The sequence below is a fragment of the Pinus tabuliformis genome, chromosome 2_1 (genome assembly GCF_031772625.1).
Source record: "Pinus tabuliformis cultivar Carrire ecotype Pingquan chromosome 2_1, CPIR1, whole genome shotgun sequence".
In the NCBI taxonomy this organism is placed as follows: domain Eukaryota; kingdom Viridiplantae; phylum Streptophyta; class Pinopsida; order Pinales; family Pinaceae; genus Pinus; species Pinus tabuliformis.
The window spans coordinates 328,178,817-328,250,905 of record NC_142299.1 but is presented as its reverse complement, the minus strand read 5'-3'; positions in this window follow the sequence as shown (position 1 = coordinate 328,250,905).

Genomic DNA, 72,089 nt, shown 5'->3' with positions numbered 1-72,089 from the left:
TAAGATAGCCGAAGAAGAAAACATGAAGGCAATTAAATATGGTAAAACTCTAGTTGATGAAGGCACAAGCTCCACATCTTCGCAGGATGATTCTAAGAAGAAAATTGATCAAAGTGAAAAGACAAAGAAGAAGGTTGCAACACCAAAGAAAAATACCAAATCAATCAAGAACAAGGGACCACAACAAACTAAAACACCGCCTCCAAATAAGAATGAAAAATATTCTAGCTATGTTCATTTATTTAATGGTTATTTATTTTTATGTGCTAACTATGGACATATGGCTAGGGATTGTGAAGTTTTTGACAGGTAAAATCATTATCTGCAAAACCATAGAAGCAAGTTTGCAGGATCACGAGACAGGTTCCACAATGATTTTGTCAGAAGAGAATACATGTTAGATGGGCCAAACATTGAATGTTTCAAATTCCATAACTATGGCCATAGCACTCGCAGTTGCAGATGTCATATGGAATCACCTATGGGAAACATTAAATGCTTCAAGTGTCATAACTATGGGCACATGGCTCAAGATTACAGGAATAAGAAGGCTTGGAAAATGGAATAGGTATAGGAAGACAAATACTATAACAAGGTTTCGATAGTTATGCTTTCAGGATTTGTAAAAGCAAAAGGTCACGAGGAACTAGCAGTTGCTTCAGATAATGACTCAAGTCAAGATGGTTCATTAGGTGACTCACTATTTTGAACAATCTGGCTTATTGACTCCTTAATGTTTGTAGAGGAGGAGTCTATCTAGCAGTATATGGCACAAGTCTACGATTAACAGGAAGGTAGTTTGAACAAGATAACAATTTTATTACAAGTTACCAGAAACAAGGCAAGATTAGTCTGCAAAGGATATGCACAGGTCGAAGGAATCAATTTTGAAGAAAAATTTTCTCTCATTTCCAAAATGGAAGCTATTAGGATGTTTCTCGCTTATGCTTGCTTGAGAAAAATCAAGTTCTACCAAATGGATGTTAAGTTAGCTTTTCTAAATGGTGAATTGGAGGAAGAAATTTACATTAAACAACCCAAAGGTTTTCTGCTCTCTGACAAAGAAGACTATGTTTGCAGATTAAAGAAGGCTCTATATGGTCTCAAGCAATCTTCTAGGGCTTGGTATGCTCATCTTGACGGATATCTACATCAACATGGATTCAAGAAAGGTAGCATTGACAACAATCTTTATGTGAAAGTGGATCAAGATAACCTAACAATCAACGAAGTTTATGTGGATGATATAATCTTTGGAAGTAGTGATGACAGATTAAGTAAAGACTTTGCCACAAAAATGCAAAGTGAGTTTGAAATTTCTATGATTGGCGAACTGAAATACTTTTTAGGGCTTTAGATTTCTCAGCAGGATAAAGGAATATTCATATATCAAACCAAGTACATCAAAGAAATTCTCAAGAAATTCCAAATGGAATATTGCAAGCCAGTCATTACCCCCATGGTAACAGGTTGCAAGTTAGGCATAGAAGACTCATCAAAGGATGTGGACCAAAGGTTGTATAGATCCATGATTGGTAGTCTCCTATATGTGATAGACTCCTGGCCAGAATGTAGACAGTTGGACAAGTAGCATGATTCCCAGCAGCACCAAAAGAATCTCATATCATTGTCGTCAAAAGAATTCTTTGATATCTTAAGGGCACAATGAAATATGGTCTTTGGTATCCCAAAGGAAATGATTTGGTCATCAAAGCTTATACAAATGCAGATTGGGTAGGAAGGGTTGATGATGATAAGAGTACTAGTGGAGTAGTGTTCTACCTAGTTGGTTGCCTTGCCTCATGGTTAAGTAAAAAGTAGTCTTCAATCTTGTTATCCACAATGGGAGCAGAATACATCGTGACAACAACTTATTGTATTCAAGTTCTCTGGATGAAGCAAACCTTGCAAGATATTCAAGTTAATTTTGATGAACCTATTCCCATATTTTGCGATAGCACCAGTGTCATTAGTATCTCCAAAAATCCTGTGATACATTCCGAAACAAAGCACATTCCGATCAAATATCATTTTGTTAGAGAGCAGGTCACTGAAAAGAATATCAAGCTTGAATATATTGGCACAAAGGAACAAACTGCTGACATCTTTACCAAACCATTACCTCGTGAATAATTTAAGTATCTTCACCAAAATCTTGGGATTCTCCCAATTTCTCATTAGAATATTTTTTTATATAACTAAGTAGAAAGGGGGAATGGACGTGTGTATAGGTCCACAGGATGATATTTTGTTGGGGGGAGTTACCCTTTTCCATTGATGACAAAGGGGGAGAGAATGCAATAGGAAGAGGTGTCATGATCACAGGGGGAGTACTTGTGTTGCCATCAATGCCAAAGGGGGGGATTGTTGATCAGTGGTTGTCATTAATGTCAACCCAAGTAGCACCAGGGGCTACCCTAATATTGCATGGGATTTTTACTTTACAAATTACTATATTCTGAGTTAAGGATATTCTATATGGATTCTACTCATCGAGATGTTTCCGATGATATATGGCATGCCAAGTAATTCTTCACGGTTTGAGAGATATTCATGTTTGAAGTTAGTAACCCTAGTTAGTGGGCTAAAACCCTATGGGGTTGTGGCATGGCACTCATAATTGGTTGTGGTAATTGAATAGTCAATAATTAATAATAAAAATTCTCCTAAAATCCTCCAACGCTCACTTGTTGAGGACCCTCTCAACTCAAGACATTCATATAGATAATGACCCTTATATCCTCCTCTAGTAGGGATTTTGTGGCTTCAAACATGTCATCATGGAAATTTCACAATAGATTTTTTTCTACGAAGCTTCAAATGATGAAATTAAAACCCATTTCAGCCTAAATCTTTATGAAATTCTTGACCTAATTTCAAATCTTGGTCTGATACATTTTTGGAGATATTATCTAAGGAAGTTAGGGTTTTTGCAGGGTCCCAAATTCCATGTGAAATAGGTGACGTTCGTAAAATCGTCATAACTTTCTCTCTAAGCATCGGATTTAAATTTCGTAAATAGTCACAGAAATAGAACACACTATAGTTTTTTGAGTATCATGTTTAGGGCTGAAGGTTGTAATAGTGACACATGGAACTTTGTACAAGTTCGCTCTACTAAACTAGTCTATAAGCAGGTTGTCGTGGGAGATTGGGCATAACTCTTTCCTGAAGAATCCAATCTTGATCAAACCTATGTGGTTGGACAAAGGACTTAGAGGGCTATCACAAAACGAATTTTCAGACCCTGGAGATCCGAAATTACATAGATACAACAGATTCAATATAGATCTCCGAGAAGGATAGAAAAACCATGCATTCAAGGATCACTGCAATAAGGACCACACATCAACAATCAAGGGTAAGTCTCCTATAGCAAGGCATGTATGATTAGTGTTTACATTTGAAATATGAGTATCATCTCTGACATATGTTTTCTCAGGACAACTTAAGTACATACAGGGTCTTTTTTATATCTCTATGTCTCTATATGTCATAATTAGTTTTGATACCACATTTCAGATGTCCTATTCTTGATACTACACATTTGATGCTACATATTCTTGATGTTATACCAAGTCTAATAAATCTATATGATGTTGTAATTTCATGTTACTTGTCTTGTCATAGTTGATAGAATGGTCTATGTTGTTGTACTTAGAACTTGGCCCATCACAAGTCTAGGTTCTATCATCAGTTTTTATTGTATATATCCTTAGGCCAGTTTTGGATATAGTCTTGCATAGATTCCGGGCCTATATCAAGAGTTGGAGTCTTTTTCTTCTACTGCAACAAGTCAGCAACAAAAGTGACAAGCACACTTCAGGTACACATTGTAATTTTAATTTGTATTTATTCATTATTATGCACTTACATGTGTTTTGCAGGCAAAGGTAAGTTGAAGGGTATTTTGTTTTGTTTTGGGATTGGTTTTGTTGGGAAAATTTTGCATGCAGGTAGAAGAAGGTTCAAGTACAACTTCAAGCAAGAATTCAACAGCAGAAGTATCAAATCAAAGGAAGCATTGCAGCGGGACATCCTTTGAAGACATGACAACCATCCGTATATTGTGAAGAAGTGTTAAGGCCAAGAGTCATCATTGTAAAGTTGTAAAATAGTCATTTGTAAAAGTGTCATCATTGGAAGAGTCATTATTGTAAAAGAGTCAATATTCCCAGAGTCGAAAAGGCATTCTTGGGAGGTATAGGAGTCTCTATTGGGATGATGTCATGGTTGGGTTGCAGGTCATAGTGTGATTGGGTGTTCATTCAAAAGCATTGTAAATCATATTGTATCATGGATTGTTGTCCCTGGTACGAGAATCCAACTCTTGTCTCATTTTAGTCATTATAGGGTAGCAGGGATGTGCTAGGAAGGTGCATGAAGTCGCCTACAGGTTGGGGCCTATGAGCACTTCAGGGTGGTAGGGAGGTGCTAGGGAAAATTGTGGCTCACAAGGGTGTTGGGGCATCCATTCAGTTGATTACTGAAGAAACTAGGGAATTGTGGCGTCCTTCCAGTGGGAGCTAGAGAAGAACAATTTTCTAGAATTTGAGGAAGTTCTTGCTTTCATTTCAGTTGGGGCTGAAGATTAAAGAATTTGTTAGAAAAACGTTCGATGTTTTTTTGACTTGGAGGGGGTTTTCCACCTAAAATTCTTGTGCATAGTGTGTTCTTTTATTTACTATTATTACTGCATAAACATTAATAATAATTCAATATTAACTAATGCTCTAAAAATATTTAAAAGTGCTAATTTCTAAGGAATATTGATTCACCCCCCCCCCCCCCCACGGTATTTCCAAAAAAATCCATAATAAGAAGTCTAACATATGTATTTTGAAAAGGTGTTAGATGCTTTTTAGATCTATATTTGTATGAATTGGTTCTCGGGTTTGCTATATGTTGTAGTAAGGTATGTCATAACTTTGGAAGATACATTGAAACCCTAGATGGAATGAATGTTTTTATGTAGTAATCTAGCGTGTATAACTGAGTCCCTAGCAAGATGTTGAAAAGTATATGTCTCTTCTTTGTAATTTAGTTTGGGTATCTTATATGCATAAAGATGAAATTCTTTCGTGATTTTGATATTCCTAACATCATGTTTCTATAGATTTGGTTGTACTTGTGATTTAAGATGTGAAGGTACATAATCTTCAACTTGGTGAATATGTCTATTGATGTGATAAGTGGTGAGCTCCAGTATTGTAGCAATAATGCTACAACTCCTGGGGCTTCCTGTCTCTCATTTTATCAACCCGGTAGTTCGTACAAACTTGGAAGCGACGGTGCTGTATGCACAAGTACTAGCTCTTGTCGCAGCTATCACTTGATCAGCTGGCACAAGTCCGCTAGGGCTCAAGCCAACTTCTATAGGCTCACAGAAGAAGCTTTATCAATGATGGACGAAAGCTAGCTCAAAGGAGACTAATCTACTAGACAAAAATGAACTGAAAGCAAATCAAAGCATGTAAACCTAGGAAACCCTAATTTAACTAGTCTAACCTCTATAATGCAAAGAATGTGAAGGAAACTTCTACCAATGCTGCTGTTACCTCTAATAAGTGAAAATGCATGGATCTAAGCTGCTTGCATCATAAAAGACATGTTTTTGTATTTTTCCTTTAAGTGTGTGGAATGATTGTGATTGTGTGCTAATTAGGGTTTGGTTGTGCAGATGGAATGGAGAAGGAAGGAGAACGTGGGACAGGTTGGGAAGGCTAGGAGAGGTCCCTAGGGATCCTTAGCATCCATCCGCAGAGGTTCCTCACATTCAGGAGCTTAGCAACCGAGTGAGTGGCCTCCTACAGGATGTCTGCAGGGGATCCTACAAGATACTTAGAGGTTTCTACAGGATATCTATAAACTGCTACAGGATGACCTACCGTGAGTGTTTGAAGAGATGGACGAGTGATGGAATGGTAGGGGGAGATGTGCAAGGTGGGAATGAGGCTGGTGATGGCTCTAGAAGTGGAGGAATGAGATGAGAAATGAGTGTAGGGAGTAGGTTGGAAGATAGAGGGCTAGGTCAACAAGAGGCTAGGAAATGAAGTTACGTGAGAGTGGAAGACTTTGGGAGATAACAGAGCGGGGTAAAGGTCGAGGAGATGTGTTGCATGCATGATCAATATGGAGAATGAAGTAATGGACGAGAGAGGGCAGTACAAGTGAAACAAATGCTTGTGACTGTTACCAAACCGAAAATGCATTAACCTAAACTACCTGTGCTTGTAAATTCAATGAACAGCAATCCAAAACGCGAAGGAGAATGTGCATGAAGCTGTGGTAAAGGAGTGTGGTGCAGGTGTGAATGACAAGGAAGCATCTAGCATAACGTGACTGTGTTTGCAGCAATCATGAAATAAAGAAATGCGTGTTTTTGGTGGTTAGTCATGGACTGCACTCCAATCCTAGATGAGACGGCAGTGAGCCTTAACAACCCTTTTTGTTGGAGCTCCAATGGACTATATCTATCCTCTGCTACACTAAACAACTGTAAACAAACTCACCATAAGCAAATCCTATCTAACTCATGAAAAAGACCAACTTAACAACCTGTAATTCGAATTTCATGTGCAAATGAAAAGCTCAAAGTGCTGAAATGAAATGGAAACAACACTACAGCAGAGGGGATCTATGGCTCTCAGGTTGGGCCCTAACCTGAGAGCTATAGTCTCCTTAAGAAACTCAGAACTAGATCACAAACTGCCTTCTTTATTCATAATCTGATATCATGCCAAATTGGCTTACAAAAAGGAACGAAAACTGAACTGTGCTCCAAAATTACAATAGCAATACGAGAGTTTCAACAACCTATCCCAGGCTAAGGCCTCTATACTTATACAAAAACGATGATCCAACAAGTATCCTTGATTTTAGGAGCTCGGCTGTCCAACTAGAGTTTAACTGCTGATCCTGTAGGACGGTCATAACTGTTGTTCCTGTAGAACAGCTGGCTGCTTCTAAGCTCGGAGGGGAGATGGATTGGAGCTCGGAGTTCTTGGTGGGAATCATGAGGAATGTCCCAAGACCGTGGACATCCTCTCCTAAAAACTAGCAGTGCCACCTCATTGTCTCTTTATCTCCTTTTCGTTGTCTCTTGCTCCCTTTTAATGCCAAAACCTGGAATCATAATGCATTAGTCACGTAGATAAAGTGCCTACCCTTCTTCCTACAAACAACATGAATAAACTAAGAAATGCATGCATAAGCAATAAAAAATGAATGGTTTGAGCAAGTAGAATAGGCCAAAATGAGCCCAAATTGTACCAAAATTGGGGCTCATCATCACCCCCAGCTGAACCATTTGCTCATCCTTGAGCAATTTTGCCCCGGCTCCTTGTCCTTGGCCGAGAGCTGGGGCCCAGAACCTGCTCCTTCTTCTCTACTTTTGGGGCCTCTGTTTTCTCTGCCTCAGGTGGAGACGAGGGTGGTGCTTCTTCCCCCTTTTTCATTTCCTTGAGCCGGGCTTTAGAAGGCGACTGGCCTATTTTTTGCGTCCAGGAAGTGACTTTTGGGCTTCCCTTCTCAGGGGTGGCCTGTGTTTTAGAGGGAGTTCTTGTACTGGGTGAAGTAGGGATGTCTCCTGAAGTGGGTTGGCTGCTGGGTGGAGGCTGCGACTTGTCTGTTTTCATTCTCTGACTCCTCCTTGCTTCAGAAGGTAGAGGGATCCCCCTCTCTCTCTTTTCTTTGGGTTTTGCCGGTGTGCTGAGGGCAGCCAGTACCGCTGCCGCCTCCTTTTCGAGGATGCTAGCCTTCTCTTTCTTGTGCTTTGCTCTCTCAGAGCTCCTTGTAGAGGGTCCCTCCTCCTTTGGTTTCGGGCTTCCTGCAGAAGACCCTTCCTTGACCGGTTTTGGGCTCCCTGTAGGAGCATCTTCCTTAGCTCTTGGGCTTCCTGTAGGAGCCTTTTCTTTTAGCAGTTTTGGGCTTCCTGTAGAAGCCTTTTCTTGAATTTTTGGGCTTCCTGTAGAAGCCTTTGTCTTTGTTTCCAGACTTCCTGTAGAAGTCTGTTCCTTAGTGATTTTCGGGCTTCCTGTAGAAGACCCTACTTTGTCCACTTTCGGCCCTCCTGTAGAAGACTCTTTCTTTACGCTCTGTGGGTCTCTTGTAGAAGATCCCTTCTCTGTTTTTGAGCCTCCTGTAGAAGCCTTCGTCTGCTTTCCTGTAGGCGTTGTTCTGGGGCTTCCTGTAGAAGCCTGCGTTTGTTTCCCTGTAGATGCAACTGTCACCACCTTTTCTTGCTTGGATGCATGGATTTTGCTTTTGGCTTTGACTGCAGGAGCTGATGAGGTGCTTGGGCTGACAGGGACCACCTCCACTTTGTCCATTCTGCTCTTCATCCTCTGTTCTCTTGCTGTCAAAACAGGTGTGTCACCCTCCTCTTCGTCTTCCTTTTCTTCTTGCTTCCTCTTTTGTTCCTTCCTTTGCACCGTGGCAGGGGTCTTCTGACCTGGTTCCCTCTTTTCTTTGGACACTGCCTCTTTGTCTTCACTGCTGGAGGAGCCACTATCTTCGACCAGCATTTTGATGTCCCCATCTCGTGTTAGATTTCTAAATGACTCCCAGGAGAGGGGAACTTTATAGGAGTGCAGTGCATCCTCTACAAGCAACTTGATCAGCCCATGGTGTGCCAGCTGATCTGGGATGCCACCCTTCAGCTTCGTAGCACATTCCATTAAAGATTGCAACAGGAAATAAGGAATGCTTAATTTCTTTTCTACAAGAAGCTCACTTCGGTGCCTTAACTCATTCAGCAATCGGAAATGGTACCCGTAGACGATGCTATAGCGCCCCTCACATGTAATATATTTCATAATCTGCAAGCTAACCTCATTCCAAGGTGGTGTCAAACTATTCCTTCGTACTCCATTCTTATCTTCAGAGAATTCTTCCTCAGGTGGAAAGAATTCCTTCTTCGCTCGCTGGCTCTGTTTTCGTTCTTCTTTATCCCACGGGAGACCCATAGGAAGCTCAGTGATTCTACTGATGGACTGCGGGGTTATCTTGAGGCTTAGGCCTCTGAAATTGACTGTGGCCAGCACCTTGGATTTTGGCCTCAGGGCCTGCAAGAATTCCTCGGCCACTTCCTCATCGTACCCCTGCAACTTATCACAAAAAGACATCCACTGTGCTTGTGTAAAGAGCTCCACCACTGCCTGATTTCTCCTCAATGTATTTGAATCAGTGGGCTCTCGCCTGATAAACCCACCAGGCATGATGGACACAGTGGTTTTGACCAAAGGCGGTAGATACAAAGGAAATTCGGTCTTATAGACAGAGCATGCAATGAATTCACAGACCACAGTCTAATTATACTGCTATCCTGTAGAAGCGATAGTATAGGCACGGCAATCCGATGTTTTTTTATGACCAGACTGTGAATAATGACCTTTCCACCTTTGAAAACCAAATGTGGAAGGAGTTTCAGGGTTACCTCTTTTCCGCCACCTTTTTTACGCGAAGACTTTACCTTCCTGTAGAGACTGCTTTCCTGTAGATACTGCTTCCTGTAGGACTGCGTTCCTGTAGAAACTGTTCCTGTAGGAGCAGTGCGCAGACTTCGGGGGGAGCTATAGTTGGACAGCGGTCGAGAGGTGCCTTACCAACATTCAGGTAGCCGAGAGCTTGGCGTATCAACATGCAGAGGTAATCAGAGGAGCTACTCGAGTTTTGAAGTGAGGTTGATGGATATACACGCTTAATCGAGCCGATTAGATTTTGAATCGGCGCAGCTCGTGGCGTGGGGGTGAGCTGTCCCCACCGGACCGTTGGGTGACGTCACCCGTCATCCGCCTGCACATTCGCTTGCTGCCGCATTCATTCCCACAGATCTGCCGCCGCCCTTTTCGGTTAAACTCGTTTCACGGTTGACGGGACTAATCTTCACGTGCGTGCTACGTGTGTCTTTTGTCGTGGTTGCCACCTCATCATCTGACTATCCTTTCACTAGCCGATGTGGCCAGTCAACTGGCCTTACGGCCGCTCAACCATTCACCTTTATGCCATGCAAAACAAATCAAAGTAATATCCATGCGATTTGATGGAGAGAAGGATTAGAACACTTACCTGCGCGCGGCTGCACATGATTTCCAGTTTGTGGACGATGGATTTACCTGCTGCACGCGGCTTACACAGACCCGGAGGCACATGGCTACCGGTTGCTGACGCTGAAGTGGATGGTTTCGCATTCATGCGCCCGTGTTTTATCTCGGATGGCGGTGCTGTGGACGATATTCACTCGAGCAGGTTGAACTGTTACAAGATCCCCGCGAGGGGTCTTGTCACAGTCCTTTCTCCTTGGGTACATGCTGCATGCTGGCGGTTCTGGCTTCTCGATCAGGATCCCAGCGCTTCTGATGCATAACGTGGATGTGGTATGGCTCTCGGTGCTTGGTTTTTCTTTGACAGATGTTTTTTCACGAGAACTCATTGCTTTGTTGTGCTACTGCAGGGATCTGGGTTGCATGGCGACGAGGATGGTGGAGCAAGATAATAGCAATGTTCAGGGGTGCCATCAGTGGCATGCATGCATTCAATCCACTCCTCAGTTGCTAGATCTTCACTTGAAACATATTTCGGCTGTCGCAACGTTCTATAGGAAGTTTCCTGTAGAACACAGAGCTTCCTGTAGAAATTTTGCACTTTCCTGTAGAAGATCCGCGTCTTCCTGTAGGAAGACTGTCTGTTCCTGTAGAAAACTGTATCTTGCTGTAGAAGATCCAAATCATGATAAAAATCGCACATACCTTGAAAAACATTGTTATTCTTGGAGGAGGTGTTGATGACATCCTTTGATAGCATGATGAAGGCCCCTGGCTTGGAGTGGAGAGGCTTCTTCTCCTCCATAGAACATCTGCATGCAAAACTTTTATTGTGCTTATTGTTTTTTTCTCTTTTTTTCTTTTTTTTTTTTTTTTTTTTTTTTTTGAAAAGATAGCAGGGGCGCCCCAAAGAGGTTTTCACCCTTGCTACCTGCCCTGAGCGCCTCAAAGAGGTTTTCACTCAAGGATCTTTTTTTTTTTTTTTTAACTTTCTTCTCTTTTTTTTTGAAAGACAATAGGAGCGCCTCAATGAGGTTTTCACCCCTACTGCCTGCCTTGGGCGCCTCAGAGAGGTTTTCACCCAAGGATCTTTATTTTTTCTCTCTTTTTCTTTTTTTTTTTTTTTTTTTTTTTTCTTTTTTTCTCTTCAGGGTATGCCCAAAGTGGAGGCAGAACCCTTCTCTATGACCAAAACAGATTTCTCCATAGTGCTGATAAACTCTTGTCTTGAGAGAGGTCTTCTATAGATCTTCAATCGGTGCCCATTGACAAGCATGGGAATGGCTTCCTCATCAATGGTTCGAATGAGGACAGATCCATTGTCATGACACTTTTCCACTGAATATGGTCCTAGCCATCTGGTTCTCAACTTCCCCTTGAAATCTTTGTATCTGGAATCATACAACAAAGCCCAATCTCCTGGCTGAAATTGCTTGTCATGGAGATGTTGGTCATGCCACACCTTCCTCTGAAGTTGAACCACTTCTGAGTGAAGGAGGGCCTGCATGCGGTGCTCATCCAGTCCATTCAGCTGCAATAACCTTTCTTGTTGTGCATGGCTGAGATCTAGGTCCAGCTGAGCTGCCATCCTCAAAGTGTTATACTCAAACTCAATGGACAGCAAAGCTTTCTTCCCATAGACCAGCTCATAAGGTGTGAAGCCGGTGGTGGTCTTCCAGGTGGTGTTGTAAGCCCATGTGGCCTCAACCAGGCGATCTGCCCAGTCCTTTCTGCTATTGCTCACCACTTTGGTCAAGATCCCTTCTAATGCTCTATTGGTGACTTCCACCTGCCCATTTGCTTGAGGGTGATAGGGGGTGGAAGTCCTGTGCTTGATCTTGTGATGAGCTAGAAGATCTTCAATCAAGTTGGATGTGAACTGGCTCCCCTGATCGGTCACCAGCTCTCTTGGGTAGCCAAACTTGTAGAAGATGTTCTCTCTTAAGAACTCGACCACCTTCTCTTCTGTTGCTGCTTTGATTGCTTTAGTCTCTGCCCACTTTATCAAGTAGTCAGTACACACAATGATGTAGGACCTCTGCCTCGAAGAGGGATTGATTGGACCCACAAAGTCCATGCCCCACTTCTCAAATGGCTCAAGAGTCACTTGAGGTTGGAGAGGCATCTCATCCCTTTGGGTTGGTTTCCCCATCCTTTGGCATTGGTCACACTGGCTGACATATCTTCTGACATCTTGATGAAGTGTGGGCCAATAGTAGCCTGCCTGCAGGATCTTGAAGGCAGTTCTCTTGGCTGCAAAATGTCCTCCACAAGGCCCATCATGACAGGTGAGGAGGATGTCAAAGACTTCCTCTTCCCTTACACAACGCCTTAAGATCTGATCAGGGCCAAGCTTGAACAGGTTGCCCCCAATCCAAGTGAATGAGGCACTTTTTCTGATGATTTTACTCTTCTCTTTTGAAGAGAGGTGCGGAGGGAACTGAGCTGAAACAAGGTAGTTCGCTATATTAGCAAACCATGGAGAGAGTACTGAGATAGCAAACAGATGCTCATCAGGCATCTGGTCATCCACCGTCCCATCTTCACCTGCAGACAAATCCAATCTAGATAAAAAGTCAGCAACAACATTCTCTCTACCTGGTTTATCAACAATGGTTAGATCAAACTGCTGCAATAAAAGTAACCATCTAATAATACGAGCATTCACATCTGGTTTGTTCATCAAATATCTAATAGCAGCATGGTCAGTATGTACAAAAGTCTGGTAACCAGTAATATAATGTCGGAACTTGTTCAGTGCATGGACCACAGCTAAGAATTCCTTCTCGGTTACAGTGTAATTCAGCTCTGCTTTGGACAAGTTTTTGCTAATGAAGTAAATGGCATATGGAAGTTTTTGCTCAACTTGTCCTAAGGCTGCACCTATGGCTTTGTTCGAGGCATCAGTGTGGATGTGGAAAGGTAGGGCCCAGTTTGGACCTCTCAAGATTGGTGCTGACACCAACTTGTCCTTTAACTCATTCAAACTCCTCTGACAATCGTCAGTCCACTTAAACTCCACATCTTTTGCCAACAGACCAAACAATGGTGAGGCTAACTTGCTGAAGTCCTTAATGAATCTCCGGTAGTATCCTGCTAATCCCAAGAAACTCTAGACATCCCTTACTTTTTGAGGAGGTGGAACCCTCTTGATGAGAGCAATTTTGTTAGGATCCACCTGCAATCCTTGGGAAGAAATGGTATGGCCTAGCACGGTCCCTTCAGTCATTAGGAATTCACATTTTTCAGGGCTGAGGGACAAGTTCATCTCGGTGCATTTGGTTAGGACTTTCCCCAGGTTGGACAATGCTTCCTGGAAGTTGGCCCCATAAGGAGTAAAGTCATCCATGTATATTTCCACTGCATCATGGACCAACTCCGAGAAGATGCTCAAGACAGCTCTTTGAAAAGTAGCAGGAGCATTGCATAGCCCAAAGGGAAGGACTCGGTAGGCAAAGGTACCCCAAGGACAAGTGAAGGTGGTCTTATCTTGGTCTTCCGGGCTGATTTGGATTTGATTGTACCCGCTAAACCCATCCAGGAAAGAGAAGAACTTCTTTCCTGCCAGTCCATCCAACACTTGATCTATGAAAGGTAGAGGGAAATGGTCTTTCTTGGTAGCTTTGTTCAGCTCACGGTAATCTACACAGATCCTCCACTTCCCATTCTTCTTGGGAACCAACACTAGAGGGGACACCCATCCACTATCTGAGATGGGGTAGATGAATCCGGCATCCAACAGTTTTTGCAATTCTTCCTTGACAATGTCTTTAAGGGCTGGATTCATTCTCCTCTGAGGTTGCCTAACCGGTTTACAGTCCTCTTTGATGTATATATGATGAGTACAGACCGAGGGATGGACTCCTTTCATCTCCTTATAGCTCCAAGCAAAAGCATCTAGGTGGCTGGCCAACAGGTTGCACAGCTCCTTTTCCTGAGAAGGAGATAGGGAGGAGCTGATTTTCAATGCTCTCTCAGGGCCGAACTCCACACTCTTAACTCTGGGAGTGACAGGGTTGGTTGTACAAAGATCCACTAAGGTGCTAGCTTGGGCATCCTCCACCAATTTTTCTAAAGGTAGTGCACTGGTAGGTGGGTTTTGGATCAAGTTCTCGATCAAATCATCCTCGGTTGGGGGATTTCTTCTATTGGTTTGTATGGTACACAGAGGTGCTGAATACACCTCGTCTTCTTCTCCTTCTTCCAACCAGAGTGGTAAGTCATGCTCCAAAGAGGGTTGGGCAGGAGGGTATAGGACAAGTTGCTTGGACATAGGACCATTTTTTATGGTCATATTTCCGGCACGACAACTGATATAGGCATCTGCAGTGGCTAACCAAGGCCTTCCCAAAATGAGGGGATATACAGTAAGCTTTGCCTTTGGTTGCAGAACCAGGAAGTCTGCAGGATACTCCCAAGAGTCAATAGAGACCAAGACATCCTCCACAATCCCTTCGGGAGTCACAGTGGAGCGATCTGCTAATTGCAGTATTGTCGAGGTCTTCCTCAAGGAACCTTGAAGATTGAGCTTGAGCATGGTATCCCTGGTCATTACATTAATGGCAACCCCCAGATCAATCAGGGTGTGGGGTATGATGGTGCCATTGATGTGGACATCTACTACAAGACTTCCAGGATCTAAGTACTTTGGGCAGATGACTTGTCCTAGCATAAGGTCAGACAGTTGTCCTATGACATTGATAGTTGAAGCATCTTTCTTCCGTCTGCCTGGATGTTTGAAACACTTCTCCTTAACCAGCTTATTATAGATTGGCACATCCTTGATGGCCTGGAGAAGGAGTATCTTCACACACAACTGCTTGAGCTCTCCTAGAAGCTCATCTTCTTCCGGGTTGGGTTGTGTGGTGGCTGTAAGTCTCTCAGGAAAGGGTGGAATAGGCTTTGGTTCACTTTCCTGATGGTCTTCCTCATCCTCTGGGGGAGGAGGTTGGCGATCTGGAAGAGTCTTTCCAGATCTAAGATTGATCTCCTGGATCTCCACAGCATAGGTAGGGCATGAGGTCTCCCCAGTATATACCTGCTGAGCCTGTCTATTGTTGGGGTTCGGGTTCGGTTGAGCAGGCATTTGAGGTTGCCTTGGAGGAGCAGGAGGTAATGGTTGTGGCTGAACTGGAGGTGGAGGCAGAATGGCGGGAGGAGTGTTGTACTGGGACCTCCACCCCGACTGAAGTGCACTCCACTGAGGCTGTGACTGGGCATGTGAGTGATATGAGTGAGTAGTGGGTTGAGTAGGATACTGAGGTGGATAAGACCATGGAGGAGGCATGGACCAAGAAGGATGAGCATGGGGACCCCAGGAAGGCATAGGAGTCGATTGGTTGGGGTTGTAATAGGCTTGTGGTGCCCCTTGCATTCCCTGCTGATAGGGTCTAGATCCTTGTGGTCTCCTTTCATTGATGAAGTAGAGAGGTTCAGTGGGGGCTTCAGTCCCTTGGTACATGGCTTTAAACCCAGGTAAGGTGGGACACTGATTGGTAGGATGGTCCTCCTCACAAACAAAACACACTTCAACCGAATGCAATGGGCATTCGTTCTTAGGATGTCTTCTTGTGCACCTAGGGCAGAAGACAGCCAGGGCTCTCTCAGCTTCTTCTTTCTTCTGCTGGATCCTGAATGTGTCCAGCTGCATGGCAATGGTCTGTCTCACCTCACTCTTAAGATCTTCTAATTGGTTTGTAAACTCATGTTTGGAGAAAGGGACACCAGTGGAGAGGAGATTTCCTCTACCTCGTTTCCTAGCTGCCCTAGAATGATTTCTAAACACAGTTTTGATGTCCTCATAAGGTAGTTGGTAAATGTCCCCCCCAGCTAACATGTGAAGGGTATCTAAGAGATCTTCAGGTACTCCTCGGAGCAGAACCAACTTAAGGGATTCAGGGTCAAGTGTGCACCTGGCCCACTTGTAACTAAGTTGGAACCTTTCCTCATAATCCTCTAAAGACTCATCGTTTCCCATGGTCATCCAAAAGATTTCCCCCTTCGTTTCCTTGGACCTACAATAATCCCGGTACTTGGTGTTGAAGGCTTGCTACATCTGAGCCCATGTGGTGATACTATTCCCAGGCAAACCCATGAACCAGCGTAATGCTGCATCCTTGAGAGTGGAAGGGAAAAGTTTTAGCTTTTGTTCATCTTCAGTATAGTCATAGGTTCTACAGAGGACAGCAAACTCAAATAGGAAGGTATCAGGATCCTCAGTGGTCAGTCCATGGAAGTGAGGCAAAGCAGAGGGGCTAATGTTTTTCATTTTCATCTCTCCATTGGTCTCTTGGATGGGGAAAGCTCCTTCTATTCTCTCATCTTCTCTATTGTCAGCCATAGCTTCGGATGGAGTGGTCTCTAACTCTTCTTCTTCTATAGGATTTTGGTATGTCTCGGGATGTTCACCTATAGTTTCCTCTGGATCACTGTCGCCACCCAAGAGTGAAGGGTGACTAAGTGATGTGGTGGGGGTGTTAGGTAGGAATTTGCATGATCTATCTCGGTTCCTATGAGGCATGAAATGGAAAGGACTTTTCTTTTTTTTTGAGTGCTTTTGCTTTTTCTTTGGTACCTGCAAAACTGAAACAAAGTGATCTACAACTAACTATCTTGCTCAAATGAAATTGCAGAATTAGAAAGCTAATCTAGGAAAGCGAGAAATACTAGTCTATGAAAGCAGGAAATGCTAATCTATGAAAGCAGGAAATACTAAGCTATGAAAGCAGGAAATGCTAATCTATGAAAGCAGGAAATACTAATCTATGAAAGCAGGAAATACTAAGCTACTTTTGCAGAATGGAAATGAAATAAACTACTGAGCAGAAGTAAGAGTACGAAAGTAGAAGAAAAGCAACAATTACTAATACTCTGACGCTTCCCCGGCAACGGCGCCAAAAAGATGGTGAGCTCCAGTATTGTAGCAATAATGCTACAACTCCTGGGGCTTCCTGTCTCTCATTTTATCAACCCGGTAGTTCGTACAAACTTGGAAGCGACGGTGCTGTATGCACAAGTACTAGCTCTTGTCGCAGCTGTCACTTGGTCAGCTGGCACAAGTCCGCTAGGGCTCAAGCCAACTTCTATAGGCTCACAGAAGAAGCTTTATCAATGATGGACGAAAGCTAGCTCAAAGGAGACTAATCTACTTGACAAAAATGAACTGAAAGCAAATCAAAGCATGTAAACCTAGGAAACCCTAATTTAACTAGTCTAACCTCTATAATGCAAAGAATGTGAAGGAAACTTCTACCAATGCTGCTGTTACCTCTAATAAGTGAAAATGCATGGATCTAAGCTGCTTGCATCATAAAAGACATGTTTTTGTATTTTTCCTTTAAGTGTGTGGAATGATTGTGATTGTGTGCTAATTAGGGTTTGGTTGTGCAGATGAAATGGAGAAGGAAGGAGAACGTGGGACAGGTTGGGAAGGCTAGGAGAGGTCCCTAGGGATCCTTAGCATCCATCCGCAGAGGTTCCTCACATTCAGGAGCTCAGCAACCGAGTGAGTGGCCTCCTACAGGATGTCTGCAGGGGATCCTACAGGATACTTAGAGGTTTCTACAGGATGTCTATAAACTGCTACAGGATGACCTACCGTGAGTGTTTGAAGAGATGGAGGAGTGATGGAATGGTAGGGGGAGATGTTCAAGGTGGGAATGAGGCTGGTGATGGCTCTAGAAGTGGAGGAATGAGATGAGAAATGAGTGTAGGGAGTAGGTTGGAAGATAGAGGGCTAGGTCAACAAGAGGTTAGGAAATGAAGTTACGTGAGAGTGGAAGACTTTGGGAGATAATAGAGCGGGGTAAAGGTCGAGGAGATGTGTTGCATGCGTGATCAAGATGGAGAATGAAGTAATGGATGAGAGAGGGCAGTACAAGTGAAACAAATGCTTGTGACTGTTACCAAACCGAAAATGCATTAACCTAAACTACCTGTGCTTGTAAATTCAATGAACAGCAATCCAAAACGCGAAGGAGAATGTGCATGAAGCTGTGGTAAAGGAGTGTGGTGCAGGTGTGAATGACAAGGAAGCATCTAGCATAACGTGACTGTGTTTGTAGCAATCATGAAATAAAGAAATGCGTGTTTTTGGTGGTTAGTCATGGACTGCACTCCAATCCCAGATGAGATGGCAGTGAGCCTTAACAACCCTTTTTGTTGGAGCTCCAATGGACTATATCTATCCTCTGCTACACTAAACAACTGTAAACAAACTCACCATAAGAAAATCCTATCTAACTCATGAAAAAGACCAACTTAACAACCTGTAATTCGAATTGCATGTGCAAATGAAAAGCTCAAAGTGCTGAAATGAAATGGAAACAACACTACAGCAGAGGGGATCTATGGCTCTCAGGTTGGGCCCTAACCTGAGAGCTATAGTCTCCTTAAGAAACTCAGAACTAGATCACAAACTGCCTTCTTTATTCATAATCTGATATCATGCCAAATTGGCTTACAAAAAGGAACGAAAACTGAACTGTGCTCCAAAATTACAATAGCAATACGAGAGTTTCAACAACCTATCCCAGGCTAAGGCCTCTATACTTATACAAAAACGATGATCCAACAAGTATCCTTGATTTTAGGAGCTCGGCTGTCCAACTAGAGTTTAACTGCTGATCCTGTAGGACGGTCATAACTGTTGTTCCTGTAGAGCAGTTTATAACTGCTGTTCCTGTAGAACAGCTGGCTGCTTCTAAGCTCGGAGGGGAGATGGATTGGAGCTCGGAGTTCTTGGTGGGAATCACGAGGAATGTCCCAAGACCGTGGACATCCTCTCCTAAAAACCAGTAGTGCCACCTCATTGTCTCTTTATCTCCTTTTTCGTTGTCTCTTGCTCCCTTTTAATGCCAAAACCTGGAATCATAATTCATTAGTCACGTAGATAAAGTGCCTACCCTTCTTCCTACAAACAACATGAATAAACTAAGAAATGCATGCATAAGCAATAAAAAATGAATGGTTTGAGCAAGTAGAATAGGCAAAAATGAGCCCAAATTGTACCAAAATTGGGGCTCATCAATAAGTATGATGAGGCTGATGATAACTCTGATGAAATGGTTGGAAGCCATGAAATATTCTTCGATTTTGAAAAGGAAGAAGTTTATCTCCGAGAGGAAGCATGAATATAAGATATCTCCCTAAGATTAGGATGGAGTCTGAATGAAGAGATGCTTTCTGAGAGGAATGGCATAGCTTTGTATGAACTGAAGAATGTATTTCGGAGGATATGTTGCTACATGGGAAGTAGGAAGGAAAATATATGATTAAGGAATATTCTATCAAATATTCAGTTGATAGTCCTACTATGGAGATATGGGAAGAAACATCAAGTTTTCTGAAAGACCTTGGCGGTTTTTATTTGATTATGTACATCTGAAAGTATATTATTGATTAGGGTTATGTTTGTACAGGTGAATCTCTCAAAGGATTTGATAGAATTCTGGTAGCCAATCAAGTTTATTGGGATAAATTGGTTCTTCTTGATCTGTTGGATCAAGGGGTGTTGAGGCTTTGCGAGTGAAGCATTCCCTGGGAAGAGATTTGGTTGACACTTTGTGTTGATGTATGAATTTGGAAAGGCAGTGTTGGTTATTGAGCTCTATTTTGGATACACACCTGGATTTATGGGTTGATAGTTGTTAAGCCTAAAAATGCTTAAAGGGGCTCAAATCTTGAGTCCATCTTAGTCCCACCTAGATAGATTGCCTTGGCTAAGAAATCTAGTCCATGGCATTGTGGTACCTAAACTGTTGAGTGACTACTTGGGTAGATTGCCTTGGTCAGGAATCTAGTCCATGGCATTGTGGTGCCTAAAGTTCCTATTTGACCCCACAAGAAGCCTATAAAAGGAAACTCATAAAATTAATTTGGAGCATCATTCTCTCATCAAGTTTGAATTATTTTGTAGCTGGGAAGAAGTGTGAAAATCTCTTGTTGCTAGGAAGAAGTGCAAAGTTCTCTTGTGGCTCGGAAAAGGTGTGAAGTTTGTTTCCATGAAACTAAAGTGAGTGTGAGTTTCAGGAAGTCTAAGGAGACAAGGAAAATCAAAATTTTGGTCTCTCACTCTTTCTTTTTCGTGTCCTAGATTGGGAGAATGAATTCTTCCAAGTTTCATTATTGCTGGAAGTTGCGAGTTGTCATAAGTTGCTACATAGTCAAAGTTGTTGGGAAGAGGTCGAAGTTCTGGGAGGATGACTTGGTTTGGAGGGAAGGTTTGGTCTTGATCTAGGGTGAAGAGTCTCAAAGAACAATATTAAAAGGAAGAATTATCTTGACTGGGTTTTTCCCTCGAGGGGTTTTTCCCTGGCATGTGCGTACATCTGGTGTCTATTGTTTGTTTTTTTACTTCTTTTGGTAATTGCTTGATGAACTAAAGAAAGAAGATATAAAGAATCTTAATAATAAGAAACATCACAAGTAATTATCAAGATTTGTTATCACATGTATATTTGAGTATCAAGAAATCTGAAGATTTTTGCTAAAGTAGTGACCACCCCTTGAAATTAGTAACATCCACAAAATTTTCCTATATTATGTTTAACTAATAATTTCAGTATTATACAGGCTTATACATGGTATTAGAAAAGACATGGAGGTGGAAAAAATCATGAAAAATAAAAAACTTGGAAATGCACAGTTTCATAGTGACTCCCCATAGTAAAGCCATTTTTTTGCTACAAAACTGTTGTAGCTTTTCATGGAGGATAAGACAAGCTAAAAACATAGAAAAGGGAGATTTAATGGCATGTATTTAGCTTAAGAACATCAAGGAAGACCTCAGAGCTTACAGAAAGAGCAGAGGAATAGCAAAAATGTGTTTCTTAAATTTGCTACTGAAATTTTCTACGAAATTGTCAAAACTCCGTTTTTCTGTGTTTTGGAAGTTCTTGGGCATCAAAACATGAGGCAGCTAGATGGGCTACAATTCATAGGAGTGTCCACATCATCACACAAAGGACTCCTATCTTTCAGGAAGACATGTCAATAGAGAATTCAAATTTCGTAGCAACTCCCCATATTGAAGGTGAATATTTGCTACGAAGTCTTCCAAATTTCACTATTGTCAGAAGATGCCAATTGTCATAAGTTGATGCATAGTCAAAGTGGTTGGGAAGAGGTCGAAATTAGAGGAACCTGACTTGGTGTGGAGGGAAGGTATGGGCATGGTCTAGGGTGAATATTCCCAAAGAGCACTATTGAAAGGAATAATTATCTTGATTGGGTTTTCCCCTCGAGGAGGTTTTGCCTTAGCATGTGCCTACATATGGTGTCTATTGTTTTATGTGCTACTGCTTTCGTTAATTGCTTGATGAACTAAATAAAGAATATATAAATAATCTTAATAATAAGAAACATCACAAGTAATTATCAAGATCAAGAAAATATTCACTGTCTTTCTCATTTTCTAACAAAACAAGATTTTGGTCAATTCTCAAAACACCATGCTATGAAAAAGTTTATATCCTTTCAGACACTAAAAAAAATGTTGAACATGATTACACATTTGGTCTATGTTTGTAACCTTTCTTGTTCGCAATCATCCCCTAGGTTAGAGGGTACTGGGTAGGTTTTTCATATTGATCCATATTAAAAATTTGGTCATGTTTCGATACATCTGATTTCGATGGTACACGGGTCCTTAGAGAGGATATACCCGAGATGAAAGTGCCTTCATGATTATATTATCTTTGAGTGTTAGGGGTTTGGGAGTGACCCATAAAATCAACTCCCTTAGAGGTTTGGTCTAGATGCACGACCCCTCTATGATTCTTCTCTAGGAAACCATGATGATCCTTTGAGAAAAGTTCTTAGAGGCTCTATTGTCGATTTTCCCTAACTAGTTTGTGTGGGCATCTAGCTCTACAAGTCACTCTGGTGGCTTGGGTGTGATTGAAACACTAAATTCATATTGTTGAAAGAATTTTTTAAATGTGCAGACATCATCTTGATCAGTCATCTATTGATATCATGTAAGAAGATTCACATTATTAATACTTATGCTCCATATGATGGTCGTAGGCTATTTTGGGATCATGTCACTGGCTCGAGACTCTTGAGACTGAAGTCTCTTATTATTATTGGGGATCTCAACATAACTATGGGGATTGATGAAATTTGTGGAGATAAGTCTCAAGAGGATTCTCTGTCTACATTCTTCAATGACATGTTGGATATGAATGCTATGAAATATGTCACTTTGGTACCTATTTCTCCCACATGGAGGAATGGATGCACTGGAACAGAGGGCATGTCCAAGAGATTGGACAAGTTCATTATGAGTCAACCTATGTATAATATCTTGCGGGGATAAAATCTTCAATCATCACTTCATTTGTTTTTGACCATTATTCGATCTTTTTATCCTAGGAGGGGGTGGTTATGAGATGATTTTATCCATTCAAATTCAACTCTAATTGGCCTAAATTGAAGGAATTTGAGGCACTAGTGTTTAATGTATGGAGAACGAACTCAATATCCACCTTGATAGATAGCATGTCCTCCATTTATGAGAAATTAAGATAAGGAGGTCATCCTTTGGGCCAAAGAAAAGAGGAATACTAAAAATAAGTCTCTTTTTGACATCGAGAACATCCTTCAGTATTATAATGATCCTAATGACCCACTATTTTTCTCTAGGTTGTATAGAGCTAAATTTTTGGAATTGGAAGGAAAAAGGAGATCGATCTTATTGTCTCAGGAGGTTGATATACACTTGAAAATTTGGGCTACATGGGTTGTTGTTGGTGATAGAAATTACATAATTTTTCACATGCATGCTAACCTAAGGAAAAAGGCTAATGCCATTAAGGGTGTTTGGGGTGAATAAGGTCATTTTTATAACTCTCAATCAAAGATTGAATAGGTGGTTCTCAATCACTTTAGTAGGCTATTTAAAGAGCAAGATAAATATTTATTTTCACAAATGGAGTGCATTTCCCATTTACCTAAGATGTTTTCAGAGGAGAACAATGATCATTTGGGACAATAGGTAACAAGGGAGGAATTGACTATGGTCTTGAAGGAGTGTGTGAAGGATAAATTCCTAAGTCTAGATGGCTGGGGTTTGAATTATTCTTACATTTCATAGAGTTGATGAAGTCAGACCTTCTAGCAATTGCAGAAGAGTCAAGTTCCCTTGGGTTCTGTCAGGCCCCTATAATACCAGTGATTCCCCATTACTATTGTCATTGTATCCCTTATTGTTATTATTGTGGCCCTATTGTCCCCATATTGTTATTAGTATTCCCCATAGAAACCCACTATTGTTATTTTTGTGCCCTTATGTTATTACTGTTATGTCGGCTTGATTATATTATGACCCCTTAGACTCCTGTATATAGAAGGGAGGTTTAGTCATTTGGATCATCCAAGAATTGTTCATTTGTGTAATGTAAAGGAGGTTTCCCCCTCGAAGAGGCTGAATTCTAAGGCATTGATCTATCTTTTCTATCCTTTTGTGAGCTGGTTTCCTAACATGTTCATCTTTGGGGAAATCAATGCCTCGTTTATTTCCTTAATCTCTAAGAGGGAGAATCTAAGGACCCTTGCAGACTACAGACCAATCTCTTTGTGCAACTCTATGTATAAAATGATCTCAAAATTAATCACTTGTAGGCTTAAATTAGCTCTGTCGATGCACATCTCTCTTGAACAATTTGGTTTCGTGGAAGGCAGACAGATTCAGGATTTTGTTGCAGTAGCTCAGGAAGTTTTACATTTTATGAAGGGCTAGATGATGAAGGTATGTTTACTCAAAGTTGACATGATCAAAGTCTATGATTATGTCGGCTAGGAATTCCTGAGGTTGGTTCTACACAAGGTTAGCTTAAACCCTCAAAACATTAAATGGATTATGGCATGAATCAATACAACTAATTTCTTAGTTATCATTAATGGTTTACTGACTCAATTATTTATGGCTTTTAGGGGTTTGAGAGAGGGATTTTCCCTGTCATCTCTCCTCTTTCTCCTTGTTACATATTTTCTGAGTCGCCTGATGGGGGATGCAAGAAATAAGGGTCTAATTTCTAGTGTTCGAGTTACGAGACACAATGTTATTACTCATTTGATGTTTGCGGCTGACTTATTATTTAGGGGTGTGGCATCTCTTGATGAATGCTATCAAATCCATAAGATTATTATGACATTTAGTGAGGCTTCAGGTTTATGTATGAGAAAATCAAAATCCATTATAGTTCATGGAGACAGTGAGGACTGTGTCACTAGGGATATTAGTAATCTTTTTGATATTGCCTCCATACATTTTGATGAAGGGTTTATATACCTAAGTTCTCGATTAAAACCTAATAAATATTGTATATAGGACTAGGATTGGTTGTCTATCATATTTGACAGAAAACTAGCTAGATGGAAACATAGGTGGTTATCTATGGGAGGTTGTTTGACACTGTTAAAATTGATGCTTCGAAACATATATGTATACTAGATGCATATGTTCTAGTTACCGATGGATATTATTCACATGATAGAGTCTATTATGGTTGGGATTTTGTGGTCTTGACACAACCTTATGGGGAAGATTCACTTGGTTAGATGGAAATCACTTGCTAGGTCAATTGTGGAGGGTGGATGGGGGGTTTTAGATACTTTTACTTTTATTAAGGCGTTAATTATCAAAAATATGTGGAGGGAAATGTCTGATAATGGTATATGGTCACAAATTGTTAGAAGAAAATATATGTATGGTCAGTTGTTCTCTACTTGGATCAGGTATGGTGCAAGGATGAAATCAAGTACATCATACATATGTAGCAGTGTGATGAAAAACTAACAGTGGATGCTAGGCTACTTGCACTAGGACATAGGGGATGAGACTATGATTAAGATTGGTTTAGATGCACTTATGAGTTTCATAGGGACCCACTCTTTATCAGTCCCTCTACTTGAATTTCTACATGTCAAAGGCATATTCCACGTAAATCAAATCCATTATATTCGCTATAACAATATCAATCTTCAGTCTTGTATCAAGGCAAACGAGTTGGGGTTGCAAGGTAATCTTACTATAGAATGTGACATGTACCTCACTCAATTATATTCTGTTGGCATATCCATCACAGAAAAAACTGAAAGGATGGTTTGGGATTGGCAGATAAATAAAGGATAGCAAGTGGTGAAGGGAATTTATCACATATTTCCTATGGTAGAGAAGGAATTCAATTACTTCTTGTGGTTCCAGGTTAAACAAAAATGGGAGATACCACAAAAGCTGAAATGTTTTTGTTGGTTGCCACTACACAACCATATACTCACTTGGAAGAACCTCCAACTCAGTGGCTTTATAGGTCCCGGAATTTGTCCTATGTGCAAGAGGGGTTGCGAAGATGCTGATCATTTGTTGTCATTTGTGGTGGTATGGGATGGGGTACTAGATGCATCTAATATTGCTCCTAATAGAAAACATCAGTCACTAAAATCTTGCTTATATTACTAGTTCAATTCTCAGCACTAGTGTCGATCCCTTCCCATTTACATTATATTGTCCATTTCACAGAGTAGGAATACTCTTGTTTTTAACAGAAAGACGTAGTGGTTCAAGAAGATATGATCGAGACAGTGGTTTTTTTGCAGAAATTGGGCTAACTATGAGACACACAAACAAAGGAAAATCATATACATGGATATTTGGAAGGACTTTCCTGTGGGATATTTTGATGGGAAATGTATGCAAATAAAATGTGGATGTGGAGCATTAATTATAGAGTCAGGAAACTATTATCATTTATGGTGGGAGGGTGGCTACGACACTAACAACAGAGCATAAATTAATGCATTATGCGGTGTTCTCATAGGTGCAAATGGTTGGGGCTAGAGAACTTATAATTTTATGGAGATGCTAATAACATCATTGACGAGGTCAAGGATTATTCACTATTTAATCCTCCTATATTATCAAACCGAATGTGGTGAATAAGGAACCTGGAAAGTACTTTTCAACATATTGAATTTGGACATATTTACAGGGAACAAAATCAGATTGTAGATATTCTATCGAGGCATGGTATATCTGAGGAACCCAGTAAGTTTTACTTTGCAGCATTTGTTCAAGATGATTTGATTAATGTTAGTAGCATTAATTTCTCTTAGGAGAAAATTATTGGTTTATTTTGTTAGCACCCGTGAGCTCTGTTATAGTTTTTGGGGAGACATGATGGTGAGAACTATGTTGTAATATTTTGGGTTTTTTTGGATAATCTATATGGGGGTCATATAATGGCTATCAATGTATTTAGGATCATTACTTTTCTAATAGAAGATAATAGGGAAGTAGATAGATAGAAACACATAAATATAGGAATATTGACAAAAGATGCACATGAAAATTGATTCGAAAAAAATAGATAGATCCATGGTTTTGTACGTTTTTTTTATACTAAGAAAAAAAACACCTTTTTTTTTCTCTTAAAAAAGAAGAGAGTTGAACATGGAAAAAAATTCTCTTAAATTACAAAATAATTACCAACAATTTTGACCTTTTAACTTAGCAAAACTAGTAGAAGGCGTAAAGATAAAATGTTAAAAAATTTAGAATAATCTCTTTTCTTCTTAAGATTGAATAAACAAAAAAAAATATTAACTAATTCATCCATATGTATATTTTTATGTATTAGTTAATATTTTCTTTTGTTTATTGAATCTTAAGAAGATAGAGACTATTCTAAATTTTTTAACATTTTATCTTTATGCTTGGTACCAGATTATTATAGTTTTACTAATTTAAAAGGCCAAAATTGTTAGTAATTTTTTTTGAAATTTAGATTAAATATGAGTATAAGTTGTATAATTTAAGAAAGTTTTTTTCATGTTCAACTCTCTTCTTTTTTATCCTCTTGAAAAAAAAAGAGTTGAACATGAAAAAGAACTCTTTTAATTTATACAACTTGCTCACATTCAATCTAAATTTCAAAAAAATTACCAACAATTTTGACCTTTTAAATTGCAGCATGAGTGGACCTAATGATGAAGAGCATGTGTTTCCTCATAAAAGGTCAAAGGTTCAAAACCAGAAGAGGTAGAGTATATATGCCTTTGTACACTTAGCTACCAATTCACTTTTTAAACATTACACTAATATTAATGGCTCTACAAAAACACATTATTCATATGAAGTACTACTAATTCACCTTTTAAACATTCTACTACTACTAATTCACTTTTTAAACATTTCACTGATATTAATGTTGGAGTACTACTAATTCACTTTTTAAACATTATGTTCCACTACTACTAATTCACATTTTAAACATTCTGTTCCACTACTACTAATTCACATTTTAAACATTCCACTGATATTAATGTTGGAGTACTATTAATTCACTTTTTAAACATTCCACTGATATTAATGTTGGAGTACTACTAATTCACTTTTTAAACATTCCACTTATATTAATGTTGGAATCCCTGTAAGGTTACTCCAAAGTCCAACATTCTACAACAACATATTATTTACAACTAATGAGAAAATAAAAATAAATACCTTGTTCCACAAATAAGAGATCTCATACACCAATTTGATGTATGACTTAAATGTAACCTTAAAATTAGATAATAATAAAATATAAAACACTCTAATTATAAAACACTGGTTAGATCACTGCTACTAATTCAGTTTTTAAACATTTCAATCATATTAATATGTTGTATTAATACTAGAGTCCCTGTAACCTTACTCCAGAGTCCAACGTTCTACAACAACACATTATTCACACGCAGTTCCTGTAACGTTACTCCATTATTCACACGGAATCCCTGTAACGTTACTCCAGAGTCCAACGTTCTACACCAACACATTATTCACAACTAAAGAGAAAATGAAAACATCAGGAAATACAACAACACATTATTCACACGGAGTTCCTGTAACGTTACTCCATTATTCACATGGAATCCCTGTAACGTTACTCACATGGAATCCCTGTAACATTACTCCAGAGTCCAATGTTCTACACCAACACATTATTCACAACTACAGAGAAAATGAAAAGATCAGGAAAATAAGACAGAAATTCAGTACTTACGATGAGAACTTGCTTCTCACTTTCACTTTCGCTATCGTTGCGACTTGTTTGGCGTTTTCGTTTGATAACCGCCCTCGGGCTTTCATCAAACCGCCCTTGGGCTTTCTATTTTCCTGCGCACCTTTTCTTTCACTCACATCGTTTGTTTTCGGCTTTTCATTGACATTGCCTGGATTTTGCTGTCCGTTCGCATCGCTCAGTTTTGGCTTTTCTTGCAAATCCATACAGTTTGCAATATCAGCCAACGCGTTCCTTCCTTCATGTGCTATAGTTGAATGCTCAATCTGTAAACAACTTTCCAAAAGATCTCCAAAATTTTTGGGTGCCTCTTTGAGATTTCGAGGAGGCAAACTCTTCTCATTCATGAGAAAATTAATTTCTCCTCGCAATGTGTTAATCATCTTTGCTTGTTCTTCTTTTTCTTTAAACAATTCAGAGTATTTTTGCTCCACGTCTTTATATTTCTTGACAGCCTCTGCATGAAGTGATTCAAATTCCCTCCTCTGTTCGTCCTTTTCCTGCATTATCTTGACATGTGTTTCCTGCAACTCAACAACTTTTTTACTCAAACCCTCTACTTCGTTCCTAAGTTTTCCGTTTTCAACGAACATTTCATAAGCAGTTTGATCCAGTATTTTAAGCAAACTCTTGGTACCACGAAACTCTCTCTCTAGCATTTGATTCTGTTTTTTGAGAGAATTTTCTGCCATTTTGTACTGCTGAATTACATCAGAGTGTTCTTTGGCATTTAGATCCACCTGTTGTTGAAGGATTGTAATTTCTCCTCGCAATGTGTTAATCATATTTGCTTGGTCTTCTTTTTCTTCGAACAATTCAGAGTATTTTTGCTCCACGTCTTTATATTTCTTGACAGCCTCTGCATGAAGTGATTCAAATTCCCTCCTCTGTTCGTCCTTTTCCTGCACTATCTTGACATGTCTTTCCTGCAACTCAACAACTTTTTTACTCCAACCCTCTACTTCGTTCCTATGTTTTCCATTTTCAACCAACATTTCATAAGCAGTTTGATCCAGTATTTTAAGCAAACTCTTGGTACCACGAAACTCTCTCTCTAGCATTTGATTCTGTTTTTTGAGAGAATTTTCTGCCATTTTGTACTGCTGTATTACATCAGAGTGTTCTTTGGCATTTAGATCCACCTGTTGTTGAAGGATTGTAATTTCTCCTCGCAATGCGTTAATCATCTTTGCTTGTTCTTCTTTTTCTTCGAACAATTCAGAGTATTTTTGCTCCACGTCTTTATATTTCTTGACAGCCTCTGCATGAAGTGATTCAAATTCCCTCCTCTGTTCGTCCTTTTCCTGCACTATCTTGACATGTCTTTCCTGCAACTCAACAACTTTTTTACTCCAACCCTCTACTTCGTTCCTATGTTTTCCATTTTCAACTAACATTTCATAAGCAGTTTGATCCAGTATTTTAAGCAAACTCTTGGTACCACGAAACTCTCTCTCTAGCATTTGATTCTGTTTTTTGAGAGAATTTTCTGCCATTTTGTACTGCTGAATTACATCAGAGTGTTCTCTGGCATTTAGATCCACCTGTTGTTGAAGGATTGTAATTTCTTTTTCCATCGTTGCGTTTTGTCGAAGTAAATCCTCCAACCTCTCTGCATTGCGTACAGACACAGCTTTCAACACCTGCCTTTCATCTTCCAGGCTAACCAGTTTATCATTATACTCAGTCAACTTGCCCTTCAAAGAATCCGCTTCAGTACTTAGATTTCTGTTTGTCTCGGTCAATGACCCGTTTTCGCTAGCCATCAACTCAAGGTTCGTTTGTAGCTCTGCGATCCTGCTCAACAGGTTCTCCTCCTCCCCATTCCAAGCTTCCTGGGCCGTTTGGCCATTTCTAGTAATCTCAGCAATCTTCCTTTCGACTGCTGCTACAATCTGTGATAAAAGCACATCCTTTTCCAATTTCGCACCTTTACTTGTTGCCTCTAATTCTGCGGATATCGCTTGAATTTGATTTTTCAACTGCAAAACAGTAGCCTCCAAGTTCTTTTTATCATGATTGACTGTTCTACATTTGGTTTCCATCGTTTCATTTTGCTTAAGTAAAGTCTCCAACCTCTCTGCAATGCTTACAGACACAGTTTTCAATACTTGCCTTTCATCTTCAATGCTAACCAGCTTATCATTAAAATCATTCAATTGGACCTTCAAAGACTCCGCTTCAGTTCTTAGCTCTCCATTTGTCTCACTCAGTGACTCTCTCTCGCTAGCCATCAACTCAAGATTTGTTTGTAGCTCTGCAAGCTTGCTCAACAGGTTCTCCTTCTGTGCATTCCAAGCTTCCTGTGTCATTTGGCTACTTCTATTGAGCTCTGCAGTCTCCTTTTCAGCTGCTACAATCTGTGATAAAAGCACATCCTTTTCCAATTTCGCTCCTTTACTGGTTGCCTCTAATTCTGCAGATATCACTTGAATTTGATTTTTCAACTGCGAAACAGTAGCCTCCATGCTTATCAGCTTATCCTTATACTCATTCAACTGGAACTTTAAAGACTCGGTTTCAATCTTTAGCTCTTTATTTGTCTCGCTCAGTGATCCTTTCTCGCAAGCCATCGACTTAAGATTTGTTTGTAGCTCTGTAAGCCTTTCCAACAGATTCTCCTTCTCCGCATTCGAAGATTCCTCTGCCATTTGGCTATTTCTAGTGAGCTCGGCAGCTTCCTTTTCAGCTGCTATAATCTGTGATAAAAGCACATCCTTTTCCATTTTCGCACCTTTACTGGTTGCCTCTAATTCTGCAGATATCACTTGAATTTGATTCTTCAACTGCAAGACGGTAGCCTCCATGCTTGCGAGCTTATCTTTATACTCATTCAACTGGAACTTGAAAGACTCCGTTTCAGTCCTTAGCTCTCCATTCGTCTCGCTCAGTGACCCTCTGTCGCTAGCCATCGACTCAAGATTCGTTTGTAGCTCTGCAAGCTTTCCCAAAAGGTTCTCCTTCTCCGCATTCCAAGATTCCTCTGCCATTTGGCTATTTCTAGTGATCTCGGCAGCTTTCTTTTCAGCTGCTACAATCTTTGATAAAAGCACATCCTTTTCCAATGTCGCATCTTTACTGGTTTCCTCTAATTCTGCAGATATCACTTGAATTTGATTTTTCAACTGCAAAACAGTAGCCTCCATGCTAGCCATTTTATCACTATACTCACGCAACTGGACCTTCGAAGACTCCGCTTCAATCATTAGCTCTTTATGTGTCTCGCTCAGTGATCCTTTTTCGCTAGCCATCGACTCTAGGGTTGTTTGTAGCTCTGCAACCCTGCTCAACAGGTTCTCCTTCTCCGCACTCCAAGCTTCCTGTACCATTTGGCTACTTCTACTCATCTCGGCAATCTTCTTTTCGCCTTCTACAATCTGTGATAAAAGCACATCCTTTTCCAATTTCGCACCTTTACTGGTTGCCTCTAATTCTGCAGACATCACTTGAATTTGATTTTTCAACTGCAAACCAGTAGCCTCCAGATTCCTTTTCTCAAGATTAGCTTCTCTACAGTCCTTTTCTTTAGCAAAGATTTCGATATTGAATCTTTCCTCAGCTTCTTGCATTTGTTTACCTGCTTGAGAAATTGCAGCTCGGTATTCCCCATCCTTCTTTTCAAGTTCTTTTCTCAATTCTTTCTCAGTCTCCTTCCATTCTTCAGTCAGTTTCCTTGCAAATGCAATTTCTGATACCATTTCAGTGAGATTTGATGACAAAATAGCTTTTTCCTCTCTTAAGCCCCTAATTTCGTTAATGAGGATTTGATTGAGCTCGTTCAACTTCAATACTTTATCATCTTCACCAGAGGAAGAGGGACAATTTGCATTTTTAGCTTGTTCTCGCTCAGACCTCTTCCGCCTGCCCTTCTTGTTATTGCCTGTCATTTTGTTCACTTGCAGGGCCTGCCTGCATGCGCAAACATATGATCTTGTCACATAACCGACCAGACATTTTCGAAACCGAAACCAGCATTTCCCATAATTTAAACATTTGACCCAAAATGATTGTGTTCCACCCAGAACAAACAAAAAGAAAAGTCTAACATTATAAAACCTGTACTGAAATTATAATTTCAATACATATATAAATTTATACCATACTCTACAATTTCCATAACTAATATTTACATTTCTATTCATTCTTCAGAGGCACATGCAAATATTTACAATTCCAGGTATTCTTCGGAGAAAAACACAACCTGAATTTATTTATAATTCCAGGCATTCTTCGGAGAAAAAACTCAACCTGAATATATTAAAAAACAAAAAAACCCTAATCTTAGCATAATTAAATTACACCAGACAAAATTCAAAAGTAGTAGACACCGTTGAAAGTTTAAATCTCTCAGAATTGCGAAAAAAAAATGTATTGAGACGTCTGAAATTTGAAATTTAACTATAATTGTCTTATCCCTCTTCATAAAGTAGCGAAACAGAGAAAAATCAAAATGAATATACACAGAAATAAATACCTCTTTCCTGAAAACGAATGGCTTCTACTCTCCAAACCTCTCTGATAGGCTCTCTCAGTATTGTTTTATACAGTCACCCACGAAATCCTGCCGCAGAAGCTATACGTCACCGTCTAGTGCATCACACGTCACACAGACACTTGCTCGTTTATAAATAACTAAGCCAAAATTTTGATCCATCGTTAGTAGGATAAAAAAGTATTCAATGGGGCGGCACCTGGGCAGTGTGGTGGACCCAATGCAAGTTTATGGTTAAATCAGAGCCGACTTTAGGGTTATTTTACGGCTCGTTTAAGGAGGTGGAGGAATTGCGTTGAAAGTTAAGAGTGGAAGAAGTTTGGATGGTCAAAAGTGATTCAAATCTGGGTAAAAAATTGTGTACAGGGAGTGTTTGAATCATGTTTTTTGATGGTGGAAATGGATTCAGCGCCATCAAAAACTTCTAGAGCACCTAAATTTATGAAGTTTGACAACTTTTACTTGGATTTACAAAAATTTCTGCTGGAATTTTTCAAAATATGACCAGACTTTCCCTAATTTTCAGGGCAAAAAACATAATTGTTAGACTACGACCTATTTTACCATTCACTATATTAATAAAAATAGTTAAGGTTAAAGTTAGGGAAAATTTTAAGAAAGAAAATTTGTCATAAAGTTTAGAAACATTGGTGAATCTGGTCCCTAAATTGCAAATTATAAAACGTTTGTTGATATCTTTATAAAAAAATGCAAATTTATAATAGTTTTATATATAGTATTTATACAATTTTGGCAAATTTTAAGGTAAAAGAATTTTATACTATAAAATTTGGGCCAATCATTTAAAAAAAAATGGAAATTAACAACCCATGAAAAATTAGCCCTCTTGTTGATATTAGCCCCTAAAATTTTCCACGGGTTGAACGATTGCCTCAACAAAGCATGCTCATTGAAAATTTCAAGAACATTGAAGTGTTTTGAAAAAGTCCATTTATTTTTATTTGAAGTGACCTGACCATTGCCAAACCTCCAATCATACCCCCTGCAAAGAGTGTGTGCCCAATGAGAACACCATGAAGAACATGTGCAAACCACAACATATAACTACTTTAGGGGAGGGATATTGGGCATTAGAGTTGCATATACTATTAGGAAGTTTTACATATCAAGGATGTGTTATGAACCCTCAACCAGGGTTGATAAAGGAAAGTAAATACTTTAACTTATTGTTCAAGTTTCTCATAATCAAGAGTATTAAAGAGTCCTTGAAGTAATAAATGAATACTTTACATGCTTTCATGCTATACACATACATGATAACTACATTTTTGCACTAGAAATCAATATTAAGGCCTAAACATGACCAATAGAAGAAACAAAGGACTTAGCCTAAAATGAACCATCTTGAGCTCAAGATCCATGAAAAACACTTAAAAACCATGACATGAGTCCTCTCCAAAGAAACATTGGTATTTGTGTTGAATATGAGAGCCATTATGAGCTCTTGGGTAGCGAGGGTGGATCTCAAGTCACTAGCCACAATTGAAGGAGGGAAATAAGAGTTGTTATCCCTAAACCTTAGTTATCAGGCTTAAGAGCCATTTAAGAGATTTCAAACCATAGCATATGACCTATGTATGGCATCATTCACCTCCATATATTATATGGTGGCAACGCGACTAGGTTAGTTGTGAACCAAGAATTAGTTGTGAGGTTTGACCAAAGTAAAGGGAGGAAAATAAGAACCTTTCCTCCTAACTAAAGCTTTTTGGGCAAACACACCATGAACAACCCCTACATTCTATAAACCTTCTTAAGCTATAGTACCATGAATTCCTCCTCAAACCACCTCATGGGAACCCTATATGGTATTTTTGGCCTACTAAAGGGATATGAGTGCCATGATTAAATCACAACAAAAGTCATAAACAAGAACGTGTCTTGAACCCACACCAAGAATCATTCTTAGGGCCATGGTTGGGGTTCTTTAGCATTTTAATGGGGATAGATGCTATGAGTAAGTTTTGTGTAATGAAAATGTGTCTTGATTTCTAAACATGGTTAGTGGGGGAAAACAAGGGGACTAAGCATTATATTAACCTTCTCAAGCTTTAGAACCATGGTCAGGGGAGGAAAACACTTGCAACATAGTCCCTAGACTTATTTTCTTAGGCACGATCACCATGAAAAACACTTGTGAACCATAACAAAGAACTCTTTAAGGTATTTGGCATTAGAGGAGGATAATAATGCAATTAAGTGGTCTTGTGTACCCAAGATGGGTATTGGGGCCTTAAAATGGTTTAGGAAGGAAAATAAGTTCCTTGGGATATTTTTAATCTTATTAGGCTTAGGTTTATTGTAGAAGTTTTCAAACTGACACATGAGTTCTTAGTAAGGGTTCATTGTATGCCTTCAAGTAGGATATGGGAACTTATGAGTCAATTCCCTAGTGATAGTTTTTTGTATTATCATGCTCAAGAACCATGAAACATCTTTGTAGCTCCATTTGTGATATAGGCACGATGAGTATGTTTTTGGCACTATAAATATATTGTGTGGCCTAAACATGCTCAAAAAAGGAAGCAAGGGCCTTACTCCCTAATTGAACCTTCTTGAGGTCAAGCATATAAAAAAAAACCTAGAAACCACAAAATAAGCCCTCACTAGAGGATCTATGGAATAATGGAACTATATATAGGCACCATTAAGATGATTTGTGCACTACATAGTCTCAGAGCTTTGAACATGACCATGGTACAAAAGTAATAGCTTGCATCCCTTAATCATAGTTAAGGGAGGGAAATATTGACTTAAAGTAGTAAACATAGATTCCTAGGTTAAAGTAGCATGAGCATCTCCTTAAATGCTCTATAAATTTCCATTAATATTCCACTAGATATTTTGGTGTAAGAAATTTGATAAAATTAAATTGAAAATATATATTATGAAGATTAATTTCCTTAAATTCTAGATTTATTAATTATTATTTTCTTCCTATGCATGTAATAGGAAAAAAAACAAAAAAGATAGAGAACAATAAAATACAATAATGCATCTATCAAAATGAACACAAGATATGCTTTGGGAAACCCTTACATGAGAGAAAACCTAGTAGGAATGTGAGGTTTCTCCACTCTCTTTTTTCTGGAATGGAAGTTATGCAAGTACAAAGGAGAAAGAACTTTATATGGATTTACCTAAAATCTATGGCCTGATAGGTTATTACAAAAATTAAACCCCCTTTATTTTTATCTCACAGTCCCACTCCCAAGTTGTTCTTATCTCTTATGAAACAAGATACAGTCGAAATGAATGGAACCTCTTTTCCTCCAAGTGGTTGATCTAGATTGGATCACCATATAACTTATAATCCATATCAATGCTTTCAAGTGGAAAAATGAATGAACTAGCTTACAAGAGTATTTATTCACCATGAGAGACTTCATGACTAATATGTTGTGCTAATAAAGCAACATAGAGAGATGGCTTGGGTGTGAAGGCTCTTCTTATGTAAGGGATCCTTACCAAGGGACAAATCACTCAAGGAACTAGGGAAATAGAGAAGAGGATGTGTTGTATCTTTGTAGAGAGTTCTAGGTTGGGGAACTATGCTAAAGCATCTAAGTAAGGGTTTTAATTGAGTTGGATGACCAATGCATTTAACCTTCACTTGTTTAATCCAAATATTTCTGAGAAGTTCAAAGGGATGATTTTTATTCATAATAGCGTAAAATCTTTGAACTTGATTTTGAAAGTGGAAAGGGAGAAGATATGTGATAATCAAACATTCATATTGAATACTTAATTAATCAAATACAGTTGATGCATGTAGAAGAATTCTATAGCCAAACAACATATATTCAAGACATGACGAAATGAAACAATTTAAAGATTTAGAGGAACTAATTTAAACAGACTGTTCAATTACTTAATCTCCATAAAGATGATAAATTTGTAGTGGGCTGTTGGTGAAGTTAATACTTAACTTGGCCTTACCCTATCTCCTATGTTACCTTTAATATATGATGAAAAACAGAGATGAATAAACTAGAAAGACTCACATGAACACAAATGTTGTTAAGAGTGAAGTCAAAATACTTTCATTATCTTCAAAAAACTTTTAGAAGAGTACAATAGTGTCACTAGATCATCACAAGGGTTCCACCCCTCTTATTTCGATTAAAGAATATTTATAGAGTGTAATTGAAAAATATCTAAATCTAATACAATCCTTTTACAAAATACAATCTTTATCCAAAATGATTTGGATATATCAAACAAATACAATATAAAAATAAACTTTTCTGAAACTAATTGCATATTCAACACTTTATTCAAGGGTGTTGTTGGTAACTATTGCTTAACAATATGTTTCTTCTCTTTATGCTCCTTATTTCGTTATGTTGGCCCTAAAAATGTGCATTCAACTTCTATTGTTCTGTGTTGGTACCCTGAAAAATATGCATTCAGTTTTACTCGATGGGCTTGAGTAATTTGTCCCAATCTTTTTAATCTTGAATGGAAAATTTAATTACCTTTTTGTGTGCCTCATCCATGTCTGTATACGTTTCAAAAGTTGGCCTAGTGATAATAAATTTTGAATTTCATGTTGGATAAATAGATCATATTCGAGGCCTTCAATGAATGCTTTACCACTTATGATTCCTTTCACTTTAGAAAATTTTGATCTATCCACTGCTAATTCATGTAATCTATGCTGATAATTTTCTAGTGGAGTCAATTGGCCACTAGAATCTCTTAGAGGTGGAAGTCCCTTCTATCGTAGGACATTAATTTTTTTGTGGAATTTCTTTACCTGCACTTCTAAGTTTTGACATTTATTTTCTAATTGCAACATTAAATTTCTTTTAGTCAAAACTCTTCTTACTTCTAGGATTGTATCAGTCCTATCTTCAATTCCTAATTCCTCCAATTCTTCTTTAGTCTTGGAATTCAACACTTTGATTATCCTGGTTGCTTCTCCTGGCTTGTGATCTAAGTCTTCTTTGATTTATATTATGACTGTGTTTGATCTTGTCATTAGTTCTTCTTTTTCAAATTTTATCTCAATAGATGTCCAAAGTTCTATTATGGTTGAATTGATATCAACCCATATTTTTTCCTTTGCTTCAGATAATGTCTGCGTTGTCAGTGATTCATCTTCATATTTTTCAAGTTGTTTGGTTAGCTTGAAGTTTTTCTGTATTTCAGATATATATGCATTATCTGATTTGATCTTGTTTTCCTCCATTCTCTGCAATGCTGCTTTTAGCTTCTCAATCTCCACATTCCTTAAGGATAAATCTCCCATGGCCTTTGATATTTTTTCTATTGTTTCCTCATTGTCTATCTCTATCTGCATTGTAAATTCGTACACTTGTTTTCTATTCTTTTTCCTTTAGCAGGATTTCCATGTCGGCCTCCATTTTCTGAATTTGGATGTTTTGTTCCACAATCATTTTCAACATGTTCTCTTTCTCTTTTTCTAACTGTCCTACTTATTTTTCCTGTGGATTTTCTGTTGTAGGAAGTTTTAGCTGCTTTCTAAGTTCTTGAATATCTGCATTTCTTCTTTTGATTATTTCTTCAACAACATGGACATCACTAGGATCCACTCCTAGCTTTATCACCAGATATTCCAGCCCCTTTATTTTGGTATCCTTGGCTAGGGAAGACATTCTTTCCAATTTAAGTTGTGAATGAATATTATTTGAGGAGGCTTGTAGCTTATAAGTTGTCATGGTTGACCTTGTCAATGTAGAATAAATCATTTCTCCTTCCTATTTTTGGAGATCAAATTGATTTATAGGGCGTATCTGCTTAATATCAAAATAAAACACATAAGATTTATTACCATTTGCACCCTTAGGAATTAGTACTTTTGGCTCAAGGAATGCCAACTGGAATTTCCCTTTATCAGGGTCTAGTGCAAATAAAAGTCTGTGTTGAGTAGTGGAATATTGTTTCCCAAAATCAACATAATTGGAGGTTTTGAGTGCTTCATTATTTCTCCTCATCTCCCTAAATGTAGAAAATATAGTTTTGTTGTCCTTGAAGATGGAGAAATAGGAGAAGTAGGAGAATTAATAACTATTTATTCATATTACTGGAATGGAAAAGCAGGTTAGCCTAATAACACCATTGCAGTTTGTTCTTCTAAATTTCTAACTTCTGATCCCTTGTCTTCTATATTTATTGATTTTCTTCTTTTGAAAACTTTGAAACCAAATCCTGTAGGTGCTGAAATTTTAGGTGACACACTTTCTCTTGGTCATTTAAGCTCTTTTTCTTTCAGTCTTGGAGTCTCCAATGTTGTCTGACTAGAGGTCTGCTCTTCAATTTCTTGCAAAGTGTTTTCTTCCCATTCTTCTCTATTTTCAAATTGTTCAATCTATGGCTTTGATGTGTGTACATAAGGTGCTGACTTTTTCTCAATCCTTATCTTTGAAATCACTCCAAGGGGGTCATAAGGCCAACTGAAACTGAGTATGAATTTCATCTGTTTAAGTAGAATGTCTACTTCATTTTCCACTACCTCGGTGTTAACAATAAATGGACCAATATGTGCCTTTAATTTAAACTAATCTTTCTGTTTTCTTGACACAAAATGTATATCATCCATATTCATTATTTTCCTAATAAATTCTATGCAAAATTCCTCGTGGGGAGGAAAATTGGTAATTTATAAGGTGGCAGCTCACAACCGTAGATTCTAATCTCTGAAAGGCTCTGGCATAGATACTAGTCTCCAACTTTGGACTTCTCACTTAGATTTAGAATCCTTTTTATCTATATAGAATGTAGAAATTCCCACTGTAGATCAACAGATTATGCAATATACTAAAGAAAAATAAAAGATCTACTTCTACAACAAACCTGTGGAAACTTAATCGAATATGAGAAAGATCAATTAGAACACATATAATTGAGAATGAGAAATCAATCACACATGAACATAGAAGAATAACATGGGGAAAGCCTCAGCCTAAAACCCCAATCTCTGTATTATCATACAAGTGGAAATATGTTCATATTACAAAAATAATCAGCTCACAAGCTATCCTACTCTCTCTGCAATCAAAACAATACAACTCACAGACTAAATAAACACAAGATATGCCTTCCCTTAGCCCTCCGAGCCTCCTATTTCCTTGCACAGTTTTTCTTGGGGTCCAAGGATGCCACCTGTGTGATTGGCCTCATCACACACTCACTAAACTGAAGAAGTAACTGTGCAATCTCCAAGGAATGAATTCCTTTTACATGCAAGAGATATCCTCCATGGACTATTCCTGCAACCGATAGTACACTGTCCCGTCATCTGATCTCAACTGGGTCTCTGTCTGAAATGACATGCATGATTTATTTATGAGAGAATATTTAGTTATCTGAAGTGCAGCAGTTACATGCATGCATGCATTAACTAACTGAACTCACAATTAGTTCAACAAACTATTTGAACTAATCTAACTAGACTTAACTCAGTTAACTAAGCTAACTAATTACTACTCAAATTACAACTCATCCTTATCTCTTTAACTAAGGGATAAATTCCTCAATCAATGGGATAACTGTTGCATGTCCTCACACAGACTTCATGTTTGATTTTCTACAACTAATTAACTTAAGATGAATTAATTAATTATTTTACAAACAGCTGCTAAGATCAAATTCGAATTTTACTTCTCTATTTTAGTTCAGGGACTAACTAAAATAGTAAGGTATCCCAAAATGCTATTTATAGCAATGCTAATTTTAGCACTTCTATTTTTAGCATTTCTTGTTTCTATTTTCAACACTCCATGTCAACAAGAAAGGGATTATCAGTAACCCCAATCCTATCTCTGTGAAACTTGAACTTGCATTTTCACAATACCTTAGTCAAAATATCTGCATCCTATTCCTCGGTCAAAACATATAACAACAACATGATCCTCTTGACCACACAGTCTTGAAGATGGTGATACTGGATATCAATGTTCTTGGACCTGCCATGAAAAACTAGATTCTCAGAGAGTTTGATACAACTATGATTATTGCAATAGATCACAGTTGGATCCATCCTCTGACCAAACAATCCCACTAGAATCTTTCGCATCCAAATGGCCTCACATGCAACTTGACTAGCAGCCATGTTTTCAGCCTCTGTTGAGCTAAGTGCAATTGACCTCTATTTCCTACTGTGCCAGGAAACTGCAATTGAACCAAGGTTGAAGATTCCTCCAGAAGTGCTCTTCTGGTCTGATGTACTCCCTGCCCAATCCGCATCTGTGAGTCCCTGAAGCTTCACTCCCTCTATCCATCTGTACAACAATCCAAACTGAGATGTGCGTCTGAGGTATCTCAACACATGCTTCGATGCCTTCCAAAACAGCTTGGTGGGTTGAACCATAGCTTGACTCAGTTGGTTCACCGCAAAGCATAACTCTGGTCATGTGTTCACTAGATACATAAATGAACCCACAAGCTGTCGATAAACAGTAGCAGCTACTACCTCACCAGAAGTAGCATCCTCCTTCCTCCAGTTCCCAGCTAGAGGAGTCTGCATGGGCTTGAACTTCTCCATGTGAAAGCACCTGAGTATCTCATTGGCATACTTGCCTTGAGACACAAATACTTCACCATCTTTCAGCCACACCTCCATGCCTAGAAAGTAGTGCATAATACCCATGTCTTTCATTTCAAACTCTCTTGCAAGGTCCTCCTTGTAAGACTAGATCAGTTGATCATCACCTGTCAAAATCAGATCATCGACATAAAGAACAATGATCAATGGCTTACCTTCTACCATGATGTGGTAAATGCTCACATCTGCTTCACTCATGGTGAAGCCCAACCCATTGAAATAGTTGTCGATCCTAGTGCACCAAGCATGGGATGCTTGCTTCAGCCCATACAAAGCCCTCTTGAGTCGACACACATGCGACTCACAATCAAAGGTCTCAAAATCCTCTGGCTACTCAATTTACACCTCCTCCTTAATCTTCCCATTGAGAAATGTTGTCTTCACATCCATCTAATAGATCTTCCAACCCATCTGAGCTAATAGTGCCAACATCGATCTGATAGATCAGTACCTTGCTAATGGAGCAAAGGTCTCATCGTAGTTGATCCCCTCGACCTAAGAGAAACCATGGGCAACAAACCCTACCTTATGTTTCTCAAAACTGTCATCAGCTGCCTGCTTTACCTTGTAAAGCCATCTAGAACTAACCATTGACTTGTCCTGAGGTCTTGGGACAACATCCCACACATTATTCCGAATGATAGAGTCATACTCTTATACCATTGCATCAACCCAGACTGGTTGCTGCACTGCCTTCTTGAATGAAGAAGGTTGAGACTCTACACACTCCCCAACCAGGGCCATGTACCCAGTGTACTACTCGGGCGACCTCCTCTATCTGCATTGAGAAGATGGCTGTCCCACATTCTTCTGTGCATCCAACATCAACCTGTCAGCTTCCCTTGAGCGTTTTTGCCCATCCCTTGAAGTCTCAGCATGAGTGGATGTCTCCACTCCCAGATCCTTTGCATGTGGTTTCTCCACATCAATCTAAGGCTCCTCCTCCTTAGGAACTGAAAGTTCCTCCTCTACATGCAACTTGAGCTCCCTCACGAGTGATAATTTCATGGCTTTCTTCTTGTCAAACTTTAGATCCCTGTGTACCATTGTCCTCTGACTGGTAGGCAGGTACACTCGATGGTTCTGGGGTGTATCAGTGTACCCCACAAGTATTCCCAACTCAGCTATCAGATCTAGCTTCTTCCGGGCATCTTCGGTCACATGATAGTAAACTGATGATCTAAAGATTCAGAAGTGACTCACATCTCATTGCTTCCTTAAAAAGGCCTCCATAGGTGTCTTCATTCCCCATATATGGTGTGGCCTTCTGTTTTGCAAGTATACGGCTATATTGCATGCCTCAGCCCACAAATGGAGTGGTAGGCTTTGGTCATGTAACATCGCTCAAGCTGCTCCCACAATCAATCTGTTCTTCCTTTCAGCAACCCCATTCTGCTGCGGGTTATGGGGTGTTGTCAACTCCTATTTAATTCCTTCTGCAACACAAAAGTCCTTAGACTATTGGGAGACATACTCTCCACCATTGTCGCTATGCAAGGCTTTTATTTTCTTTCCAGATTCTTTCTCTGCCAAGGCTTTAAACTCACAAAACCTCAAGAAGGTCTGATCCTTCTTTTTCATGAAGTAGATCCAGCATCTACGAGAAAAATCATCAATAAAAATAACATAGTACCTTTGTTTAATAGTGGAGGCTTTAGAGAATGGTCCACAAACATCTGAGTGAACTCGCTCCAGGATTGCTCTAGCTCTACTATCTTGATCCGAAAAGGAAGATTTCCTATACGTACCCAAGGTACAACCTTTGAATGTATCCGTCTGCTCCAGTTTTTCCTTGGGAAGTCCGATAGAAATCTGTTGCATGATCTTCAGGGCTCCATGGTGAAAGTGGCCCAATCTTATATGCCATAGCTCGCCAACATCTTGGCTCTACACTATCTCATCTTTGGAACTTAATGCAACATAGTCGTCTACCTCCAGCTTGTAGAGCTTCTTTACTTGAATCCCAATTCGCTTGGTCTATCCAGTGCCGATATGCCTTAGGAATACCTTTCCTTTACTAAAGACTACATCATAGCCTTTATCTTCTAGCATAGCAATGGACAAAAGATTCTTCTTCAGACTTGGTACATGCTTTACATCAGTCAGGGTGAGAGGAGCTCCATGCTCCTTCTAAAACACAATTGTACCTTCACCTGAAACACAGTACTTTCCATCATCGCCCATCTCGATCTACATATGGAGATCCTTCTCCTCCAAGGTACTGAAAATATTCTTGTCACCTGACATGTGGAATGAAGCTCCATTTTCCAGGTACCACACACATCCCACCATGGGTGAAACCATGCATGCGATAAGAGAGAAATCCAACTCGAACTGTGAGGCCATTGCCTCACCATCAAATCCCTTCGAGGATCCCTTCTTGGATTTCTTCTGTGGACAATTCGTAGCATAATGGCCCACTTCATGACAATGAAAGCATCACACTTTTGATTTGTCAAACTTCTTCCCACCATGGGAAGAACCAGATTTGGGATGGGACGCCTTCCCTTTCCCTTTCCTTGCCTTACTTGCCAAGGCAATATTTTCCTCATCATCTTGTTTTGATGAGGATCCATCTCTGGTGCTTCTTATTATCTCCTCCTGCATCAGATCCGACCAAAGGCGTTCCTAATTCAGCAATTTTTCTCTTCCATCTACTGAATCTTGGTAGCTATGCCAACTCTTAGGAATACTAAGGAGTGTAAGACTCACCATGTCATCATTGACTGTCGTGATCCCTACACTTCCAAGCTCATCCCTACAAGTGGTGAGCTTGTTCAGATATGTAGAGATTGTGTCACCCTTTTCACACTTGATTTTCCAAAGCTTTTCTTTCAATGCCAACTTCCTTTGATCACTGTTGTTCTGATATAGATATTTCAATGTTTTCCACATTGAAAATGATGTCTCCTTCCCATGGAGGCTCGAGAAAATGTGGTCTTGAACTCCCTCCGAGAGGATTCTCCTTGATCTAGCCACACATTTCTTCCATTCTGCCAATTCTGTAGCATTAGCTGCTGCTGGCTTGGGGAATTCTTGATCAATGAAGTCCTTTAGACCATTGTCCTCTAATACTGCTTCGATATGATCCTTCCAGGCTATATAATTTGAGCTACCATCAAGGGCATACTCGAGTCTTAAAGTGCTGAACTCCATTGGTGAAATTGAGATGTGATAAGAACTCGATTTCTATATTCAGGAACTTGAAACTTCAAACATCTCCCTTCTTTGTATACTATTATTCGCTTTGATCACATTTTCTCCGATACCATGTAGAAATTCCCACTATAGATCAACAGATTATGCAATATACTAAAGCAAAATACAAGATCTACCTCTACAACAAACTTGCGGAAGCTTAATAAAATATGAGCAAGATCAATTAGAACACATATAACTGAGAATGAGAAATCAATCACACATGAACAAAGAAGAATAACCCAGGGAAAGCCTCAACCTAAAACCCCAACCTCTGTATTATCATACAAGTGGAAATATGTTTAGATTACAAAAAGAATCAACTCACAAGCTATCCTGCTCTATCTGCAATCAAAACAATACATCTCATAGACTGAATAAACACAAGATATGCCTTCCCTTAGCCCTCCAAGCCTCCTATTTCCTTGCGCAGTTTTTCTTGGGGTCCAATGATGCCACCTATGTGATTGGTCTCATCACACACTCACTAGACTGAAGAAGTAATTGCGCAATCTCTAAGGAATGAATTCCTTCTGCATGCAAGAGATATCCTCCATAGAATATTCCTGCAACTGATAGTACATTGTCCCATCATCTGATCTCAACTAGGTCTCTGTCTGAACTGACATGCATGAATTATTTATGAGAGAATATTCATTTATCTAAAGTGCAATAGTTACATGCATGCATGCATTAAATAACTAAACTCACAATTAGTTTAACAAACTATTTGAACTAATCTAACTGGACTTAGCTCAGTTAACTGAGCTAACTAATTACAACTCAAATTACAACTCATCCTTATCTCTTTAACTAAGGGATAAATTCCTCAATCAATGGGATAACTGTTGCATGTCCTTACATAGACTTCATGTTTGATTTTCTACAACTAATTAACTCAAGATGAATTAATTAATTATTTTACAAACAGCTGCTAAGATCAAATTCGAATTCTACTTCTCTATTTTAGTTCAGGGACTAACTAAAATAGGAAGGTATCCCAAAATGCTATTTATAGCAGTGCTAATTTCAGCACTTCTATTTTTAGCATTTCTTGTTGCTATTTTCAACACAGAAATCCTGGGAATTGCATCACTTCTCAACAGACAAAGCGCCATATGCAAGAATTGGTTGAAAAAGTCACTGAAAGAGAAGTCTTCAGAATTTTTCCTCACTAATGAGGTCTAATGAATTACTAATTGTGGCTTTCCTTCAGCATGTAATTTCTATAGAGGGAACTTCAATCTTTTTTATTGATGATATAAAACAAATAGACCAAAATTGATTGGTGCTTGAATTATCCTTCAACACTGAACTTGAGAAATTGATCATGAATTATATCTGACAAGAATTGCCTAAAATTGAATATAATTGAGGGTTTCTTTATGGATGAAAACACTAATAAAAACCCTAAGATAACTTCATCTACCCACTAATCATTGGGATACCCTAACAAAAAAGAAACTATGGAAATTACTTGCCTAGACATATTAGGAAATATTGCAGAGGAATAGGGTGGATTTGTCTTAGGAAATGACTAAAAAATTGAGCTCTCTATGGGAAAGTAAGCTTATTATAAATCTCCATAAGTGCATCGGTAGAAAAAGGGTGGAGGGATTCCTATGGATTTAATTGCAGGGCTTGAAAAATTGATTCAGAGGTTATAGAGAAAAGAGTTTCATTATTTTGAGCAACTATAACTCTTTGACTTGGGAGGTATCGTGCTTCACACCAAGTGACAAATTATGGCAAATGATGGGTCTGGGGGAAACAAAACTAAGGGAGAGAGGATTCCTATAAGGAGAATTCATCGCTGGTGTCCTTATACTTTTGGAATGCCCAATTATGAAGCTTGTACAGATCAAATTCAGAGTGGTTTTCTATGATTTTGAACTAGGTATTGATGAGAGGTAGTTCATCTAGGTTAATTATAGGGGGTAGTAGGGGACGCTCGACAAATACCTTGGATTTTTCCTTATGGCTGGCCATTTTGGAAAGAATAAAATCACAGGAAATAGTTGAGAATTTTACCTGGGAGTGATGGCAACTAATAGTTGATGGTCACTGGAGTTTGCTTAGATCACGTTCATAATGCTCTGGTTGTAGGTGGAAGGTAAAAGAATTTAGTTTAGCGGGGATAATGGTTTTATTATGATGCTCATAACGAATTTTTTGTCGGGTTAAACATTAAATTTTTTTCTAGAGGAAAAATTGAACTTTTTATTAAGAAAATAAAAAGTTACATCTGTAGATGTTATAAGCATTCCTGAAGTCTATTGTTCACTTTGTTGCAAAAACCCAGAATCTCTATGAGGACACATAAAACAAACCCTCCCCAAAGGGACTAAGTTGTTTCTCTATCATCATCATAGTATCAAAAAACCATAAGAGAAATAACAAGTAGAGCCTCCCCAACATTGGAGAAAAAAACCCTCCTGTAAATAAGTTTTACATCATTGTTTGATGAAATAGATCCAATATCCATACAAAAATGCAAAAAGTATATCATAACCATAATAAAAAAAATAGAAACATAAACGTAAAGTTTTCATGGTACTGTCAGGTCCCTATAGAAGATAAAATATACCATCTCATCTAATATAGGGTGGTTGATCTGACACATGGATCAAACCATCCTCATATGCTAATACTCTCCAAGTGCCCAGATCCTGTTGCAGACCTTCCTTAGAAAGGAAATCTGTTGCGGCGTTCTACTCCTTGTAGATGTGACAAACAGATATGTAATAAAAAATCATTTTAATTCCTAAAATTTCTTTAGTAATTGAGAACAAAATGTGGTTTTGACATCTCTGACTCTCATTAAACCAATTAATAACGTTTAAGGAATCTCCAAAGATTTGCACAGAATCAATCCCTAATTCCTCTCCACTTTTGAGTCTCCACTACTCCATTCCACTCAGTATCTTCCCTTTTGAAATTTCCAGTTGTTTGAATATTTCCTTTTTCTCTTCTATCTCATATCTATCCACCTCCAGAATTTTGACCATCCAGACATCATTTTACATAGATATTCCTTCACCACATCCCTATCCCCCAGGGTTTCTTGTAACAAAATAACATTTAAACAAAGAGATTTGAATAATTCCTTAAGGGATAGCTTTTTATGGCTGCTAGCAAAACCTTTGCGATTGAAGGAAAGGATGATCATTTAGAAACTACCTTAGGGGACTCTACTTCTCTATGCACCCCTCGTAAATAAACTTGTTTCCCATCCGCTATGTCCAACTTTGCTTTTAGCTAGGCTTTCAATATATTAATTTTTTTTATCTAGCTTTTCGGACACAAAGGGTTCTTGAGGACTCCCCAACCCACCCATGGAGGGAGGCATGTGTTATTTTTTGTCCCTAGGTCAAAGGTTATAGTGGGGTCCCGCCGAAAATGAGGGCACAGGTAGTTGGTTGGGTAATGCGGAGGAGGAGGGCACCTCCATGCTAAGGACAAGGATTGAAGTAATGATGCTATCTAGAAAATTGGAGATTTCACACTTGGAATTCATAGAGGATAATAGAGGCCTAGAGGAACCAAGCCATGATACAACATCATAAAAAGAAAATAGTGATTCAGATTGAGAGGTAATGGAAGGTAAAGTAATATTGGTTGAATGATATGTTGGTTCGGTATGTATCACTTCGTTCTGAGCCTCTTGATGTCGCTCACTTCCTGACCTATCTTGATTCCCCTGAAGACTAGGTCGTGCTTCCTCAATCTCCATTTCAGTTGGATCAAGATTCCTCTGAACACCCTCAATCACTGCTTGTCCTACTTCCTCCCCCTCCACTGCCCCCTGCTCATCAGTCCTCAAATTTCCCTTCTGACGCCTTCTCCGATGAAACCAAATGGAAAATCCCTCTCCAGATGACCATGTTTATGACAACAGTGGCATCGGAAAGGAAATTATTCATAATAAATTGTATGAAAATGTGTATACCCCTGGAGCTGGAGGTTGATTTTTCCGCTAAACCCTCCCTTGGGTTCAATTTTAATAGTAAGAGAGCCACAATTATATTATTTATTTCTAGAAATGTCATGTCTACTTCTAGAAATGTTCCTAGTTCATTTCGGATGGGCCTGAATACATCCTCTATCCTTAACTGAAGAGGCAGTGCTGGGAGCCATATCCAAATTGGAATCTTCTCTAGTTTCTCCCTTTGTGCATCAAAAAATGGTGTCCATATTTTGAAAAATATGGGAGAAATCCCGAAACACCAATTTCACTCGAGCACCCATTCAAGCATCTCACCTTTGCTAAAGCGAACCATGAACCAACCTCTAGCTTATATGGCCACTTCTACCTGGGCCTCCATTGCTCTTTTCCATTCCTTTTCAATCCATTCAAGTATATATTGACCTAAATAACGTCTTCCTTTAACTCTTCCAACTTAGATTAACTCTGAGGCTTCCATGGCCTTGTCCAACTAAATATCAGCTCCAAGAACCAGGTTGGGAAATTCTACCTTTTTCCTTATTAATTTCCCCTTTTTTCTCTTTTCTCATGTGCTTTGGCCATTTCTTCCCTCCCCTGATGCCAAGTTTTCCTTCTCTTCCCCCACATATTCCAGAGCTTCAAAAATCCTATCTAATCTCTCCTCTACCAGTACTGAATGGAAGAAGAATTCCCCTAAATTGGTTGATACTCCATTCGCTTCAGATCCATGAGTTGTGCCCCTCCCTCTAGTTCCCAAGAGGTTGGATTCTTGTTCTTCCCCAGACCCATTTCCCTACTTTTCATGCATACAGTCACCACCACTTCCCTCCCATGATTTCCATGGAGATTCATGGCTCTCCATCGACTTCCACTCACCACCAATGGCCTCATGTACACCCTCTAATAGAGCTGGAGTTTTTGACATGATTTGTGCCTCCTCCTCCCTTATCTGAGGGACTAAATTCCATGTCACCACTCTCTCAATCCTTTGAGCTGAACCCCCTTCCTTAGCCCCATATTTCTTGATACTAAGCATGATATTATTCCTTCATTCCCACACAGGCCACTACTTCGAACTATATCTTCCAGGCCTCCCGAGAGGAAAATGGGTTAACAGTGTCTAGAGACTGTTGAAGTAACTTGATTCCCCACTGACACCTCTGTTACTTGGACCCCCAACAGCACTGAAGACTTGAAAACCTCCCACAAACCATTGTTAGGGCTTCAAAACCCCTTTGATGCACTGTTTGGCTTCCCTAAAACTGTAAAGCCAAAACCATCCCCTAAACTCCATTCAAACCCTGTAACACCCTTCTTTCCAGCTGGCAACTGATGTGGAGGCCTGAACTTATCTAGGTTTTTCTAAGTTGGCTCTAACCCCCACATAGATATAATATCCTCTAGTTCTAGCTCCAAGTCCACATAGTCCTTTGGGCTGACCATCGTCGCTAGCTGGTAGAAGAATGTAGACCAATATGCAACAAAAACCCTTTGCAGTTGTTACCTCTTGCACTAGGTGTGTGCTATCAACTTCCCAGATCGCCTAAGATTCCAATCGACTCCTTCCTCCTAGCGAGAATATAGTACATTCAGTAGATACTTCGATGTGGTTTACCCGCCCCTCCATTTTCCTGCCGCGTACCATCCTTTGCTGTCAGGGAATCTACCACGCATTCCATGCAGGTGCCTAGGGCCTCCCCTAGAGGCAACCCTAACATGGATCCCTTGAAACCCTAGCCACCATCATCCCATGTATTCTATTTTCGAGTTAAATGTTAATGGCACAGGGAATTAAATGAATTAGAAATTGGTGGGAGATTAATGAGATAATGATCATTTGGTTAATTTGTCAGGAGGGATAGTTATGACTAGAAATAACAGAGAGTTGGCAGAGGCTAGAAAATAGTGGGAAGGTTGGTGGAGGGGAAAAGAAGTTTTTGGGGGGGCGGCAGGGGTAGTATGTGGTTTGAGGTAAGGGGGGTCCCACAATCAATAGGAGTGTGACACATATTCTAGAGCAGGATAGGGGAAACCACTTTGCGGACCCCCCCCGTTAACTATCAAGAGTGTGGGGGGTCCCACAATCAATTTTTTGCTATTGATCTGGGTGCATGCAATCCAGACCATTGAAATCTGGATGACGGTTATTGTCTTCGGTGACAAGTCAAATGAACTCATAATTTACAATAAATTATTGAAAAATAATATTCAATTTCCAAATTAAAAATACAATGAGTGGCATTTAAATTTGCTCGCTTATTCTCATGCATAATAATACTTTTCTTTGTTATTTTATAATATTTTATTTTTATTTTTCTCTATTTTTTATTTTATTTCTTTTTTCTCTTTCCTCTTTCTTTATTCTAATTTTTTAATTCACTTTTCTACTTTTTGAAATAAATAGAAATTTGTAAAACAATTCCAAGGGTAAAAATAAGTTACAAGAGGATGCATGGACTTAGAAGGTGTGTGACTGAAAGGAAGAGGAAACCAAATCAAGTAAATTTCAAAAAGGTCATGTGTATACTCAGTGGGATAAAGCATACATTAGATGTGTCCCAGGAAGCAATGAGTTGAATTTTCTCCCTGAAGGAGCCTTGAGCATAGTGAATAGCATGGCTAGACATGACCATTTAGGACATGGGAAATGTTTCTGAGATAAATAGATATAAAGATAGAGCTTATTTTTTTTACATCCTTTATATTTTCATAACACCTAGGATGATGTTTCTTTAAGGGGATGGGTTTCGTAGCATCCCATTGTTCTACCCCTATTTATTGTAATGATGGTCTTGATTGTAATGCCAACATCGAAGGACCATGACTGGTCGAATCTATGATTAAATATGTGATAATTACTATTAATAAATTTAAAAAGTTGAAGGTTGGATAGCCTTATGGATCCTTGGTGTAAGAGAATCCTGCTTCCCATCTGTTTTTCTTAAATCCATGATCCCTAACAACTAAATTAAAAGACACAGTTACTGATGGTGGTTTAGTTAGTTACACCTAGTGCTTTCCTATTAGGTACCTATTGTGCATTGTGAATAGGTCCATACACACCTAAAGAGGGATGAAGTGGGAAGCCACCACCTGAAACTTGGAAAATATGGGATTGGATAGAGGAAAGCATGGAAGTTTCATGTTGGAAAGTGAGGATAAGGAAGGGATGCACTCGCAAGAGGATATGGAAGGACCCAAAGGAAACACAAATGTAGATTGAGACAAATAACTCGCATTGGGAAAAGAAAGACAGGTTCTTTGGGACATTTTGTGGACTAGTTCTGAGTCCTAGCTCAGTGGAATACATTTTTTGCATATACTATCATATGGAATTCAAGGCTAATGTGAGGCAACATGCATAGTGGTGGAGGCATGAAATAGCTGATTGGGGGTAGGGTTGGAGTTGATTATCGAGTTAGAACCTAGATTTGTTGCTTGGTGACCTTGATTTTATGCTCCATGACTTTGGGCAACATTTCCCCTGATTGTGTTTGATACCCTGTATATCTTATCTTGTGTGAGTAGTATGAAGTTCTGTAAATGAAAAAACCATTGGTGTAAACTTTCGTTCTATAAGAAATTCCTCAGACCTTGGATTTGGCTTAGGGGTGGTCAACTGCAAGAAAGGTTGCAATGTAGTTGGCCCATGGTTGAGAGGAGAATGGAAATATATCCTTCAGTTTTCAAACATCTTAGGATAATTAAAATAAGTATTCTTGGATTGTGCATGTTATCCCATATATTTTAATATTCCTTATTGGATTTATGACTACTGATTAATCCCGTGATGTTTATATAACGATGCATAATTCACTATTTATTCATGATTAACTAACTAACTTGTATACCTATGGTGATTATGAGTTTTTTGAGTTATGTTGTTGAATCTCTCTTATTTATGAGTAGGTTGTTTGGTATATCATGATTGATATGTTATTTCATGAGTTTAAGCCAGATTATATGTTTTCAAGGTTCGGCAACTCATTGCCATAATCATAATGGTGGGTTACCCTATTTGGAGTGAAATTTTATGTGTTGAGTGCATAGAATAACTCTATCTTAGGAAGTTTCTAAGATCTTTGTATGATCATGGTGTAGGATTTTCTTTAAATGTCTATATGGTTATGACTTAACTAATGGATCTATATATTCATTGATATTCCCATGAATTACAAAGTTACTTCCACAAGTATGTATGTTTGCTCAATATGGTTTACCTAACCTTTTTTGGTATGCGATTTTTATAATCTAACACTTTGAAAATATCACAGTTCATTTCCATGTTAGAGGTTGCATACTCCCTCATTAGAGTATGGAGTAGTTTATTGCATGGATGCTTGAAGTCCTTTAGATAATATGATATAACATGTGCTTGCATTCATCTAATATGATTATGAATTTGATGATTCTTTTACTTATTTTAGACTGTAAGTTACTTTATAGCTTATGAAGATTATCCATGTCCTATCTTCTATTTAGATTTCAACAAACCTGATTATTATTTACCATTAATAATAGAACTTTGTGGATTCACACACCTGTATAATGTTGCATCATATTGAGCTTTATAGATGAAGTATGTTGGAACAACCCTGGTGAAAATTCCATGTAAATAAAGTTAATAAAGGAAAATCAATAACCACGATTATGGGACATTTATTCCAAGTTGAATGGTGGGAAAAACATCCTAATATGGGTGTTCATTTGGTTTATTATGGCTAAGGAAATTGGCAAAAGAAATGGCAAAGGCTTTGGAAAGGCATGAGGCATTACTTGGAATTTTATTTATGAAAATAATGGAAATTAGGAGAAAATGAAGGTGAAAGGTCATAGGTTTCATGTGAAGAGGAAAATGAAGGAAAATAATGGAAAGTGAAGAAAATAGAGGCCTAGTTAATAAAAAGGCTTCTATGGATAAGTTGGTACCTTTTTTCTGTTCAGGTTTGGAGCTCTCTCTCTATTCTCTCTCTCTCTCTCTCTCTCTCTCTCACTCTTGGACACTTAGAGTTTTCTTGGAGCAATTCAACATTGGATCAAGAAAGCAAAGAAGGCAAAGGAAAGCAAGGATCAAGCAAGATCAAGTAGCTACAACGCGATTATTTGTAGGTATGAATTTGAAGGTATGATTTCCTTGCTAGTTTTGGCATGCATGGTTATGCATGTGTGTTCTTGGTTCTCTTGTTGTCATTGGCATAGTTTTTTCATATAGTTTTTTGGCATAGTTTAATTTATGGAATTTTCATATAGTTTTGGGAAGTGGCCTCAGTCTTGGCCCTGAAAAAGTGGTACAAAATTTGGGGCCACATACTTAGAACTCTTTGAAAAAAACCCCAATCACTTGCATGACCTTATTGTGATAGCGAATGGAGGGTCCCAGTGGTATTCATTCCCATGTCATGGGAGCGACTGAAGCCATAGGTTAGGAAAATGTTAAGTTTCCTCATAGGTTGGTCACCTGGAAAGGTTGGTTGTTTTCCGTAGGTTCTATAGCATGTGCAGAAGGTCAAATTGGTTATGTTTTGTCAGTTCCACTTCCTTAAATATACATGGGGAGCTGAATCAGAGCATAGTAGCCTCTCATCACATGCTTACCCTAGCAGGTTGGTTAACTTGGGTAAATCTGGGAGGACGGTGTTGCATAGTGGTATGAAAGCATGGTTCACCCCTTGGAATAGATGGGCAGTGTTTTGGTCATGCATTCATGTCAGTTTCACATATGTGTTCTCTATGATTGTGGTTTATGTGCTTGTTGCATACGCATGGTGGTGGTCATGGTCACAATTGTGTCCCCATGTGAAAGTTGATGGTTTTGTTTTGGAATGTGTTGTCATGAGTTATGACAATTATGAATTTCAATGTTTGTATGTATCATGTATTCATGCATGTCATACATATGTTGATAATGCATACATTGACATGGTTGTAGTTTTGATGCATGAGGTCATGATGTGTGGTTGATATGGTAATGCATTGATGATTGGACTATGGTTAGGATGATATCTATATGTTGTTATGATTATGTTTATGCATTTATCGTGCTAATTTGGTTGATATTTCATATGAGATAACCTCCCCGAATAGTACTAAGGTATATTGATTATGTTTATATTTTGGTTTAGCTGACATGGTATGCATTGTAGGAAAAATATCAAAGATGAGTAGCAATGTGGTAGACTACAGTTCCCGAGAATCTCCCTGTGGATCGTATGAGTAGTGTGATATTGGACATTCTTCTTACTTAGATGAAACATTGAAAATATTGAAGGAAGAATTAAGGATTTTCAAGGCAAATAATGACATAATCATGCATTCTTAGGAGGAACAAGTAGAAGTAAATGCAATAATCCTTCAGAGTTTGTCATAATTGCAGAGACAAGATCACCTCAGATCAAACATGGGTAGGAGGACATAAAAAATGGGGAATATGGCAATAGATCTCATGGTGGGAATATGATGGATAAAGATGACATGATCAGGGATGGCAGGTTCTTGGACACTCTGGATAAGAGAAGTGATGGATGCAGGTACTATTCCAGTTCTGGTTTTGACAAGCACTATGATCGTCATCTTTATCACCCTTATAGGAGGAGTGATAGGGGATATTTGCTGGATGAATTTAAGAAAGCTAAGCCACCTACCTTGGATGGAGATTTGAAGAAGTCAGAGGATGTAGAGGCTTCATTACTTGGGATGAAGAATTTGTTTAAACTGCATGAGTATATAGAGAATATGAAGGACAGAGTAGCTATCTTCAACATCAAAGGGAAAGTAGACATCTGGTGGGAAGATTTAAAATGGGTCAGAGAAATAAGCATAGAATAATTGAGTTTGCATGAATTCAAGAGACTCTCCAAGGATAAATACTTTTTAGAAAGGCACTACGATAGCATAGCCAAGGAATTCTATGAGCTCAAAACGAGATCGATGAAAAATAAGGAGTATATGACCAAGTTCTTAGATATTTTTAGGTATGTACTATATCTTAAAGATGTGAAAGCTAAAGTTTAGAGATTTGTCAGTGGATTTCCATTATCCTTTAAAGGTAAAATTGAGTATGATAAGCCTCAGTCACTTGAGGAAGTTGAAACACTATTACGAGTAGTCAAAGCATAAGAGTGAATATCAGCAAGGATGTAAAGGAAAATATAAAGGTAAAGGTAAATGCCAGACGAAAAGGACATGGCCTTAGAATGCAGAAGAGAAAGAGAATGTTGCACTATACAAGAATTTTACCGTAGCTAGACAAGGACATGGGTCATATCAGTAGAATAAAGGTGATTGTACAGGATGGTTGCAGTGTTGGACATGTGGTAAGGAGAATCTTAGGAGGGATTGTCTACATAATTAGGGTGGTAGGCCTATGATGTAAAGTGCAAAGGAGGCACAGATTGTTGGGGATATTGGGTAGAGTATTCCTCGTATCTGTTTGGCACAGGATCCCCCAAGGGAAGTTTTGGGGCTTAGAGCCCGGATTTTGGTCAAAAGTTGTAACCTTCATGTAAAGACTCCGCATTTTGTGGGCATGGAGTGCATAGTTTGTAAAATAGTCATAGGGTTGTCCGTCCTCAATTTTGTAATGTAATGTCAGCTGTAGAGATCTACCCATGGTCCGTAGACCATGGGATTGTATAAATAGAGTGAGGCTCTAAGTAGATAAAGACATCATCAGATCATGGAATAATAATGATAAGGATGAAGAGTTGAGTCGTATCTGAAGTGTAAAGTCTAGTTTGGGTCGTAGAGTAGGAGAAGGATTTGTAGCTGAGTGCGCAGAGGCCTAGTAGTCCGGAGCTGAGTGCGTGGACTTCTATAGTTGAGTGCGTAGGGCAAGTCAAGTCTGTAACAATTAAAGCATTAATAAAGAGAAGTTTCATATCCATTCTACATATTTATTTCCTGTTTTATGCATCTATTACATTGAATGTACTTTGCACTTTTAATGATTATATGATGCGCAAATATGTATGAATATGTTGAATAAGTGAATGCATGATAGAACATCTGTTTACGCGAAGTTAACTAAAGTATTTAAGAAGATAAGTAAGATACATGGTGTAATTTGGGGAAATAGCACAGGATGCTGCCAGAGCAGCATGAAAGCATCTCAGCCCCTAGTTAGGGCTACGCGAAAGGAAATTATAACAGATCACGAAGGTATTGAAGGTTAGGATAGTGTGCAAAGTGACCTGTGTGAAGGTAGGCAAAGTTGGAATAAATCGGAACCTCAGACATCACAAGAGTGCGAAAACTTGGTTCCAGCATCCCCCCATACTGCTTCGGGTGAGACTTTGGTCCACACTACACAGGCTGATGCCGAAAGGGCTAGTAGTGCAGGGATTTGTTTGGCTAATCAACTCCAAACCTAGGTCAGGCCCCCTCAAGCCAACAAATGGTTCCATTGCCGGGACCGGAATCTTCATAGAGATGTATGATGTCATATCATTGGAATCCAACTAAGAAGTAAATTGAAGGTTGGTTGGATAGAAGAAGTCATGAATTCACGGCACAGGAGAATAGGAACCCACGACTTTCAAAAGAAGAGTAGTTAGACTACTACCTACACGTAGAGATCCATGAAATCTTCTTCGCATCTTTCCCTACTGAGTTGTATGAGTGGATCACGAAGCTAGCAGATAGGCAAGGAAGGTGGAAACTTGCCAATCCTATTGTGTGGACCAGAGAGTTAGTGCAAAGGTTGGAAGCATCAGAGGATAAGATCGTGCACGTCGTTGATCATTGGTTTGATCAGATTATAGTAGGATTCGTTACTGAGTTCGTGGCTAACACCTCAGTTAACTATAGCGAGGCAGAGCAACGCTTTCCCAAGGGACAACAAGGTAAGTGCATAAAGTCTTTGGATACTTGGATTAAAATGCTATTGTGTGAAAATAGGGTTATGCAGTTACCTTGATGTTTGAGGCTATGCAAAGTGGAAAATCTTACAAGAACGAGGGAAGTAAGAAACCCAAAACTTGCCCCTTGATTTCACCTCTGAGAGGGGATGAGGAAAAGCTCGCGAAGGTCTCGCCACGAAGTGTGATCCATCTGATAAGGAAAATGATTCTGTGAATACCACCCCCACCCACATTGCCACTAGCTTCACTACCATCACCTCCATCTTCACTAGTACCACCTCCTCCACCACTGCGATTCAATATGGAAAGCACAATGAAGGTGCCTGTGTTCAAGGGTTTGGGAATGATCTAGACCAATTCTGGTTCGTGGTAAGGGTTGTATGGGAAGCACAATTAGTTACATATGACAATATAAAGAAAGTGACATTGGTTAGCGCTATGCAGGACCACACACTAACCTGGTATATTAAGCACTCCAATGATAATCCAAATGCGGGAATCATGAATATCCAAGTAGTGCTAAATAGAGAATTTAGCAGACCAAAGTCTGAAGCACAATCGATCATTGGATTCAAAGAGATCACGATGCTACTAGGTGAGACTCCTTGGGAGCTGGATCAGAGGCTGAAATGTACGATTCGTGAAGCTAATATGAATCTAACGGATGGACAACATCGCGAATGGTTTGTAGCTTTGCTAACGCCACATCTAAGGAATGCGCTATCGTAACAAAAATTAATGACTCAGGTAAAGGCCTTAGAGATTGCGATGATGTTGCATGAGACCTTGATGTAGGATCCTAACTTGGGAGTTCAACAGATCCACACATAGCTGAAGAATTTATGCCTTGAGATGTAGAGTTTGAAATAGGACAGGACAACTTGACCAGAACTGTGCGAAGAGGTGTGGTGCATAAAATGCAAGGGTCAGGGTCATGATAAGGACCATTGCTCGGTTTTCACCAATTACCTCGTAGGAGGAGGATTGATGTCGTTAAGGCCAAAAGCACAAGCAGGACCTAGCGCGATGCCTGCTTTTTGATGCACGATTTGTCAAATAGCTGGAAAACATGCCATAGACAATTGTCACTTGTTACAGAAGTATACACAAAATTCGCAATAGTTTTTCTGCAAATTTTGTAGGTCAGTGGGATATGATGAGCACACTTGTAGAAGCTATGAGCTAATGATGGATAGAACTCCCACCTATAGAGTTCAAGTTGAGATGCGACCTTTTGATCAAAATGAAGGAATGGTGCGAATAGGATTTCAGGGGTGCGGACGAGGCCGAGGTAGAGAAGTACCCGGAAGTGGTTGCTGACAGTTGATATGCTACAATTGTAAAGGGCCAGGACATTATTCCCACGATTGTACAAATCCAACATGCTCATCATGTTTGTATTGCAACTTGTTTGATCATGAGACAGAATATTGTCCTACATTGATAGCTTGGATAGGCGATAAAGGAGCACTACCACCTCCCCCAACTCAAAACTTGCAGATGATGAGGTCTGAGCCGCGCAAGGAAGATCCGAGTTTAAACATTGTGCTCCAAAGTGGAATCGTGATGGGAGATGACAAAGGAAAACAACCATAAGATAGTACTTGGGTTCGCAAAGCTTTAGCGAAGGAAGCGAAGTTTGATTTGGAGTGCACTTGGGAAACCTTCATGGAAGCTAAGAAGAGCTTCATTGATGTCTCCACTTCAGGAAGCAAAGATAGACCAGAGTCAAAGATGGACCCATCCATGCTCACAACGTTCTTGGAAACATGTACGAAGTTACTGCGTGACAGTAAAGCTGTAAAAGGGTTATAGGAACTCATTAATAGATGCGTTAGGGCCGCACCATGAGAACCGTGTGTAGTCAGGAATATTGGAAAACACAAGACAAGAACAGGAAGAGGAATGAGACTAACTACATAGATCGAAGAATATGAGATGAATCAAGTTATCCTAGATTTACGATCAAATGCGAATGTTCTGCCAAAGTAGACATGGGAGTGGATGGGGCGACTTGCACTGCAGTGGTCTCCAATTCAGTTGCGAATGGCGAACCAATAGAAAATAATACCCATGGGGCAATTTTAGGGAATAACCATGGACATTGAGGGAGCGAGCATGCTAGTAGACTTTGAAGTGATAGAGATTGTTGATGATAGCAACCCCTACCCCGTGCTCTTGGAAATTGATTGGTTCAATGACATGAACGGGGTGATTAATCTGAAAAAGTGGAAAATGATTTTTGAAAAGAAGTCACTACGTGAATTATAAACCTGGACCCTACTTAAGGATGACGCTATACAGAGCTGGTGCATGACTATGAAAGTGATGATGATTTTGATTGCATCTATAAGATAACAGCGCGAAACCAGGACTGGGTGAATCCCATTGTAAATGGGTAGATTATGTGGGAGCGCAAAATCTCTTGTACTTCGAATTCAGACAAGGAAATAGAGCGATGGTAGAATCAGTTACATGAGGTAACTACACCGAATTGTACTATGATGACAAGGTCGCTGCGCTGCATCTCGATAGAAGTAAGAGACTTGCCTACTTATGATGGCCTAAGTCAGGTAGATACCTTCTTGAATTAATTTGAAAGGGAGATGCTGGAAAAGCAACGCTTCCAGGCCTTGTACTGGGTACTACGTGCTACACTCACGAGGTAGTGGGGTACGCACAAGGGGAGCTTTGATGACTGGTGTGAATGTAGGAGAATGATGTGCACGCAATTTGGGAAACCTAGGATGCGATTGATAGACAAATACAATGGACGGGATGATCTGTGTGTGAGTCTGGCCAGGTGGGCATAGGCATGGGGAAAACAACCTACACGAATGCACATGAACTCCACACTGAGAGGTATGGTCAATAAGCATGTGTTAGGGAGGAAAATGAGCAAATGGCTCTTAATGTTGGGGAAACATTATGTAGGAAGAACAATCGCGCATAAGGTTATCCATGCGGAAGCATTCACCAAGGTGAGAAACACATTGAACAAGGTATGCAATGTGCAGTGAACTGATTGGGACTTGCGTATACCCGCAATATTATGGGCTTATAGGACGACATGCAAGAAACTGACAGGACAGACACCTTTTAGGCTTGTCTATGGAGTAGAAGCTATAATTTCTATGGAATACATCATGCCTCGTCTGCGAATAGTAGTGCGCATAGGTATGATGGATTGTGGAGCCCTTGAGGACAGGCTCGCGCAGTTGGAGGAGCTCGAGTAAGAATGATTTTTGTCTAGATTTCACCAGCAGGTCCAAAAGCAGCGCGAAAAGGCATGGCACGATCGACATATTAAGTTGTGCACCTTCAAGGCGAATGATTTGGTGTTGTTGTATGATAGTAAGTTCAATAAATTCCCAGGGAAGCTCAGAATGCATTGGCTAGGACCATATGTTAGTAAAGAGATCATAGATGGTGGCGTGGTGCAGTTGGTAAAGTTAAATGGAGAAATCTTCCCAGGAAAAGTCAATGGCAGTAATTTGAAGGTGTACACAAGGGGCTCGGTCATCTAACTAGCCGATAAAAACATAGTCTTAGTGCTCCATGCAGTTGAAAGGAGGCGCAGGACTATAAACTACTTTGCCCAGGAGCTACGCAATGTCAGGTCTGTGCACAGTAGAGAAGTGTCGCAGGGTCCGTGACAGCACGAGGGTAGTTGCGCTGCCGTGCAGGTCAACTGGAAAGTGACCATTACAGTCGCTATTCATGATGTGATGCTTGGTTTGAGACCAAATGGAGTGGGTGACAGGCATTTAAGGCGAAATTTATGGGCTAGATTCTTGAAAATCTGCAGCCAAGTGAGCATTAATGGACCAAATGAGGGGGGAAAAGTGAAATTCAAATTCAAAAGGTGTTATAAATTACAAAGGGGTGTCTAGCAAACAACACTTGAAAATTTCAGAACTAAGTTGTTGCACGCCTAGACATTCATGAACCCAAACTTGTTCAATTTGTTGAAGGTGAATTCATTGTTTGAGAACTTACCCGAGCCGTTGAGAGAATTATGGAATAACACTATGGTAGTGCTTGAGGAAGCCATGGATACTGGAGAAATGACTATTGAGGAGGCCGCACATGACATGACATTGGGAGAAGCCCCAGAAAGTGCCAGGATAGTCACAGAAATCCATAAATTACCATGAACACCGAGAGCCAAGAAAGACAAGCAGCCTATGGTATCGGTGCACGTGTCCCCTAGGAATCCATTAAGGACTAGGCTTACCATGGAAGAAAAGGGGAAGGCGATCAATTTGGAAGCTGATGAGGAGGAAGAATTTCAAGAAATCTTGGTAGAGGAGGAGGAGGATGTAGATATGGAGGTAGAAACCTAGGGTGCAGACCCTTTGAATAGGCTGCCTGCATATGTTCCTCCGCAGAAGGGAAAAGCAAGGGTGCCCAAAGATCTCGGCGAGAGAAAAAGCTCTCTGCAGACTCCACTACTCCCTAACGACATAATTTTTGAAGGAGTGCACTTGGGGTGAGTGCCTGCACTAAAATTTGAATACTGGGATCTTGCAGACCACGAGAAGTTCCCACATTTGGCAACCACATAGCTCATGCACCAGAGGAAAGACGCACCGATGGGAGTTATAGAGTTGGAGCCACACAAGTGGCTGAGAAGTGTAGAAAAGGTAGGATTTTTAAACCTACTCTGGGTGCTGCATTACCATCGCTCTCCAATGACTATTTCCTTCATCAAGCAGCTGCTCTACCTGGTGCATGATGGGTGCTTGTGGTTGGAGGAGCCCATCCACATCATGGACCACTTAATTCATAGAATTACCCAGATCCCTTGCAAAGGGGAGGACCCAACGAACATCTCGAAGGGTAAAAGTGATTATTTGTCCATCACGAAGGCCATGATGAAGAAGTTCAAGCTGGAGAAGAAGAAGAGAGGGTACGTGATTTCCAGCATCAACAATGCTGCGATCAAAGTTGTGATGTATATATTGGTTGGAAAGGTTATACGGAAGTGTCGCATGGATGAGGTACCTGTACTAGAGGTTGCACTTGCCGTGCAATGTGCAGAAGGGGTCCAGTTTAATTGGGCGGACTACTTGTGCAGAGAGTTCCTTGAGAACTGCCGCGAGGTATAGGAGTAGGGGAAGACTTTTCATTATGCATGGTTGCTGTTGTCCATCGTGTTTGTGGCATGGGAATTGCTTGAGGATAGCCAGTTCCTGACCATTGTGCAGGACCTTCCAATGGCAATGAAATACGCTTCGTTGTGGGAAACTCGAGATGTGCAGAGAATCAGGGGCAGTAAGATATTCTGGGTGTTCATGGAGTTGAACATCAAAATAAGGATTAATCGCAAGCTGTGTTATCACCCACAGTCTATAACAGTCTGTAGAGCTTCACGGAGTTCAAGGTAGATTTCCACCATGTATATATTAGGGCAAGGAAGGACCCCGCGAAGACCTGGCACGAGCTCCCTTATCTGGTGATGAACGATTTCATATTTTTCGTCCTTGAGTTGTGGCTACCATAGTGGCACACTCGAGCTAGATCCACAGTGGAAGAAGAGAAGTCTTCCACGCAGAGGAAAAAGGATGAGGAAAAATTGCAGATGGCACAATTAGCAGAGAAGCAAAAGAACGAAGCAGCCGCAGCCAATGCCCAGGAGGCGCGCGACGCTGCGAAGGTGGCAAAAGAGTAGTAGAAGGCAACAGAGGGGGAGCATGAAGGCTAGAAGTCACCTTCGCTCGAACAGGAAACACATATAGAGTAAGGTGGCACAAACCTGCAGACAGTGTCCACACAGTTGAAACGACAGTGCCCAAGAGAGCAAGTAGGGCCACGAAAGAAGTAAAAGGCTTCAAAGACTTCTTTCGACCCGATCACCCTCACTAAGGGGGATCTACATGACTTTTGGGGAGAGGGTGAGGGATGTCATCACAGATACCCTCCAGAAGTTTGTGGAGGAACACCAGATGGTGTTGGGGGCAGCCTGAGCACAGATACAGGAGTTGTAGGTGCACACTCCACAGGCTGGCACTATGGTAACCAGTCTCGTAGTAGGCATGTTTGCGGTTGAGGAAATGATGCATGCGCAAATAATCAACACTATAGTGATGCCAGAGGAAGCACTTGTTATATAAAATGAGGCTGACGGGCCTATGGTTAGCGGGCTGAAGGGAATCAGGATAAATATGGTTGCGCTCCCTCAGGAGACGCTCTATGTTTTGTAGGATGGAGTTACTGTAGAACTGCAAGCCAGGGAGGGTCACGCGCTCCAAGTCATGAGTGAGCAATGCATCAACATTGAATAGTTGAGCCTGTAGCGAGAGAAGGTAGTGGCACAAAATTGACAGCTAGTGCAGGTGGTCAAGGAAGCCTGGCAGATGGCCTCAGAGCTAGCCACCCAAGTAGAGGAACTAGCAAAGGCACGTATCTGGAAACTAGCAGCAAAGGTGCGTGAGGAAAAGGAAGAGATGGTTAAGGTTCAGCTAGAGCTGAACCTTTAGATAGCTAAACTAAAATTGAAGGCGCAACCTTCAACTCCGGCCGGAGGTTAAGTAATAGTGTGTCAGCGCGATTACAACAACAATAGTGAAGGTCAACTATGCAGTGAAAGACTGCACAAAGATGTTCAAGGTTCTCACCACTCTGTAGGAGGACCCGAACATACAACTCCTAGAAACAGAGGTGTGTGAGCTACAATAAAAATATGATGAAGTAAAAGGGACCACGCATACAGTTGCCCTTACACAGCAGCTTGTGCAGATTCAGCAGGTGAAAGCATTCAAGGAGCAGGTGGATGCTGCTCAACATAGGGAAACATTTTTGAAGGTGTGCTTACAGCTGTGGATTGATGAGGTGTATATCATTATAGCCTCTATTGAAGAAAATCTCACACAGATGCAAGGAACACAAGAACAAGTTCACGGAGGTAGTTCAACTATAGTGGTCTCTGAACATCGCATCCAAGAAGTGCAGCAGGAAATTGCTTAGTGCATTGCCAATATTGCAGCGATCCAGGCATAGTTGGGAGGTCTTCGCGCAAAGATCTCCACACTGATAGAGTGACTCGAAGATGATTCACGATGTTTTTTTTGGGGGCCCATTGGGCGCGAGATCCCACAAGGGAATTTTTGGGGCTTAGAGCCCAGATTTTGGTCAAAAGTTGTAACCACGTTGTAAAGACTCTGCGTTTTGTGGGTGCGGAGTGTGTAGTTTGTAAAAGATTCATAGGGTTGTTGACCCTAAATTTTGTAATGTAATGTCGGCTGTCGAGATCTACCCATGGTCCGCAAACCATGGGATTGTATAAATAGAGTGAGGCTCTAAGTAGATAAAGACATCATCAGATCATGGAATAATAATGATAAGGATGAAGAGTTGAGTCGTATTTGAAGTGTAAAGTCTAGTTTGGGTTATAGAGTAGGAGAAGGATTTGCAGCTGAGTGTGCGGACTCCTGTAGCTGAGTGCGCAGGGCAAGTCATGTCTATAACAGTTGAAGCATTAATAAAGAGAAGCTTCATATCCATTCTATGTATTTATTTCTTGTTTTATGCATCTGTTACATTGAATATAATTTTCACTTTTAATGCTTTATATGATGCGTGGATATGTATGAATGTGTTGAATAAGTGAATGCAAGATAGAACATATGTTTACGTGAAGTTAACTAAGATCTTTCAGAAGATAAGTAAGATACATGGTGTAATTTGGGGAAATGGTAAGGACGCTGCTATAGCAGTGCGAAATCATCTCAGCCCCTGGTTAGGGCTGTGCGAAAAGCGATTATAACAAATCACGAAGGTATTGAAGGTTAGGATAGTGCGCGAAGTGACTTGCGCGAAGGTAGGCATAGTTGAACTAAATCGACACTTCAGACATCTCAAGGGTGCGGAAACTTGGTTCCAGCATCCCCCCATACTGCTTTAGGTGAGACTTCAATCCCCGCTCCACGGGATGATGCCGAAAGGGCCAATAGTGTAGGGAATTGTTTGGCTAATTAACTTCGAACCTGGGTCAAGCCCCTGACTTGGTGGATAAGCATGGTTTGAATAAAGAAGTGCATGAAAAATCTTGGTTAGTGCAGTTGGCTACAGGTACAAAGAATAGAATGCATCCTTGGGTAAGATATTGTTATTTTGAGTTGAATGGTATGCGTACATCAACACATTTGAATGTATTTCCATTGGGGTCGTATAGTATGCTATTGGGTATGGACTGGCTATATCTTCATATGACCAAGGTAGATTATTCCGACAAAGCCATTAATGCCTGGATGACAATAGAGAACAAAGAATCTTGTAGGGTAAGAAGAAAGCAACATCAGTTAAGATGGTGATAGCTATGCAGGAAAATTGCAGTCATAGAAAAGGGCGTGTGATGTTTGCAGTGCATACTTCTAGTTATAAAATTAAGGATGTTGAGGATGCAGAGGTATTGAGAAGGTACTCGATCTTACTATTGTCACTCACCACATTATGGGTTTCATTGGTCAAGGTTGTCTGAGAGAAGTGAATTTAAAGAAATATTTCAGGCCACATAAGCTATCAGAGCTTAACCAGACCCTCTCCATTGCCAAGTGCTTAGAATTTTTTTCCAATGGTATATGGAAGTCCGAAAATGGACTTCTGGATTAAAAGTTAGATCATGTTGAAGCTAGTTGCCTTGGAAAGCTCAGGAAACACAAAAAAAGTGGCTAATTATGGAGATGAAGCACAATTGGGGTCCCAGGTAGATTTCAATCAACCATCGGTAGGATTCCCGGGTCACAAACCAACTGTTATCAGTGTGGGGGTCGATTTGCGTTATAACATTGAACCGTCGGGGGAGGGTTAAAATAGTGTAAAATAGGAATGGCTTGCAAAACCAAGGGTTGGGCCTCCCCTTCTCTCTCCTCAACGTGGCGTCGGTAATTGGCTATCGGCGGGTTAGGGCCCAATATTTATTGGTGGGGTTTTGATTTAAAGGACCTTTGCGGGGGATGATTTGTGATATAAGGTTGTACTGCCAAGGAGGGGCTGGAAAGTGTTAACAAAGAAAAACATGAAAAAACCAAGGGTTGGGCCTCCCTTTTCTCTCTCCTCCATTAGCGATCAGTGATTGATGATTCAATGAAGTTTCAACTTAAAGTGACATGCCAACCACTGATACGACAATAAAATGTTGTATAGCTCGGGGGCCAAGAAAATCAAATACAAAGGAATTCCCTACAAAACCAAGGGCTGGTCAACAATTTCTCTCTCCTCCAGGGGACGATGTCGCAGCATCTGATTGGTCCACTGAGTTGATGTGGTAGATGACGTGGTGACTACAGATGATGACGTGGTGGTGGACATGTGTCACTCGATTTTGCCATTTTTAGGGGTCCTATGGGGCTGTTTTAGGGTTCCACGTGGCACCACTCATAGTGTGACACGTGGCAGTGATGATGTTAGCAATGACGTCAGTAGGTTATCAGCGATTGGCGATTGATGGTTCTGAGCCTTGGGCCTGTCGATGATTGCGATGCGATAAGGAAGGCCTGAGATGTGATATTTCATGAGCTGCAGTTTATAAAAGTTTCGGGTTGGGAAAGAAGCCAGTGAGGGATATTGCAATATAAAGAAAAAGGCCCCCATGCATCTATTGAGGGCCTTAAGCACTTCAAAGAAAATCCCCCAGTCTCTGCCTGTGGTCCTATGGGGAAATTCATAAAAGGGCTAAAAGCATAGAGGCTAAGGGGAAATTAAAGGTACCCGCCTATTTCAACCATTTTTAACATTTAAAGGCCTGCGACTGAGAGAATTAGCTATCACACTTCAGCGAGGTTCCAATAGCATAGAACAGAGGGGAAAATAGCATGATGGGTTGGTGGTTAAGGCAGATAATGACCACGAACTAGCTGAGAGAGGATCAATCATGACTTAGTAAGAACACACCATGACCAAAGGCCAACAAAGAGGAGTGGCATCAAGATATTTCCCAAAACCATCATTTTAGTTTTGCTGGATTAATTCTGTTTTGTTGTTGTGATCATTGTATTGTTATTCTATTTTTATTTCAAGAAAGGAATCCCCTTGTTGTAATAGTTAGAGGATTCACGCTGAGACACAGATTCATAGAGATAGTTGTAACTTTAGCCTGAAAGATAATTTCTGTAAGTATGTCTCTTGTCCTCCCTCTCATTATAAAATGGAGGAAGAAACAATGAAGAAAGGTTATGAATTCTAGGAAAAAACTACATGTCCTTCTGATGTTGTATGGATTCCAGATCTACATCTTTCTGAATATGAATGAAACAATGGTGATTCCCATATTATAGTACGTTGTTTCTTTGTTAAACTTCCATTATGTTCGCACTTCCTCTCTAATTTCAAGCAATTGTAGTTGCCATAAATATCTCTTATATTCTTACAGATTCATTGCTGTTAACTAGTTAATACATATGCCTGTATGCAAGTTTGAGATTATATCTTTAAATGTGCGCTTCCTGAAATCATAACATTCACTCTTCTTACATCCATCTATCTATCTTTAACTTAGATAAGTATAGAACTCTTGATGTTTCAAGATCTATGTGACGAGTTAGTATTATCTTTCTCTTCTTTCATTATTTTGCAAAATCTAATTAAACTGTAAGTCCTTAATTACTCTGCCTCCAGTTATTTTTGCCTTATTCTTGTGAGTTGTATATGTGAAAGGATACTAGAAATACATGGCTTATATCCTTGGATGAAGGAACCAACCCATGTTTCTATGTGTATATTTGTAATTACTTTGTGTAGAAGATGCATATGATACCTTCAGTTTCTTGAGGATCATATGAGATACATAGAATTTGGATGTGCCTAGGCGTTGGTCTTGTAAGAAATCCAAGGTTGTATCTAGGAGAGACAACATATTTTGGTGCCGTTTCTGGGGAGCTTATTGAAGTATTTTTCCCTCGGGATACAAAAAATTGAACACCATTTGTGTAGGTGGGTGAAGTCTATTTTGATGCATTCATATCACCTTGGTGACTCTGCACCCCCTAATTATCATTTATAACCCTGTATTTTAAAAGGACTCATACTTGCTCAAATACATCCCAAAATAAAGCCCCATTTGTATATGATCCAGAAAAGTTAATGTCTAAGAAAGTTATGGAAGACAAAACCCCCCCTGCTTGTACTACCATCTCATCAGCCTTTGCCACCTCTGCCTCCAATTCTCAGCCCATTGTTGCTCACTACTCAGGACTTACTCCTAAGACCTTGACATACCCTGCTTCTCCTCCAACCACTATGGTCTTGACCCCAGTTCATCAGGAAAATTTTAAACCCCCTCCTCCAATCTAGATGGCTCTTCCGGGATTTTTGCCAAATAAGTATGCACCTCTTAATTTAGCTCATCCTATGAATGTAATGCCCCAGAACCACGTAAAGAAACCTCCTAGGTTCAATGGGGAAGACAATAACATGACTCAAACTCACATTGAAGCCTTCAGTTCTTTTGTTCACATCCTAGATGTGGATCAGTTGGATGTGGTCATGAGACTTTTTGTACAAAGTCTTGAGGGAGAAGCCAAAAAGTGGTTCAAAGACTGACCCAATGCCTCCATCGCTACCTGGGAGGAGCCAGAAAATGCTTTCACCCATAAATGGGGAGAAAAGAGGAGTCATGAGTACATCCTCACTGAGTTTAATTCCCTAAGAAAAAAGATGAAGGAGGATACTTTAGAATTTATCAAAAGATTCAATAGGTAGTACAATAACCTTCTTACTAACATGAAGCCTCCTCCAACTGTGGTTCATGTGGTTTTCCTGGGAGATTTTGAGTCTCATGTTGGTTTTTCCCTAAGAGAGAAGAAGTCTCTCACTCTAGACCAACTTCAGACCAATGCTCTTGAAGTCGAAGCCAATTTGGTCTCAGCAAGAAAGTCAAGGGTAAAGCAAGAAACTACTGAACCCAAAAGAGGGAAAGATGAGGCATTCTTCTATGGTCAAGATAGAGAATCATTAGACCCGAAGGTGGACGATTTGTACAAACTAATCAATAGTTTAACACAAAATGTTGGAAATCTTGAAATTGAGAACAAGAACCTTTCCAGACAGAACACTCAAGTCAATAATCGAGGCTATAACCCTCAATATAGAAGGCCTCCACTGCAACTACTTCCAAGGGAAAGAAAGGAAAAACTTGATGATATCCCCCATCCGTTATACTTGGAAGATGGTCATGATGAACAATCATTAGACACACAAGCGATGCAAGGAAATATGTATTCTGACTTTACCGAAGAAGAATAAGAGAATATGGCTCACCAAGAGGCCAGCCAGGAAGATAGGGATTATTATTGCAAACATTTTGCAGAGTTCATACAAGCACAACCACAATGTAAGTATGATCTAATATCTTCAGAGAAGAGGATGAGAGAACTAGAACAACAAGGGGAAACTGCTCCCCAAGTTGTTCCTCCAATACTGAGTAAAGGGAAGGGTAAGCTGAATCCTGTCCCTTCCAAGATAAAAGTATCCTCTAGTGGGGAAGAACTAGTTCAGAGGGACATGTAGAAAAAGGGACACCTATTCTGCCGAAATATACGAGTGTTAAGGTAGAAGGAACAATGCTAGGAGGTATAGAAAACGTCCAACCTGCATTCAATCTCCAGAAGGAGCTTGAGAAGGTAAAAATTTCTGTTCCCTTGACTGAGCTCTTGAAGCATCTTATTTATAAAGCTTAGGTCTCTCAATTTATGTATCCCTCTATCTCAACACCAACGCATGATAGTTTAAACCTTTAGGAGGAGAGGCCAATGGTCATTTTTTGGCCACATGTGGAAGAGTTGGATCCTTCTATTGCACCTTTTTATGTGACTTTAGTGATCCATGACCTTTTGTTGCATAATTGCATGTTGGATTAAGTAGCCTCACACAACCTCATACCATTATCAATAATGGAACAACTAGGATTGGAAATCACTAGATCATACAAGGATTTATACTCCTTTGACTCCAAGAGAGTCAAGTGCTTAGGCATGATAAAGGATCTGGTGGTAAACTTGGCTCAGATCCTGGTGAAAAGTGTGGTAATGGATATAGTGGTGGTTGATATACCTCCTCGTTTTGGAATGCAATTATCCAGATCTTGGGGTTCAAAGGTAGCTGGCTCTATAAAGATGGATCTGACTTATGCCACCATTACCACTTTTGGAGGTGAGAAAGGAAGGTTGTACAAAGAATTCTGGTTTGTGAAAACCATGACCCCAGTTAAAGGCTCGGAGAAATACCCAAGGCATGGGAAAGATAACGAAATCTCCTGTATGTTCCTAGAAGAGGATGAGACCTTCTTAGAGGAAAAATCAATGCACTTAACAAGGTAGTAAAAGCACTTGTGACCAAGTGAAAATACAATATGGAAATTATACTTCGATGGAGAAAACTCAAAATATGGAAATGGAGTTGGAATATTGTTGGTATCTCCTTAGGGCAACCTAATACCCCTCTCATTCAAACTGGAGTTTGAAGCGACCAACAATGTGGTAGAATACAAAGCGTTGATCCTTGGGATACAAACAACAAAAAAGATGAATATTGAATGCCTTACAATCTACCGAGACTCTAAGCTAGCCGTAAGGAAAATCCCGGATCAATGCCAGGACAAGCACCCTAGACTGAGGACATACTGAAATGAATTGTGGGACTTAATTGATAATTTCTTCCTATCCTTTAACATCTAGTTTTTTCCCAGGGAAGAAAATAGGATGGGTGACTCTCTTGTGGTAGCTATAAGCACTTTCAGGTTCCCACATAATCCACTCCTCAGATATGAGATAGAAGTTAGACACAGGCATTCAATACCTGATAATGTTAAACACTGGCAGGTATTCGAAGATGAAAATTAGGTCAAAAGAGTCATAGAAGTTTTTGGGGAGTTTTCCCACTACACCGTCGATCAAGAAGAAGAAGAAGCAAAACAAGAAGCTACTCCCTAGAAAGACACAGTGGCTCAGAAAAAAAAAAATTGCCACTAAAAGGGAACACCATCCCTCGTGGGATTGTTCCACTTGAAAGGCTTTTCAATGAATACGACATATCATCCAAACAAATGGCTCTAGAGAAGGATGAGCAAGTGGAGGACTACAACATCGGATCAGAGGAGAAACCCCAGATGATCAGGTTGTCCAAAGGAATCCCCTTGCAATATAGACATAGGTATTTAGATCTATTCAAAACTTACAAAGATATATTTGCTTGGTCTTATGGTGATTTGAAATCATTTGATACAAATATTATTCAACATAAAGTTCCTTTGAAAGGTGGGATAAATACATGCAAACAAAAACTCAAACAAATAAACCCACTCTTACTCCCCTCCAATGAAAAGGAGGTAAGGAAGTTGCTGTAGGCCAAGATCATAGTCCCTCTAAGATACTTTGAGTGGGTAGCTAATATGGTCCCTGTCCATAAAAAGAGCAAAGAGATAAGGCTATGCGTCAACTTCTGAAATTTAAACAGTGTGTCTCTAAAAGATAACTACCCTCTGCCCAAGATGGATAATATATTGCAGAAGGTAGTGGATGCAACCATAGTTTCCATGATGGAAGGATTCTCAGGATATAACTAAGTGGTGGTCCACCCTGAAGACCAGAAAAATACTCCTTTCACCACCCTGTGTGGAACCTTCATGTATGCCTGCATGGAATTTGGGTTGATAAATGCAAGGGTCACTTTCCAGAGAGATGTGGACATAGATTTCATGGGTGAGCAAGATAAATTTGTGGTAGTCTACTTAGATGACATCATAGTCTTATCTAAGACTGATGAAGATCATATCCTCCATTTAAAGCTCACTTTCGAGAAGTGCAGAAGGTATGGCCTCTCTTTGAATCTGAATAAATCTTAGTTCGCCTTGAGTGAGGGAATGTTGCTTGGGTACATAGTGGCCCAAGAAGGAGTAAATA